General features: G+C 41.6%; 2 protein-coding genes across 9 annotated transcripts; one reads left to right on the top strand and one right to left on the bottom strand.

The window, feature by feature from the left end:
* Positions 1–12,925: 12,925 nt before the first annotated feature.
* Positions 12,926–48,874, top strand: NFE2L2 (NFE2 like bZIP transcription factor 2). 4 transcript variants are annotated; one of them, XM_047772943.1, is made up of 5 exons: positions 12,927–13,154; positions 44,568–44,834; positions 45,361–45,450; positions 46,315–46,506; positions 47,161–48,874. In XM_047772943.1, exons 1-5 carry the CDS (start codon positions 13,110–13,112, stop codon positions 48,391–48,393), a joined length of 1,827 nt encoding a protein of 608 aa, XP_047628899.1. In that variant the 5' UTR covers positions 12,927–13,109; the 3' UTR covers positions 48,394–48,874. The 4 variants fall into 4 exon arrangements, with proteins under 4 accessions (XP_047628903.1, XP_047628899.1, XP_047628901.1 ...); XM_047772945.1 differs by lacking the exon at positions 12,927–13,154 and adding an exon at positions 13,404–13,875; XM_047772944.1 differs by lacking the exon at positions 12,927–13,154 and adding an exon at positions 14,072–14,262.
* A 4,660-nt stretch (positions 48,875–53,534) lies between these two features.
* Positions 53,535–63,885, bottom strand: HNRNPA3 (heterogeneous nuclear ribonucleoprotein A3). 5 transcript variants are annotated; one of them, XM_047772949.1, is made up of 11 exons: positions 63,735–63,885; positions 61,705–61,827; positions 61,469–61,615; positions 61,170–61,380; positions 60,755–60,844; positions 60,576–60,671; positions 60,395–60,475; positions 58,822–58,965; positions 58,010–58,132; positions 57,849–57,918; positions 53,535–55,060 (listed from the first exon to the last, which is right to left on the bottom strand). In XM_047772949.1, exons 1-10 carry the CDS (start codon positions 63,804–63,806, stop codon positions 57,866–57,868), a joined length of 1,140 nt encoding a protein of 379 aa, XP_047628905.1. In that variant the 5' UTR covers positions 63,807–63,885; the 3' UTR covers positions 53,535–55,060; positions 57,849–57,865. The 5 variants fall into 5 exon arrangements, with proteins under 5 accessions (XP_047628905.1, XP_047628908.1, XP_047628906.1 ...); XM_047772952.1 differs by having other exon boundaries at positions 63,801–63,878; XM_047772950.1 differs by lacking the exon at positions 53,535–55,060 and adding an exon at positions 55,795–57,756 and having other exon boundaries at positions 58,825–58,965.
* Positions 63,886–71,615: the final 7,730 nt, after the last annotated feature.

Below are 71,615 nucleotides of genomic sequence, written 5' to 3'. Positions count from 1 at the left end.
GCCCAGTGCAGTGAGTTAAAGGATCTGGCATTGCCACAGCTGTGGTATAGGTCACAGCTGCTGTTTGGATTCAGTCCCTGGCCCAGAAACTTCTGTATGCCATGGGAGCAGCCATTAAAAAAAAATGAGAATTGCTATATTGTATACCTGTAACTTACATAATATAATTATATAAGATCAACTGCAATTTAGAAAAAGAGTACATGATTTTTATTTGATTGTTAAATCCTCACTGCCTCATAGAGTATTTCTTAGAGAAAAACACTCTCTAATGGTAAACACAATGTACTTCTGAGTACTTTAATGCCAGTATTAATGCCTTAATACCATGAAATGACACTGCGTCATTATTAGTTTTGGTCATTACAATACTCTGCATTAAAATGATCAATGTTTAAATAAAGTAACTTTTTCCTCATTGTATGCCTTTACCTTTTTTCCTAGAACTTTCCTACAGCCATTCATTTATTTGAACTGCTTTGCTGTACATCTTTTGAATACCCATATCAAATCGGCTATACCTTTAAAGATTCTATAATATTTTTATATATTACGTTTATTAAGAGGTATCTGATATTTCTTCTTTTAGCCACATTGATGACAATCTCTTCCTCATGCCCACACCCCCGAACTTAAGCCTTCAGAGGAGGAAGACATTCACTATATAGTGAGTGATCAGTGCATAGGTCACTCAGAACAGGGTATAGACTATTGCAGTTGTGAAGGTGACCTGTAATAAAAAAGGTAATTTTGATCAAGTCCCATAATAGAATATGGCACTGACTGACAGCTGACTTTAAAGACCTTGGACCATGAAATCAGACCATAAAATCTGAATTGTGTTCCTTAGAATGATATTCTTCAAATCAGGTACAGATTTCTAGGGGTCCCTATAATTTCTTTTTTTATGTATTTACAGATTTAGATCAATAGTAGAGAGTTGATAAGTGGCAATCAAGAAAGAAAAACAAATGCATGGAAATCTTTTTTTTTTTTTTCCTTTGGCCATGCTTGCAGCATGTCGAAGTTCTGGGCCAGTGATCTAACCTGCGCCACCCAAACTGTAACCCAAGCTGCTGCAGTGACAGTACCAAATCCTTAACCCACTGAGCCCCCAAGGAACTCCTGGAAATCTTAAATTGAATTTCAATGTGAAAATTATGGCATAGCTTTATTATGTCCCAATAGCATAAAAGGATTATGGCCCATCCTTCAGAGTATGCCATACATTCAAATGAGGTTTGTGGCAAAAATTATAGTATAGATCACAGAACCTACATTGTTTAATCATTTACAAAGCATTTGGTCGTATCTTGGGACTAGCTTGGCTCAGTGAAAAGAACAAAGGATTTGGAATATGTTAAACCTAGGATTTCACCTGAACTCTGTCTGCCATGGAAACTTAGCCAAGTTACTGAATCATGGAACCATGTGACTTGGCCAAGTTATTCTATCAGACTGAGCTCAGTTTATCGCTTATAAAAAGACTATTGTAAAGATTGGCAATAACACATATAAGGTGTTTGTAAGTAAAACCTCATACATAGTATGTACTCAGTAGACTCAAGTCTTACATGGGGCACCTCACACAGTACACACAATGATTTTTTATTAAGTCAAATTGATTATAAGAAGATCAAATGTTGGTATTATATGACCTTCCCCCTGGAGTAGACAGCTGAAATTGACAGCATATTTCTTGCTGCTGACAATACAGTACTTAACTTCCTCAAGAAACTGGAATGGGCAAACTTTAGCCAAAAATGTTTCCATGATGTTCCTTTAAGGAGAAGTCTATACTGTACAGAAGAAACTTCCTCTATTTTATAAATCAGTGTTGTCACAAAATATCTGTTTATTAGGGGTTTAGGACCCCTTTTAAAAAATAAAACTGCAATGCCTTTTCAGGGTAGATAATAGATGATTTTAACCAATTTGTTTAAAACTATTCATGGTAGAGTTTCAAAAGGAGAAGAGCCAAGGAAGAAAAAGAAACAGATAATACTTTTTCTCAGTGCAATTCAGGAAACAGAAGTGGGTCCATAAGTGCTTGGTGAGTGAAAGAAATTCTGAGGTAGCAATTGAAATCTTAGTATTCCATAGTTTCTTTTTTTTTAAACTCAAATTTGCACCAGTGTGCATATTTTATATATTCTGGATTTTTAATGTCATTTAAATCAATAGTTAATGATATTTTCTTACCATAACTATTCTTTGATTTAGGTAACAGCAAAGTTTCTAACACTGAAGCACATTGTAGGGACATATTCCTTCTTCTCAATCAACAAATAAAAGCATTATATTACACCTTAAAATTGCTATGCCATGAAAAGATAGTCAGCATCTTTAATCATTAGGGGGTGTGAATTAAATGCAAATTAAAATGACAGTGATAAATATGAATTAAATGCAAATTAAAACGACAGTGAGACATATATATATATACACACACACACACACACACACACACATACAGTAGGATGACTATATCAAGTAGTCTTAGAAAGGGTGTGGAGGAACTGAGACTCTTAATAGGTTGCTTGTGGGAATGTAAAATAGTATAAACACTTAGGGAAAGGTCTAGCAGATTCTCATAAAGTTAATCATATACCTTATATGACCAGCCATTCTACTCCTAGGTATTTACCCAAAAGGAATGAAATGTATATCCTTAAAAAGACTTCTACATGAGAAGATTTCTACAAACCTGCTTAGGATCCATGAGGATATAGGTTCGATCCCTGACCTTGCTCAGTGGGTGAAGGATCTAGCATTGCTGTGGCTGTGGTGTAAGCTAAGAGCTACAGGTCCGATATTTTTTTTTTTTTTTTTGCTTTTTAGGGCCACACCCACAGCATATGGAGGTTCCCAGCGTAGGGGTCTCATTGGAGCTACAGCTGCCAGCCTACGCCACAGCCACAGCAATGCGGGATCTGAACTGCATCCGCAATCTACACCGCAGTTCACAGCAATGCCGGATCCTAAACTCACTGAGCAAGGTCAGGGATCAACCTGCGTCCTCATGGACACCAGTCAGCTTCATTTCCACTGGGCCACAATAGGAACTCCTAAAGCTCTGATTTGACCCCTAGCCTGGGAACCTCCATATGCCTCAGGTATAGCCCTAAAAAGCAAAAAAAAAAAGACCTCTACATGAATGTGTAGCAACTTAAAAAATGGGAACAACCAAATGTCTAACAACATGTGAATCGATAAATCAATTGTGATATATCCCAAAAAGGGATACTACTCTACAATAAAAAGGAATTAAGTATTGATACATGCAACAATATATATGAATTTCAATTATGCAGAAGGAAAGAAACCAGGTAAAACAAGAGTACATATTGTATGATTCCATTTATAATTATCTAGAATTTGCAAATTAATTAATAGTTACAGAAAGTAGATCGGTGGTTGCCTGGGGATGGGATGGGGACAAGGAGAAGCAGGAGTCAAATGAGGCACAAGCAAATTTGGGGGAATGATAGGTCATTCATTATCTTGATTGTTTATGGCTTCACACATGTATATCAAAACTTATCTGACTGCAGACTTTACATATGTGCCACTTATTGTATGTTAATTATATCTCAATAAAGCTGTTTTACAAAAAACATTGTTGATTTTTCTGAAGAATGAAGAGAAAGCTGTGACCCTCTGTCATTAGGTTGGGTAGATTGATTGCCTGCCTCTTCTGTGGCATTCACCACTTCCTGGCTATGGTCAGTTGTAGTGATTTACTACTGAACTATAAGGACTGTAAGAATCCAAGTTTGTTTGTTCATTTATTTATTTTGCCTGTACAATAAACATTTGTTGGACAAAAGTATTAGCAAAGAGCACAAAAATAAACAATTTATTGGCCAAAAGTATTACCAAGCAGAATACAATCTTCTTGGTATCCTCAGTGAAATCCCAGTTCTGTTTTCTCTTGATGCTTCAATTTTTGCATAAAAGGTTTCTTCAGACAGATGCAACAATACTCTGAAGGCATAATTATTAAACTTATAGTTGGCATTAGGCTAAAATCCTCCAAAATCATTTCAGCTTTCATGCTAACCTAAATGCCATTCTAAAAAGTAGAGAATATGAGTTCCCATTGTGGCTCAGTCGTTAACGAAGAACCTGATTAGCATCCAGGAGGACGTGGGTTCAATCCCTGGCCTCGCTCAGTGGGTTAAGGATCCGGTGTTGCCATGAGTTGTGGTGTAGGTTGCAGACACAGCCGGGATCTGGCATTGCTGTGGCTCTGGCATAGGCCGGCAGCTATAGCTCCGATTAGACCCCTAGCCTGGGAACCTCTATATGCTGCTGGTTCGGCCCTAAAAGACAAAAAGACCAAATAAATAAATAAATAAAAATAAAAAGTAGAGCATGGAGTTCCTTTCGTGGCTCAGTGAAAACGAAATCCGTGAGGACTCAGATCTGATTCCTGGCCTTGCTCAGTGGGCTAAGGATCCAGCGTTGCTGTGAGCTGTGGTGTAGGCTGGCACCTGTAGCTTCAATTCAACCCCTAGGCTGGGAACCTCCATATGGCGCAGGCACGGCCCTAAAAATAAATAAATAAATAAATACATAAAAATAAAAGGAGAAGATGTAGAGTTTATCCGATCTATGTCCTGTTTCTGAGGGAGGGGAATATCCCCAAAATATTTAAGCAATTCCAATATATAGTATGTCACCAATTTCAAGGACAGCCCATTTCTAACATTGTTATATAATAGGGATAGATTCTAAAGACTTATAGTAGCTGCTTTGGGAGTGTGATCTTTCTGATTAAACACTAGCTGATCACTCCTAGAATAACACTTAACATATTAACAAATTTAGATAAAAAATCAGAATGTAAGCTCCATGAAAGCAAGAATTCTTGTCTGTTTTGTTAACTGTTGTACCTGGTCCAAATATCTGCTCACATATCTGTTGAATGAGTAAATATGATAATTTTGCTAAAGTTACAGACATTAGTAAAAACATGTTTTGGCCACAAGCATTCTTAATGCAGCCACAATAATAAAAAAAAAAAAAATAAGGTTTGAAACACACAAAAGCTTAAAAGGAAACGAGGCAAAGCATCCAGGTAAGAGGACATGCACTCTAGCTTTCCATTACTGGATATTATATACTTGCTCTAAGTAGCATCCATAACAAAGGTCCACTTAATTTAAATCCTGGCCAACCCTTAAAAAGTTAAAAAAAAAATTAATATATTTCCTAATGAGTACAATGAAACTTCATGTATAAATACTTTTATACTCAGCCTCTGTAAAGCTATCAGATATTTGAAAAAAACTTTTTAAACATGAATCGGAGTCTACTTTTAAGAACAGCTCTGAATGGATGAGATCATTACCCATTTAATATAGTGCCGCCAAAGAATAACCGACTGTGTGACCTGAAAGGAAAGTCCCTTAGAATTTGAATTTCTTCCGTTGTACAATTTTGTCTTCTTTGTTGATGAAGTCTGTCGTCACTTTCAGGATCCACTACAGGAGCCAAAATTCTTTACTTAGATATCAGGAAAACTAGCATGGCAAAAAATGCACGAAGACAACCACCACCAGGTGGAAGAGGATGACCAGCCAGAGATCTAACCCATAGGAGTGCTTGGGAGAGCTGTCTGCTTCCTGGCACAGCTGCGGCCTCTCTGCTTCACCCAAGTCTTGCCACCTCTGGGACCCTTCCGAACACCTTCCCCCCACGGCGCCTGTCTCCATCTCTTACCAGTCGCCGCACCACAGTGGAGAAGCTGAAAACCCCCAGTTCCTGGACTGAAGTTTCGGCGTTGCCCAGAATCCAGGTTTAACTCATCTTGGTCTCCCCTTAAACCCCCAGCATGGAATCCCTTATCAATTGTTATTTTTATTATCTGGATAACTTTTGGCCAAACATTTCAGAAAACATTTCTTAATTAATTCTTGCCATTTTTTTTTAACATCCATGGGAGGCAACACATCTTCATGCTTAAGAACTTTAGAGCCAGAGTGACCCACTCAGCTCCTTGCTAACTGCTTGACCATAGATAAAATTAGCCTCTCTAAGCCTCATTTTCCTTGTTTCTAAAGGAGTTAATAATATACCTATGCCACTGGTTTTCTGAGAGGATTAAGTGGAAACATCCATATAAAGTGCATGGCCCATAGTCAAAACTCAAGGCAAATGATTTCGTACATTTGCCATTCCAGACTTTTAAAAGTTTATAAACTCCAAAGATAGAAATCCTCTATTTTTCATCAGGAGAAAGAAAATGTGATGAACTGGTACCTGAATCTTACCTGGAGAGAGGGCTCCAAACTGGCATTAAAGTTACCTGCATATTAGGCTTTTTAGAAGCATATAACCAGAGAAATTTAATTTATTGGAAAAAGTACAAGGGTTACAATAGCTTATAGTCTTGTCAGTACATTTTATACCTCGTTCTTAGACCTTTCCATTAAAACAGAAGTATAGAGTTCCTGTCATGGCGCAGTGGTTAACGAATCTGACCAGGAACCATGAGGTTGCAGGTTTGATCCCTGGCCTTACTCAGTGGGTTAAGGATCCAGCATTGCCATGAGCTGTAATGTAGGTCACAGATGCAGCTCGGATCCTACGTTGCTGTGGCTGTGGCGTAGGCCGGCGTCTACAGCTCTGATTAGACCCCTAGCCTGGGAACCTCCATATGCCACGGGAGCAGCCCTAGAAAAGGCAAAAAAGACAAAATAAATAAATAAACAAACAGAGCATTGAAGCCTTGTTACACAGAGAGGCTGAAGTTGCAAGTAGCACATTTAATTTCTCTTTACCCTTCACTTTGAGGTTCTTAAATGTGGAAATCCTGTTCTCATATTTGTTTGCAAGTTTCCTCTCTAGTGAAAAATACTTTATCATGCTGTCTATGGGGAATTAATTAAACGAAATGTGGAAAAATGTAATCTTCAGGGAGCTCTGCTGTGAGTACTCTCAGTAAATACAGCACAGCCAAGGGACTCTGCAGAGACTTGACCTGGAGTGGACGGAGTCTGGGCTTTAGATCCAGCCAGGTTCAGGTGAAATAATTTTCTTGAGTTTTGAGCAATGCATTTCATTGTTTTGCAGCCTTTTGATTTATAATATTGGGCCTAATCACATCACCATGACTTGTAAGGAATGTTTATAAAATATATGGAATAATTATCATGAATAGACTGGGTTATTAACCTCCTTCCAAAAAAAAGGTGCTAACATATAAATAAAATTTACACCTGATGCTTTAGGTCTGGCCCAGTGCGAGGTTTGCCTCCAAGAGTTCAAATCAATTTGCTGTCCAGGAAGAACCTAATACCAGAATCAGGAAATGTTATTCTACTCCTGGCTGTGCTAGAGAACTACCAGTAGCTAGTTCTGTGAACACTGGTAACCACTTCATACCCTCAGTTTCCTCAAATGTAAAAGAGTTAGACTGGGTTGGGGAGGGAAAACACCTGATATGTGTAATCACTCCTATCTGTCTGTGCCCATGGCAGACACCGTTAATCTATCACTGAAATTTTTCTGCCATACTAGGAAGCTGCTTCTGAATTCTTTTCAGTAAAGCATTGTAGGCAGCCACTACCAGTCAGTTGGAATTAGCAAGCAAAGTAAAACTTACTTGGGATCTTTAGGCCAGAAGATCTCTAAGAGTTCTTTTAATTCTAGTATTACTCAACAGTCAAAATGAGAGTCTGTACCAGAAGACAGATATGTTGGCAAATCTTCCTTTTTTCCCATTGCCGCCTCTGAGTGTTAAAGACTTTGCAAGGCCTGTCCAAGAGTGATGCTGTGCTCTCTTCCATCATTGCATTTTGCTTTGTTTGTCCCAAATGAAAACAGTTTAGTGGAGGGAGTTCCTGCTGTGGCTCAGTGGGTTATGAACCTGACCAAGCATCCATGAGGATGCAGGTTTGATCCCTGGCCTTGCTCAGTGGGTTAAGGATCCAGCATTGCTGCAAGCTGCAGTGTTGGTCTCAGATTCAGCTTGAACCTTGAGTTGCTGTGGCTGTGGCCAGCAGCTGTGGCTCTGATTGACCTCTAGCCTGGGAACTTCCATAGCTGCAGGTGCAGCCCTTAAACAAAGAAGAAAGAAAGAAAACAGTTTAGTGGATTCCCCCCTAATTCTAACAATGCATACTGTAAAAATTTGAACAATGCATCAAAGTACAAAGGTGAAAGTGAAAATTTGGTAATTAGTCTTGTAGACATAGCGCTAGGTATGTGTTTCTCTGTACTCTTTTCCTATACAGCAATATTATGTATATACAACTTTGCATAACACTTGGAAGTTACCATTCTTTTTTCTTTTTTTTTTTTTGTCTTTTTAGGGTCATACCTGCAGCATATGGAGGTTCCTAAGCTAGAGGTCAAATGGGAGCTATGGCTGCCAGCCTACGCCACAGCCACAGCAATGCAGGATCTGAGCTGCATCTGCAACCTACACCACAGCTCACAGCAACGCCAGATCCTTACCGGTGAGCAAGGCCAGGGATTGAACCATCGTCCTCATGGATGCTAGTCAGATTCATTAACCACTGAGCCATGATGGGAACTCTGGAAGTTACCATTCTTAGTCTCCACCCTGCGTAATCATAAAGTTCTATCTTTGTCTGGGGGCACTTATCCTCCTGAGTGAAACTTTGAAAATATAGATTGAAATATAGATTGAAAGAGCAAAGGATCTTTAGACCCTTACCACAACCACACTTAAAGATGTGGTCAGGAGTTCCCGTCATGGCACAGTGGAAACGAATTCGACTAGGAACCATGAGATTGCAGGTTTGATCCCTGGCCTCGCTCAGTGGTTTAAGGATCCAGTGTTGCTATGAGCTGTGGTGTAGGTTGCAGACGTGGCTCAGATCCCACATTGCTGGGTCTCTGGTGTAGGCCAGATAGCTACAGCTCCGACTGGACTCCTAGCCTGGGAACCTCCGTATGCCATGAGTGCAGCCCTGGAAAAGACAAAAAGACAAAAAATAACAATAATAAAAAAATAAAGTTAAAAAAAAAGAAAATGAAATGGACCCAAGTATCTTGGGAGAAAAGCAGGTGTTCCTCCCTTGCTCTTATACCCCACTGCCACTTTTTTTTTTTTTTGCTTATTATTATAAAAGTAATATATATTTATTTAGGAAAATACAGACAGGCAAAAATGAGAAAAATAAAATCATCAGTAATCTAATTAGAATAATTGTGGTTAACATTTGGAGCATGTATGTTCAGCCTCTTTTTCCTATGCATACATTTTCATGTAGGCATCAAAATATAAATTTCAAAAGCACCCTTAAACTTCGGGTTTTTCTCTTTACCCACTGCACTGCAGTTCCTATACAGCATAGTTTCTATTATGAGCAGGAAACTATCAGTTAAAACTGGCTTTGGTGATATACAGCTCTTTGTATCAGTAGTTTGCATAGTGAGGTGTGCACACCAAGGAACCAAGGTTGTGGGTGTGCTTTGAAATTAATATGCCAATTATTTTGAACACTGCTTTACTGGAGTTTATCAGCTGAGCATGCTGCTCCTGAAGTTTAAATTCCCCCAGCAGACATTCATCAAGTATCTTACATTACTGGTATAAAAGGGGTCATGTCAGGACCAAAAATCTCTGTATACATTTACCTACTTAGTTGATAAAATGTCTGTATTCCCTAAGTGTATTAGCAACAAGTCTGTATTATAGGAAAGATACCACCTTCATTCATAGGAAGGTCAATTTGCTCCAGAGGGTTTGAGAATTTAATTAAACAGCAAAATGCTCTCATTTGTGCTCCCAATAATGGTTAATGAACAAAAAGCAGCCAGAAGACACCTTGCCTTTGGTATTCAATATAGGCTGTTTCAGTTATCCATTGCTGTAAAACAGACCATCCCAAAATTTAGTGGCTAAAAACAGTTTATTATAATTTCTCTCAATTCTTGGCAGCCAGGACTCAGCCAGGAAGTCTTCTGCTGGTCTTGCTTGGAGTCTCATCTATGGCTGGGGCTGGAGTCCTCTGGAGACTGGCTAGGTGGCTAGAAGATCCAAGCTGGTTTCTTGGCTCCCATGTCTGGTGCCTTGGTTCACTTAGCCACTCTCCACTTGGAGTCTCATCCCTCTGGGCTTTCTTCCATGGCTTCTCTTCTTACAAATGTGGTCAGACTTCTTACATGATGGTTGACTTCTAAGAGTGTAAAATTAAAAGCTGTCAGGCCCTTCTAAAGCTTAGGTGGAGACTGGGCACAGTGTCACTTCTGGCCTCCTTCTGTAATTAAAGCAGGGCCAGCCTTGATGCAATGTGGGAGGACCAAACAAGCACATCAGTATCAGGAGGGGCGATTCATTGGGTACCATCTGTGGAAACGAGCTACCAGATATACTCCAGCTGTAAGCTGGGCAAATTTAGAATTTCAACAAGAATTCCAAGGGAGTTTGGATATTTTCTGGCTCAAACATGGACTACGATTAAGGGGAAGTGAAAAGAAGAGGCAAGAGTCCTCAAGGTGCTGAAGGATTTTGAAATAGTAGGTACTTTCTTGGGCCTTGCACATTTGGCAGATTAGAACACAGAGAAGAAGGTGAAATAAATAAGTCATCTCATCATCACTATCCAAACTTCGTATACTTAGAAGGCTTACCTGATGATGCTTGTTTTTTATGAGAACTCTGGAGCACATTATAATTCTGACATGCCTCAAGAATACATGGGGGGGGGGGAGGGTTCTTTTTCCAAAGATGGCAAAGAGTTCAGACATCAATGGAAGGGTTAATAGAATGTGAAACCAACTGGGGGAAAAAATAGCAAGGAGAGCTTGGCAGTAAAAGGACTCCCATGGCACCAAGACAGGAAGGAAAAACCAGCATTTTCCTGCAGGTTTTCAATGCATAGTAGCTGTGCCCCCATAGCACAATATGTAAGTTTAGAGGGCCAGGCCTAGGTTCTCACATGAACGTGCTCTTCTTCATAGTTCTGCAAAGACCAGGAACCTCCTTGACATGGATGATCTGAGATTGGTGTTCCCTGTTCCTGTGAAGCACCATTCAGTGCCAAACATCCTTTCCTTAGCTGTTTGTTTTGCTTAAACACATTCGGACTCTTATCATATTGTTCTCCTCCCTTTGAAAATATGTACTCTGCAGGTGCCTGAAATAATATACTCCCAGCAATTGCAGTTTGCAAAAGTAAAGGTTATTTCATTCAGTTTAAACTCATTGGAAATGTGTTGCTTAACAAGGAAATACCAAGCACTTTATAAACTCCTGGAAGGCAGCAACCATGTCGTATGTAAGCTTGGTATCCCCTACCTCCTTGACTTATTGTCTACCTTCTCGGATGTACTAGTTTTAATAAGTAACCTGAATTGTTAACAATATACTCTTGTGCCCTTCTTTGACGCAGAAACGTCATTTGATTATGTCTCTGTATGCTTCCTGTCAGGTTCACTGTAAATCATTTCTTCTGAGCTGTTGTTAGTGTCAGATCAGTTTGCAGGCTTTTCACATAACAGCTGAAAGAGTTTAATTCAAGTCGAAGAAGCTTACTTCAATTACAAGCAATTAATTTAGGCTTCACCTACTTCAAGGAATATTTGAACATATAAATTTACAGATAAATCCTGGGAGTGTCAAATTATGCAACCAAGAGAAAGTAAGTTCTTTGCAGCGATTTGGGCGTTGGTCTTCTATAGTCAGGCTTTTCTGTTTTTCTTTCTTTTTGGCGTCAGGTTTTTGAATGAAATAGTAAAACCACTGCGAGGCACTGTCTATTTCACCTGGTTTTGTATAACTCCAAGAAGTTACAAATTGAAAATCAGGCTAGTTAAAGAGTTAGAAAGATTGTTAATGCATAAGAGAAAAAAAAAACAAAACCCAAACCACTTATCTATTCTCTTTTAAATCATAATTTCACAACATTCCTGTTTTCAAGTACTTGAAGTTTTCTCAGGGCAATGATTAATTTTAAATAATTGTTTTTAATGTGGACTGCAATACATAGTCATTGTAGATTTATAACTTAAAGTAACAACGAGAAAGATAAAAACCACTCATGATCTTACAAGTATTAATATCTCGAGGAACGACTTTTTTTTTTTTCCCCCTGAGGTACATGTTTTCACAGAACAGGTCCACACTAGACAAATAGTTTATAACTTGGCCTTTTGAATTTTTATTTTAGCAATTGTATCGTGAATACGTGAAAAGAAAGCTTGTGAAGATCACGGCACGTTGTAGTATTTGCACACCACGCCATCTGTAGTGTGGTGTGTGCGCCTTTTTCTGGTGGAAAAAGAAAGCTCTGGGTGGGCGACATCGACTACTCTCGACCCAGAGACTTCTCAGTTGGCCCTCGGCGACTTGAGCCTGGCAGGAATACAACGCGTGGGAGTAAGCAGAGGGCGTTCCGGGTGACCGCGAGCACAAGCTCCCCGCGCGGTCCACATTCCCCCGGCAAGTCCCACTGGCCCCAGCCACGGAGGGGAGCCAGGGCGAGAGGGCGAGACGCAAGGCCTGCGTCCCGGCCTCCGGCCCCCGCCGCTCGGGCTGGCGCCACTCTCGGGCGGTGGGGTGAGATAATGCGGGACAAGGTTCTGCAAATCCAAGTCAGCGAGGCGCAGCTCCGACACCAGCGTCTTTGCCGGGTCTCCAGGCGTGTTTGTTCCAACTGTTTAAACTGTTTCAAAGCATCGGAACCCGAGCGACCTTCGGCAAATAACTCTTAATCCCGCGGGCGGAGAGCTTTGACTGTATTTGCCGGGAGGGCAAACGCAGAGCGGAGACTGGGGAGCGGAAGGACCTCTCCTACCGGCACCCCACCGGCCCGTCCGCGGCCGCCCTCGGCCCCTCCTCATTCCCACCCCCGGCCCGCCAGGTTCTTGCGTCAGCCGGGGCGGGGGTGGGGGATTTTCGGAAGCGCGGCCCGCGAGCCGACCGCGGAAAGGAAGGGCCTGGGCTCTTGCCCCGCCCTCGAGGGGCGGGAGGCGGAGCGGGGCAAGAGCCCGGCAGGCAACTCGGGAGAAGCGAGTTCCTAGGATCCCGAAGGAGCCGCCGCTGCCTGTGCCGCCCTGTCCGCACCTTGCCTCGGCAGTTGGGACAGGGCAGCCGTCGGGGAGTCCCAGAACACGGTCCCCAACTCAGCATGATGGACTCGGAGCTGCCGCCGCCGGGACTGCCGTCCCAGCAGGTGCTGCCCTGGCCCTCGGGGCCCTGCGGTGGTGCCGGGACGGGGGCGGGGGCGCTAGGGAGCCAGGCCGGGGAGGACAGCTGCACCCAGCCTGTCCTCCTGTCCGGCCGGAGCCTGGACTGCTGCCGCGCGCGCACTGGAGCCGCTGCGCTTGCGCTGGGCCGGGGGAGGGGAGTGGGGACTCAAGGGGTTGCGAAGGGAGTCGGGGCACTGCACAACGCGCCCACGGCCCCCGAGGGCTACGGGATTGGGGTTTGGGGGCTACACCCACGCGTGTCGGTGCGAAGGGCGTCTTTAGCCGCGCCCCGGCCGCCGCAGCTGAGAAGCTGGAGACCCGGCCGGCGCCCTTTCCCTGTTTGAGTTGCCCGGAGGTGGCAGGGTAGGAGGGGGCGGACGGTGGCGGTCTGAGCCGGCGCGGCCCGGCCCTTCCGGGGCTGCGCTGCTCCCCCGCCTCGGAGCCGGCAAAAATGTGCCTAGTCACGGGGCCGCTCTTGGGGGAACTGAGGTCTCCTCCTCTGCCCCCTGCCCCATGACCCCTCTGGGCCGTCTAAGGGTGCTCCTTTGCGAGGTAATCCGTCCATCCAGCGGATGGCTCGTAGGCAGCTGAGCAAGAACGCCCAGCCCCCAGGGTGGGGGCGGGAGGAGGTCGCGAAGTGCCGCGCCCTCTTGCTGCCCCGACGTAAAGCGACTGAACCTAGCCCGCCCGTCCCCTCGCGCCAAGGTATGGGTTAGGGCTTGAAGACCCAGATCGGCCCCTTGCCACACGCCGGGAAGTGCCCCCCCCCCCCACCTCGGGCCGCGGACTTCGAAGTCAGAGTCGGCTGCGTCCTCGGTTTCTCGATCCCAGCGCAGTGCTTCTTGGTGGCCCACGCGTGGCCTCGGCCACTCTGACAGTGGCTGGTTGGCAGTCACGGCAGCCCTCAGTTGGCCCTTTCCTGCTTTATAGCGTGCAAACCTTGCCGCGCTAGGGCCAAGGGACAAGTTGGAGCTGTTGATCTGTTGCGCAATTGTTTTTTTTCCCCAGGGCGGCTTTGTCTTTGGATTTAGCGTTTCGGAATTGCAATTCCAAAATGTGTAAGGCAGGATATTCTGTTCTTTGCTGTCAAGGGTAAGAGTTTCGAGTATACATTAGAATTTCTATTGTTTTTAGACTGTAACTAAATTTTGTGCTTTCATGTATTATTTCTTCCTTGGGTGCTTTATACAGTTTTTCTGTTTAAGTATTTGCCTCGATTTCTTAACATGTTTCTTTTGCGAGGGCAGAGGGTGGGATGGCTGTGTCTCATAATGCTTTATTAGTTTTGTAAATTGTCACAAAAGTGAAAAAAAGTTTGTGTATATACTGTGCAGGAACTTTTAAAGGAGTAGATATTTTTATTTCCTTTTTCTGGTAAATGGATTCTTTGGAAAGTATTTGGTTCAAGGAAATGTGTAACTTAATTGGAATGGTAAATATTTATGCTCTTAAATGTCAAGTTTTTGACCTATCTTGAAGATCTAAAGTAAGGTTTTAAGCTGTTGACAGTGTACTGATTGCGTTTGTTTTCTTTAAAGCTGTTTGTCTTGAACTTTCCCCCAGTAATGATTAGGATTGTATTTCCCGGTCCCCACTAGTGTGAAGAAGTAAATTGTGCTTTCTGATTCTGTTGTTCAAAATTCTGTTCCGATGCTGCTGTGCAAGAGATACAGCCATTTCTTTAATAATCTATATGATTGAAGGCTATATGGTGCTCATGGACTTGAATTTTCCTAAATTGAGGATTGTAGCCCAGAGTGTTGTATTATTTTTTAAGTGTTTTCTTTTCTGTGTAATTTAACATTCCATATACAAAAGTATATAAGGCGTCTGTACTTTTTCTTTTAAATGTGAATTTTCCAGTTGTGTTTGTTAACTACTTCTCCACCTTTGTAATCAGACATCAGTTTGCATATTTAAAGATTATAAAAAAAGAAAATGGAATAAAATTTAGAATCAATTTCAAGCCTAAAACTGATCCATATTAAATTTTCGTAGTCCAGAAAGATTTGAACAAAGAGTCAAAAGTGGATTCTAACCTTTTGTCAAGGAAACTCCAGGTGTGAGATGGAACTGGGATGCAGTTCTACACCCTCTGTGCAGAGGAGGTACTGATGAGAGGCAGTAAGGAGAGTTTTAGATTCTGTATTTCCAGTAGCTGGAAGGAACCATCCATTACTTTTTTAAAGGGTGTCTTGGAAAGTCTCTTTGTATATGAGGGATGAAGTTGATCTTGGACTAGACTGATAAGACTATTTTTAAAGGAAAAATGGGACAAGCCTCTTATCTTCTGAATGTTGAGCAAAGAGCAACTTGACTTTTTAGATATGTGAAAAATCTCTTGAGAGATTGTGGAAGATTGTAGGAGGATAAATGCATAACTCACATCTGTTTTTCTGCATTAAAAATAACTTGGGCCATTTTGGACTCTTTCTTTCTTGTTAACTTGGGTTTTTATGAACCAACACTGGGGAAAACAAACAAACAAACCCAACTTTCTTTAGGATTACCAGAAAGAACTGAAAGCCAGATACATTATTTTTCTTTATTTCTTTTTATTCAGGAAGAATTATACTTACAGCACTGCATGAGAAAAAGAATCCTCTGTGGTTAATAAGCACTTTTTTTTTTCCCTGAGAATTTCCTCTACTGGCTGAACCCATTTAAAGGGAGTTTTTGCATAAATATGTTTTCTCTTTGATTTTTTTCCTTGATCTGGGGTTAACTCCTCAGTATTAACTCTTGGGTACAGGAAGAATTTGGCACTAAGATGATCATACATGAGTTACTGGGCACTTCCTTGTGTGCCAGGCAGCATAATAATTGCTTAACTGGATAATTTCACAGTAACCCCATGGGAAATACTCTCTTCAGTTTCTAAGTGAGGAAAGAGGTGGAGGGGGGCCAAGAGTCCTGGTTAAAGTGATCCAGCTATTGAGTGGCAGAGGTGGGATTCAAACCTAGGTAGAGTGACTCCACTTCCAAACTGGACCAGGGCTAGGTGAACCGTAAACACACTTACATGTTAAGAAATGGATACATTGGGGAAAATAGGAGGAGGACAGGCAGGACTTTAAAAGGTTAATTTTGGCACCTTTTTCCCCTTCCCAAGAAATTTAAGAACTGTACATGAGGGGGAATACAGCCTGTCCATGGAATCACTGCGTGGGGGCCTTTTAAGGAAGATGTAGAGGCCTAGTGGGTTTACTTTAGACAGGCAAGACTGCTTAACATAACTGTGTTTTGTAAATTTCTGGTATTTCAGCAGCGTCTGAGATTCTGCCTCACATTTTTCTAGGACTCTTTTCCTTTTTCTTAATTAAAACGCTTAGCTACTGGAGTCTTTGTTTACTTTTATGTGTCTCATTAGCTGGTACCTTCTCCTGTTCCATTGGCTCTTTTTATTTTGAAATAGTGGTCACAAGTTTGGTAGTAAAGATGTTTATATATATGTTGAAGAGTGGGACAGATAGGGTTAAACCAGGTTGAAGGAAAGGGGGGAGAATTCGAGTTAAAAACGGCTACTAGAAACCTGTTAGCTCAAATTAAAGACCAATCTCCGGTTTGGGCAATTCTGAATTGAAGCAAGCCTGAAGGCTCAGGTCTTATCTAACTGAAGCTTTCTTGGGGTTTTGAGAACAGTACGTTTTGAAATTAAATGCTTCATTTCTTAGTTCTTATCATTAAACAAGTTGTTTTCAAAATTATTGTCTTATTTGTGTGAGTTAAGGATGTTGCAGGATTTTTAGGATCTAGTGGATGATTTGCCTAAAAGTCTGAGTAAACCCAGAGTATTTAAAATCCTGGCCCAGCCACTTCTGAAAGTTTGCTAGTATCTTGCATACCAGGGTAAGGAGGACACATTTATTTTTAAATGCAGTATTCAGCCTCCTTCCTTCACCTATGGCTGTATGTTTATTGTAGGTTTACTATAAAATGGAGAATAGAGTTTATATTTTGATAATGAGATTTCTAGGAGTTTAGAAAACTACCTGCTTTTAAATGTGCTGCAACAAACACATGAAAGGGCTCTATGTTATAGGCCAAGGCTTCTTTCATTGATAACAGTATGTTTTCTGGAAGTGAAAGCAAAATTATGTTCAAATGTATAATATTTAACATTCCCAAAAAGTATTAGAAAAATACAAATTCCCGTTCTCACACTAACCGTCCCTGCCAAGAGGAAACAAGATTGCTACACAAAATCCTGTCTTGCCTAAAGTTGGAGTTTTCTCTGTGTCAGCCCCTGCCATAGTGAATGCTTTTTGAAGTGTGAAAAAATTTAGTGTGAAAAAATTTTAGAAACACTGAGGGTACTTTGAACCTGTCATTTTTATGGCTTATGTCCTATAGTACCTGTATGTTGCAAAGCCTTATATATGAAAATCTTTCTGTTTGTGTGAGCATGTAAGTGTATTTGGCCCAAACTCTGATATAACTGAAGACAAACCCAGGACATAAGTATTTACAGCACCAAATCCATCTTTCAGAGGCCCTGTTGATAATCCAGAGTCACTATAAGCCATCAACAGCCTGTATTCTGAAGGATTAAAAAAATTCTCTGGCAATGCTAAATAGTCATTTCTTTCTCACAAGCTTGGAAATTGAGACTTTGAGACCTGTGATCAGCAGCATACTGACGAGGTTCAGATTCTCCCTTGCTTTTCTTCCAAGCAGGGAAGAATGATTGGGTAAGAAAAACTATCAGGTCATTTTGGCTTTGAAGCCGCCTTCTGAACTTAAGAGTTTCTATTTTTGGCATTCAGCAATTCTCTTGAATCCTATTTTAAAATCTCTGATCCTTACCTGTGTATCTGTGTGTTTTGCTTTTTCTCCCCCCTCTGCAGTTTGTAAGTTCGTTGAGAGCTGGCCATAGAATTTATATTTAGCTCTTTCTTAAAACAGCTTTATGAGACACAATTACCATACTATACAGTCCACCCACTGAAAGTGGACAGTTCAGTGACTGTGTATTCAAAGTAGTACAGCCATCACCACCATCAAGTTTAGAACAGAAAGAAAGCACACACCTCGTTGGCAGTCACTCTCCTCTTCCCTTCAACAGCCTTAGTCCTGGTAACCACTCATCTGTTCTCCATCTCTATGGATTTGCCTCCTGAATATTTCTGTAAATGGAATCATAGCGTATGTGGTTTTGTGTGAATGACTTCTTTCACTTAACATGTTTACACACTTTGGCCATGTTGTAGCATATATCAGGACTTTGTACTCTTTATTGCTGAAATACTGTTTCATTATAAGGATACACTACATTTTATGTATCTACTCATCAACTGATGGACATTTGGGTTGTCTCCACTTTATGTTTTTGTTTCCTATAGCAACAGCCCTTAAAATTTACTGTATATTAGCGTCACCCTCAGGATTTCAAATACTGATACCCAGGCCACATTTCCTCATTAAATTAAAATCTTTGGGGGTAGGACCCAGACATCAGTAGTTTTTCAAGCCTTGGAAGGAATTCCATAGTGCTGTCATCTTTGAGAACCTGGCTCATTGCTTGGTACCCATGGGAGGTATTTATATAATGATTTAGAAAGTCTGGTTAGTGTACAACTACGAATACTATAAAATTCATTGAGTTTAAAAAAAAAAAAAAGAAAGAAACTCTGGTTAGGATGTTACCTAATTCATGAAAGGAAGTGTTTTTATATTTGATCCCTGATCTTCACAACCTTGGGATTATACCTAAATCTGGGACAGTGTTTAAGGGGCCTGGTGAATATTTGCAATTCAGTAAATATAATTTGAGCTCTTTAATCCCTTACGGACTTCTGCTTGATCATTTTGTTATCAAAAGGTTTCCCTCAACTAGGTCAGTAGAATTTTTCCAGGTTTTGTCAGGAGTGTGGCCTGCAGTACCCTGCAGTGTAGATTTTTTGGGAATCACATGGAAAAGGCGGTGAGGACAGGATGCAGACTTTGAGAGATTGGAGAGCTCTGGGGCTTGGACGGTTTCCTCCGGGAAGCTCTGTGCTCTGCATTCCTAGGCCTCTTTATCTTCCATTAAAAACCAGAAACCTTAAATCTACAAGGTCTCTTAGCAACTCAGCTTTTTGATTCTGTGCATCTGTTTGGTAAAGTCAGTTTTATATTCTGATCACAGTGGCTACCATTTGTGTTTACCTGGATGGTTTCCAGTTTACATATTTGGAAACTGGGACTAACTTTGGAATTGTTGTGGTGTGTGTGTGTGTGTGTGTGTGTTGTACACAAGGCAGTTCCAGGGCCTTTCTGAAGCTGTCTCAGCCCTGCCCTGCAGACAGGGTGAGAACAGACTCAGCAGGGAGTAGGTGCCCCCAGCAGCCCAGGCCTTTCTCCAGTGTTGCCAAGTCCAGGTCCAGTCTTGTCCCCTTACCCGCTCCCGGCCATCTCCCATGGGGAAGCTGCTTGCTTTTCTAAATCTAGTCATCAGTAGTTTGAAATTCTTTTAACCTGTCCCTTCTATTGCTTAAAAAAAAAAAAAAGTCTTATGATTATTGTGTTTTGTACTGAATGATGTACACAGCATGTGTTTAAAGTACCTTAAAACAGAAGAATTTCATTGTTACCATTTAGGCTGTATGCAGTGTGTACCTGTATTTCAGTGAGTCGTTTTTCCTATTAAATGCCCTTTCCCTACTTTTTGGAAATGTAGCCAATGTTCAGCATAGGTTAGTACCACCGCACCCCATCCCCGCCCCTCCAGTGTCAGTGAGAGACGCGACGATATTAACTGGGTGTGTTGGTGTGCTACTGATAAATGGTATAGAAATTTGCGTTACTCCAGACTTGACAGTCTTTTGTCTGCTCTGCTTCGGCACAGAATTATAATATCACACATGGATGCGGAATCCAGCCTATTTCCAGGGAATTCTAGGGGATTGGGACCCAGGGAGAGAGGATTGATCAGGTTCTGTTGCCTTCTGTGAATAGCATGAGAACAGAGGTGAGGCCGTGAGGGACAGGCACTACTCCAGATGCCTGAGGGTTGGCTTAAGAACCTGTACTTTTTGCTGGTTAGTATTAGAGTCCTGGAGCCAGGGAGTCTTGCTGCTGTTTCTAGAGTATTAGAGAATCATGAATATTTTTGACCTAGCCAAAAAAAAAAAAGAAAAAGGAGAATTGTTTTAATCATTACAATCCTGGTAATGAAAACCACCCAAAGGAAGAACTATCATTTTTGACTTGCAGTAGGAAAAATTGCCCATTTTTGAGGAAGTTGTTTTCGTCCTTGGTCCTTCTCAAGGAAACAGAATTTAAACGCACTCTGAGAAACCAACCCTCAAGGACAGGAACAGAGCTGGCTTGCTCTGCGCTGCCCAGCGCCGCTCCTGCCCCAGCTCGTGTGTTCTTCCTCCGCTGGTTCCCAAGCTGAGAGCAGGCTCAGAATGAGAACCAAAGTGTGGGCTCGGCTTCTCTCTTTTCCTCCAGAGACAGAGGTTCATGCTCCGCCTGAAACTTCTTTGTCAGGCTGCCTGTTTGGGAGAATCCTTGGGGCAGTGGATTGAGGGCGGGGAGACTCCCGGTGACCTTTCACTGGGAAAAAGGTGCTGGAAGTAAAGGAGGAAAAAAAAACTTGCAGAAAGGATTCCTCGTAATGAACCCAGGAGGGCTACCGCTTTTTGGACTCTTCTGAAGTACTTCCCTGTCCTCCTCAGCATGCCCTGGTCCTTCAGTCCTTCCTCCGTGGGGAAAAAAGGGCGGGCATTTTTGAGTATTTCCTCGAGCTGTGTGTTTACACTCATTATGCTTAGTTCTCTTAACAGCCCTGTTAAAGTAGGTTTTGTCACTGTCAAGAAAACTCTTTGGAGAGGTTATGAAGCAATCCAGAGTTTGGTTTAGGAACCGGGAAACACATGAGATATTTCAAACAGAAGGGTTTTATATAGGAAATTAATTATATGGGTGATGGGACAGCCAAGAAACCAGACAACCTAGAGAGTAACAGCCTCAGGAAGACACTTGCCAGCCTTAGGGCTTGGAGGGGCGGAGTGGGGAGGTGGCATTCCAGCTCTGGCCTGCCCTCCCAGGGCTGGCACCGAGTTAGGAGCTGGGCCACTAAGAGAGGGGCTCTTCCTCCTGCCCTCCAGGGTTTCTCCAGTGTCCCTGCCCCCTCTCCCAGACTCTTGGTGGAATGGGAGCAGGGACAGAGCAGGAGCAGTATGGGGAAGGGATCTGGAGGCCACCGGCAAATGACCAAAGCAGTCACATAGCTGGTAAGAGCTAGAGCCAGGACTGGAACATTCTTTGCCATCAAAGTCCTTGTACTTATCTTTAAACCATCTTCTTTTCAGGAACCTTAGACCAGACCTGGTGCTTGGCCTGTGGGACACTTGTCACACCTGTGGGGGGTGGGGGGTTGCATGGGAATCCCATACAGTGGAGGTCAACTATATTCTTATGTCCGTGGAACATTTTATGCTGTATATTTCCTTCTTGTTAGTGCAGCCCACATGTATTGACTGCAGAGTAATTCAGTAATAAGGAAATCTTAGGAATTCCTCTCCGGAGTGCAGATGGAGGCTCCTTCAGGGGAGTGCCCAGATTAGATAAGCAGTCCCATTGTTGGGAGGTTCTGTGTACCCACCCCATGATGAGGTCCCCTGAGGTGCCAGGGCCAGATTGATTATCTATGGAAGTTTCTGATGTTGCCAAAGGACTTGGGCCTCTGGGTCTTGAACTTGGGGTGGGGGGTGGGGCGGTGTCAGAAAGGAGGGAAAGCATCTCAGGAAGAGCTGGGGGAACTTCATGTCTCTTCTGTTGATGTTGATGAATAAAGCCTTTTCTCCCCAGAGAGGTGTAGCTGTCCCTGCAGGACTCTAGGAAGCCTGGGGCTCCTGAGTTGGTTCTTGCCTGCTGCTGCAGGTTTTCAAAGTTCACTTGATAACAGCATGGTTGTGCTGTCAAGCGTCAGTGTCAGGGTGTGTGCTGGCAGAGATAATCATGGAGACAGAGGGGACAATTAATTAGTCTTTCATTTCCTTTCTGTTACCAACTCACTTGCAAAGTTTTAAAGAGAACCAGCCTTTGGATGTTACATCAGAATACAGACAACTGGCAATTTCATGGGCAAGCAAAGGGGAAAAACTAACATTTACTGAACCGCTGCTGGTACTGTAGTCGGTCCTGGACATGTTCTCACTTGATCTTGACAATCTTTGGTGATGGCGGATGTTACCGTCTTTTTACAGATGCAGAAACCTATTCAAAGAGGTAAAGTGACTGTCCAAGGCCATGCTGCTCTCCATGGCAGGACGGGGATTTATAAAGTCCCTAATCACGGCTCTCCCTTCCCTGTTTTCCTCCTCCTTCCTTCCCTTTCTTTCCTTCCTTATTTAGTGACTGAAGGTGTTTGTTAGATGCTGACAAATGAGAGACTCCTTTACAAAGATTCATGAAGACTATGTCTCTACCTCAGGGAGCTCACTCAGTGTTCATCAAAGAGGGTGCTGCTGGCAAACGGCCTGGACTTCTCTCTTGAGTGGGGGACTGTCCCACATTACAGGATATTTAACATCATTGTGACGATCAGAAAGGACCCTTCCCCCTGCCCCCACCCTCACACAATTCCAATTGCTTCTAGGTGGTCCTCCCAGTCCCAGCAGAACCACTGTGATACAATGACTTCTAGGGACAATTTGAAGCTGTCCCTCTTTGTTCTGGATATTCCTGTTTGTTCTCAGGAAACCTCAGGCTATGAATTCCTTGTTCTTTGCAGGGAGGCCCACCATCTCCTCCGATGGCAGCCTGTTCACACCTCTTATTCTAAACTAGAAGAGGGTGGTGGGAGAGAGAACACACGAAGTGATGAAAGCTCTAGAAACCAGAGGGACCAGGTACATTTCACTTCCTCAGGTAGCATGTCTCGTCCAGTTCCTTGAACACAGAGCATTTGTATTCGATCCAGTGACTGTCACTGCTGACAGTGACCATTTCTGCAGCCTAGAGCTGCAAGGAACTGGTCCTAAAAATATAAGCTAACCACTTTTAAAATTTTCAAGGTTAAGTTAAAAGTCATTTGCCCTGTCTCCCTAGGTCTTGACTGCCCGTTTTTTATGGGGTACTTTTTGGAAGAAGTCTGGATAGTAAGGGAAAGCTATAGAATACCTGGAGAGGTTGAGATATTGTGGTGATAGACTGATGCTTTAGAAACAAAGTCTAGAATGGGGGAAGTGAGGTTACCCACTTTTTTTTTGTCTTTTTTTTCTGACCATCAACCAGAGGGAAATAGCTAGTATTCTCTAAGAAAGTACATTTAATCAACATTTATATTGACTAATTGACTATTGACTAATCATCATATCATCCAGGTTACCAAATTCCTTAGTGGCTGTTTGAAAATACTACATTTGTTCTCTGAAAAGTTCTCTCAAACACTCAAAAAGTTTTATTATTAACTCTAAGGAGCATGCCTTTATAGTTCTTAAGGTATTATATTTTGTTTTTAGTAGATTACCCAAAGAATAATTTGAAGTGTTGTTATCATGAATGAAGTTAAGTAATTTTTCTATGACTAGTAGTGGGGGCATACATGATATTAAACGTTATACCTTTGTTATTTACGCTAGGGTTTAATTAGAATCCTTCAACCCTAGACACCTTAGATACACAGTGAAAATACGCAGTATCTGTAACTTATTCTGTTTTGTTTTTTTGTCTTTTTTTGCTATTTCTTTGGGCCGCTCCCACGGCATATGGAGGTTCCCAGGCTAGGGGTTGAATCGGAGCTGTAGCTGCCAAGCCTACGCTGGGGCCACAGCAACGCCGGATCCAAGCTGCGTCTGCAACCTACACCACAGCTCACGGCAACACCGGATCGTCAACCCACTGAGCAAGGGCAGGGACCGAACCCGCAACCCCATGGTTCCTAGTCGGATTCGTTAACCACTGCGCCACGACGGGAACTCCTGTAACTTATTCTAATTAAGGATTTAATTAGAATCCTTCAACCCTAGACACCTTAGATACACAGTGAAAATACTCAGTATCTGTAACTTATTCATTCCGCAAACATTTATTAGGCATTAACACGCCCTGAGGAATTTCAGGCCGTAAAGTCGTTTCAGTCCTTCAAGATAACATAGCAAAAATATTGTCCTCCTTGAAGGACATTTGCTTCTCAATTTCCCTTCCTCCTAATCAATCAGTCCCTTTGTTCTTTGTACACCTGGGTTATAGGGCATGCTTCATATCATAATGAGTTATAAATGACACCTCTATCTCTTCTGCTTAACGTAGGACTTCCTCTCAGGCAGGGACTGTATTTCAGTCATTTTTGTTACTGGTGGCTGGCACCACGCCTAGTGTTTATTTAATAGTAGTTGCTCAGCAGATATGAGTGTGAGTTTGTTACTGCCCTCTAGGAACTTGGTGTTTATACAAGTTAGGTTCACTGTGATATATGACAGCACAGAGGAGAAAAATGTCTCTTCCAACTGGGCTGCTCAGAGAGGACATCTCAAGGAGGTAGCAGATTATCTAGACTTTTTTGGAAGTAGGATTCCTTTTGGCTTAAACTTCAGTTGGAAGCCCGAGGAAGCGAGCAGGCATGAGCTGGCCTGGGGCAGCGTGTAGGGTTGCAAGGGTTGGAAAGGTGAACCTGGGGCTGGCTGAAGAGGGCTTTTGGTGCCCACGCATGGGGTTTCACATTCATAAAAGGCATCTGGAAACCAGAGAAAGTTTTGGAAAGGGCAAGACATAGGAGCTGGGTGTGGACAGGAAGTTATTATGGTCTGTGCACCAGAAGGTGGGCAGGTTGGGGCAAAGAGATGGTGAGGGGCTATGGCTGTGGTGTGGCTCAGTTGCCTTGGCATCAGCACAGTAGTGAGAATCTGTTAATTGTCACTCTGATCAGTACCACCTCTGTTAGCCATTTAAGAAGAAAAATTTTAAGCCTCCTTTTAAAGGAGGGAGTAGGAATTTCTCTTGTGGCACAGCAGGTTAAGGATCTGGTGTTGTCACTGCAGTGGCTCAAGTTGCTGCTGTGGCTCGGCTTCAGTCCCTGGCCCGGGAACTTCCACGTGCTGTGGGTGCAGCATGCATGCATGCATGAACAAACAAACAAACGAGGGAGTAGATTTTTCTCCTTCTGATGGTCTTCTCCTGAACCCATCTGTGCTCACGCGTGGGCACCCTGCCATTCCTGTGTTTTAACAGAAACTCATTGCCAGTGTCTTCACTCCATTGATGAAAGGAAGGAGCCAGAAACAGCTCTTTCTCTTTTAGGATGGACTGTTTTCTTCTCTGTGGTGGCACAGGGGGAGTTTCTTTTCCTGCCCTCCTCTAAGATCCATTTCCTCTCACTGCCTTCATCCAGCTGGACCTATTTCATCCTTGCCTTCCAGTCCCAGTGATTAGCACTATTTACCCCCCACCCCCCCAAAAAAAAAACAGACAATATCCTCTCTTTTTTTCTCCCACGGGCTTTGCTTGTGCACCCTGAGCGAATAGAGGTAGGCATCTCGCAACGTTGGTGGTGGCAGGTGCAGTCACTCGGGCTCTTCCCAATGCCAACCAGGTTCTGAGTGCTTTAACATACTTGATTTTTGTCGTGTGCACTTCTTACTCTGCCCTGTGAGGCAATGAGCCTTGTCCCTGACTTACAGGCTGAGAGCTGAGGCCCAGAGAGGTTGATAAATGATACGATGGGAATGCTTCAGTCCTGTCATCATGGGATGTGGCTAATTACCTGGGTCACATGTTCTTAGAATTAAGTAAAAGAGAACTGAGCACAAGATCCAGCATACGCTATACATTCAGCAAACCTGGTGGCTGTGGTGATTGTCAGGGAAGCTTGGGATATGGCATCTGAGCTTTCCTTGGCCCACTTTAAAAATCCCCCTTTGAATCCTGTGCAGTGTGTAATCCATGCCCTTTGCACTCTTTGCTGTAAGCTTCTCATTCTCCTGTAACATGTCCTGGCTTCATGTCAGGGCCAGATTGCTGTGGAGACTGAAGTCTCCTGAGACATAAAACCAATCCACCACCAGGCCCCACATGTGCCCTAGGACAGCAGAGGGCCGCATGCTGCCTGGTCTCTTCTGTGGGGAGACCCCTCCAGTATGTCCACAGGATCCTCAGCTTCCAGCTTAGTCAGATGGATGAACCATCTTTTGAACTCCATCCCAGACACCTTTGCTTTGTTGACTTAATTGCACATCCTGAAAGCTGAGAGTTAAGTTTTTTTTTTTTTTTTAGGGCCAAATCTGTGGCATATGGAGGTTCCCAGGCTAGGGGTTCAGTCAGAGCTACATCTGCCGGCCACAGCCACAGCGCCGCAGGCTCCGAACCTCGTCTGCAACCTACACCACAGCTCACAGCAACGGGCAGCTGAGGGAGGCCAGGGATCAAAGCCGCAACTTCATGGTTCCTAGTTGGATTCGTTTCCCCTGTGCCATGACAGGAACTCCGAGGGCTAAATTTTATTTGGGGCAAAATAAGGAGACAGCATCCCGGGTAGCCCCCAGAAACCGCTGCCAGGAGACAAAGGATATAGGATATAGAGGAGTTTTTGCAACAAAGGGCAGGGAGCAGGAGCAAAAGAGGTCTGAAATCATTCTGTATTCTGAGTTTTCATAGCCTTCGGGGCTCACTGGCTCCCCCTTGGAGGTGGCTGCTAGAGATGGCTGCATTCTCATGACTGTGGCATCCTTAGTTTGGTCCACTTAACTACAGCCCAGGTATTTCAGATGGTCTTGAAATACTGCCCTTAACAGGAAAGGGGGCGTATCAGGATATGTGTGATCAAGGTGAGGGGAGAGGTGCACACATTTCACAGAAGTTTGTTGCTGGTCTTGAGAAGGTACTCCTAGTCACAAGGAGCAGCCATCACCATGAGGGATTTCAGTGTTTTTCTAGGTATGAGCAGATGCAAGAATCGGGCACATAAAATCTTCTAATGATATCTGACTATCTGAAGACCTGTTCTTCCAGTTTCCCCAGAGCAGAGCGCTTCATTCCTGATTTCCACCCTGAGCTCTGCTCAGGGGGTGCTGTGGGTCAGCAGCTGCAGTGGCTCGTGATCAAATCCAGGTAGAGGCAGATGGCAAGTGCAGAACTCCAGTTTGCAGCTTGTAGCAGAATTTCTTAACTCTGTACAGTCTGCCAGTGGACACTGCTCTGTTTTTAGGCCCAGAATCCCAAACAGAAAGAATTTGGGAGGTGGGAGAATTTGGGTTGTGGAGGGTTAAACCCACACATGAACTGAGCTGACCCCTGTGGCCTCATCCTCTTCCCAACCCATCTTTAAATCTCTAAAGACTCAACTATTTCCTTTGGAATAACTACCCCTAAGTGACTCTGGCCTTTAAAAAGGTGAAATGTTTTGTCTGGATGTACACAGAGCATGATAAAGTGAGAAAAAAGAATCTCTACATGTATGTGTGACTGGGTCACCTTGCTGTACAGCAGAAAATTGACAGAACACTGTAACCCAGCTATAATGGAAAAAATAAAAATCATTATAAAATAAAATTAAAAAAAGGTGGGGGGGAGGATGCAAAATGGTGAAGGGACAGACCTTAAACAAGTGCTGTGAGGAAGAGGATACCACTGAAAACTTTTTACACCTGCTGCCCTTGTGGTTGCCATGCAATGGCTGATCCATAAATAAAGTAGGAGCTCACCTTCCACATTTTGTATAGTGCTTAGACCCAGAAGCCTCCAAATTAGATGCTTCTCATGTTCATTTGACATCTGCAACAGGAGTTGAATCTATTAATAGCCTTAATACCTCACCCCTGGCTTGTCCTGTGTATTTTTAGAGGGGCATTCACATACTTTTCTCCCAAGTGAGAAACAATTCTGTGAGGACAGGTAGCGAGTCTGTTTTCCCTGACAGCCCAGAGCAACTCTCCAGCGAGTTAGCAGCAGAGCCCCGCAGGCACAGCGCTGTGCAGCCTCCTCCAAGAGGCCCCGGCTGTTCTGAGTACGTTCCAGCCTCTGTTATCTGAGTGCTTGGGTCATGAAAACCAGCGGTGGAGTGCAATCGCAGTCACTGTTAATTAGAGGGGAGTCTGGGGGCAAAGTGCCTTCACCTCTCCATGCTTCAGTTTCCTTGCTCCAAAGGGGGGAGGATGGCGGCACCACCTTGCTTGCAGATTGTGGTGCATATAAGTGAGCTCCTGGCCCCTGGCCACGAGTGCTTGGAAGAGGGTGGAGCACAGAGAAAGTGCACAGTAAATGGTGGCTGTTGTTATTGCTAGACTGTGTCATACTTGCCTTTACCTGGCTGTAAAATATTGACACTGTGATCTTTCATTCTCAAATCATAAGCCCCACCCCCACCCCACCTAACCGTTGTCCTTACATATTTTTTTTAGCAAGTTAGTTGAAAAGATTTACCTTAAGAAAAGATTCCCGTACTGATTTTTAAGGGAATGAAGTGTGACATGTGTACTAATTATCGTTTCCACTGTAAGACATCCAGGTTGCTGCCTGGCAGTTGGCAACAACAGTGGGCACTGTGCATGCTCAGGTGTACACTGAAAGCAGTTGAAATGTAATTTTCAAACTCGAGATTAATTTATATCCTTAGCTGGAACAAGTAGTCCTTTCAGATCACCTGATCCCCTTGTTTCTACCCATTCTTCAGGTGACTTTTTTTTTTCCCCCACCTGTGGCATGTGGAAGTTCCCCAACCAGGGATTGAACCCTTGCCACAGCAGTGACCTGAGCCACTGCTGTGACAAGGCCAGATCCTTAACTACTAGGCCACCAGGGAACTACCAGTTGACCTTTGTGATAATTTGGTAATTGTGTGGCTTCTGGACCATAACCCTGCTCAGTAACATCAAGCATTCAGGGCTGGCTTAATAACTCTGACTCACAGGAGCACTTTCAGGTCCTTGAAGTAGCTTTTTGCAAATAACTGCTAACAGTATAAATACTACCTAGCATCCTTTGGAAGGGTTAATATTCCCATTGTATCCTCAGGAAGTAATTTGCAAAACTGAAGAGTTCCGTTCAATAGAATTCCCCCTTAAGAAGAGCACCGGAGGGCTTATTCTGTTAGGTTCCCAGAGCCACACTGTCACTTGCCACTAGTCACTTTTGAGCACTTGATGTGGGGCTGGTGTAACTGAGGATCTGCATTTTTAAATTTTAATGAATTATGACTTAAATGTTTTTTTTCTTTTTCTTTTTTTTTTTCTTTTTTAGGGCTGCACCATATGGAGGTTCCTGGGCTAGGGATCGAATCGGAGCTGCAGCTGCCAGCCTACACCACAGCCACAGCAACTCGGGATCCCAGCCGCATCTGTGGCCAGCACACCACAGCTCACAGCAATGCTGGATCCTTAACCCACTGAGCAAGGCCAGGGATCAAGCCTGCAACCTCATGGTTCCTAGTTGGATTCATTTCCTCTGCACCACGACAGTGACTTGAATTATGACTTAAATTTAAAACAAGTAGGATGAGATGTTTTTCTGTTATATATATAAATTTATTCTGGTGGGACAGCATTCATGTAATCATGTCGGGTGAGATTTGGTGTGTACACTGACTGAGTATGTTTGTCACTTCTGATATCTCATTAATAATTTAAAAATTTTGGTTGTTAAAACATTTTTTGTGATATATTGTGTGAAATAAATATATTATTTAAATTCACTTTTTTAAAAAGTAAGGCTACATTACACACATGGCTCATGTTATATTTCTATTGGACAGTTCTGCTTTAGAGCTTCTGTTATAGGTAGCTGAAGTTAGCTTGTTTTCAAATTCAAAACTGGTTTTTAGACAGATTTTTTTATTTTATAGAATCCGAGGAATTTAGAAGAAGGGATCTTAGGAATCACCTAACCCCACCCTATCTTTTCTAGGTTCAAATTACTATAAAATGGCATGCCCTGATCCTAGATGGGGCTGGAACTTGATGTTCCTTGTAGCCTATAGCTTTGGGTCCTGAGTTAACTTGGCATCTGAAACATGGTGGTTGTCAGGGCTGCAAAGAACTTCCACCAGATCCAGACTGAAGAAAAGGGCTTTAAAAAGAACTTATTGTGGGCAGTGAGGAACAAGGATTTTTGTGCTGTGCCTGCCAGTGGACAGGTTGATCAGTTCCATGTTTGATGTGTATTTTTGTTGGATAGTATAACGATACTTTCCCAGAGAATAGTAACAAGGTACAAATAATTTCCCCGCTTTGTGTGAACATTTACTTTGGAAAACGCCATACATCTGGCTTTCCTATTTTAATTTAAGAACTTCTTTTCCCAAAGCCAGAGTCTTTGAACCAGACCCACAGCTTTTGTTCTTCATATGTTTATTATTTAGGTAGGTGGCCTGAGATGATTTGGTAAAAATTGAGGCCTGCTTTATGGTATTGCTTTCTTATTAGCAAAAACTGACTTAAAGGAAGAAGCCACCAGCAACTACAGGGAGCACCCTTAGAGCAACCAGAACTTTATTTCTGTTTTGACGAGTGGAGGAGGAAAGGGAGGCATTGCGAATTACTAAGTGGTGACTTGATTTATGGTCTGCCCATCAGGTTTAGAGCGGGCTGCTCCTGCTGCAGGTGCTGCTGACAAACCAGGCGACCTTTGATAGTGAACTTTTCTGAACCTGTTTCTTCATCTCACTAATCTTCACACAGTAGCGTGAGGATTAAGTGACACAGTCATGCAAGTGAAAGTGCTTTGTGCTTTGAAAGCACTACAAATGTAGGGCTGCTGTCTTGAAGGACTCCCTTTCTCCAAGGAGATACAGAACTTTTTCCTGAGTCACACTTGGTTTTGATGAGCCCTTGGATGAGTGAGTCAGGTTTGGAATGCGCATCTCCTGGGTTTCTGGCCCTTGACCCCATGATTTGGGAGTTCTCCGGGGTCCACTTTAATTCAGAGCCACTTCTGCTCTTGGTAGTGCAGGTGAGCTGCCTGAAGTCAGGGTTTAGAACAGGGAGGCTCTTAGTCCTATTGTATCGGGCATGGGCAGAGTCTTTAGAAAACCACCCAGGATTTAGAGAACAGGAGTGGGGAAAGGGAAGTTCTCTGCAGAAAAATATAGGTCAGACTTCAGTCAGATAACGAGTTTTATAGGCCATTCATTTGGCTGCAGGGTTGAATGCCACTCAGCATTCTCTAACATCTGTTTTCGAAGTAATTCCTAATATGTCATTCATTTAAGGACGAGAAATTGCAACGGGAAAGTCTAGTTTAATCTAATTTGTTTTAGTTGACCAGATGACCCCTCTTGAGCTTTGCTCAGTCAGATGAGATCTAGGGCCAGTTACCCTTTTAGCATCCCCAGGCTTCGGGATCCTCATTTGTAAACCCAGGGTTTGGTCTGTGGTCTGCAGGATTGCTGTCAGCTCTCCTTAGTCAATTGCATGTGCTTCGTGTAATTTAATGGCCAACAGACTTGTTCCTGAGAGACATGTCACTAAACAGAATGCCTCTTCTTGGCTTTTAAAGAGCTGGTAGATGGGTCAGCCTGGCCAGACTTTTTTTTTTTTGTCTTTTGTCTTTTTAGACAGCACCCATGGCATATGGAAGTTCCCAGGCTCGGGAGGTCACATCGGAGCTGTAGCTGCCGGCCTATTCCACAGCCACAACAACGTGGGATCCAGGACACGTTTGCGACCAACACCACAGCTCACAGCAACACAGCAACGCCCGATCCTTAACCCACTGGGCAAGGCCAGGGATCGAACCTACATCCTCATGGTTACTAGTCAGGTTCGTTAACCACGGAGCCATGACAGGAACTCTAGCCTGGCCAGACTTGTTTTTTCTTTTTTAGATTATACTTCCTGTAAAGTTATCATAAAACATTGATTATATTCCCTCTGCTGTGTGTCCGTCTTTGTATCTTACTTATTTTATACCTCATAGTCTGAACCTCTTAATCTTCTTCTCTTGCTCCTCCCCACCCAACCCTCTCTTCGCTGGTAACTGCTAGTTTGCTCTCTGAGTCTGTTTTATTATACTCATTTGTTGGGTTTTTTTAACTACACGTTTAAGTAAAAACATGCAATATTTGTCTTTATATGACTTGTTTCACTAAGCATAATTCTCTCTAGGTCCGTCCGTATTGTTACAAATGGCAAAGTTTCATTCTTCTTCATGGCTGAGTAGCATTCCAGTGTGTGTGTGTGCGTGTATATCTCACATCTTTAACCATTCATCTGTTGATGGACATTTTGGTTGCTTCCATATCTTGGCCATTGTAAATAACGCTGCCGTGAACACTGGAGTGCATGTATCTTTTTGAATTAGTGTTTTTGTTTTTTTCAGATATATCCCCAGGAGTAGAATGGCTGGATCATACAGTAGTTCTGTTTTTAGTTGGACTTGGCATTTCTTTGAAGTTTTCCTTGTCTGTTAGAAGGACTGAGGGTGCTGATTTTAACCTTTTTCACCTGCTGAGACTTTGCCTCGCCTCTGTCTGTGTGGATCGTGACCTTTATGTTTCTTGCCCCTGCAAATGTTTTGCCAGCTCCAAAGTCACCAGCCAAGATTAGCTTTGCTGGCCAACTGACTTTGTATGTATGGTTTAGTCTCTTCTTTAGCCTTAATTTTATTGTCTTATCTTTAAAAATAATGGGAGGGCTGACTTTGGAATGATTCTGGAATTAATACAGGAGACCTTGTACCAACAGTTATTGTGTAGTTACTGAGTGGCTGCCACCTGCCAGGAGACTGTGTCCACTGTGTGAAGGACACAATGAGTGGGGAAAAGAGTAGGGAAGTGGGCATTGCTCATTGCCGGTGGTGTGTTAATGGTACAGCCTCTTTGGAGAGCTGTGTGGTAATATCTACCATCATTTAAAATGCATATACTCTTTGACCGGCAGCTTCGCTTCTAAGAATCTATCCCACGGATAATCCTGCAACATTTGTGAAATGATTTGTGTACAAGGATATCCATTATAGCATCATTTGTCATAGTAAAAAATTAGAACATAACTTAAAAGCCCAATGAGGGACTGAGTAATTATATTATTAAATAATTTTATTATAACACATCGTCATAGTGAAATACTGCTCAGCATTAAATATGCTGGAACAGCAGAAATTGACAGAATATTGTAAAATTTTTAAAATTTTAAAAGTAATGGAACTATGCCAATATAGAACCATCTCTAAAATATTAAATATGGAGAAATAAGTGTAGAAGGCTATGAGTTTATGCTACTTGTGTGTGTGCCTATATGTGTGTGTGTTTAATTGGATATGTTCCAAAGAACACACAAAAAATCAATGCCAATGATTGGCTTGGGGGAGGATAACTGGGAGGTTACTTTTGCAGCTTTTAAATTTTACTCTATATACATGTGCCATCTTAAAACAAAAGACACTGTTATGCCCTGAAGGAGCTTGCAGTTTAGTTAGAGCATTGTAAGAAAGCCCAGGTAAGAAATATAAAGTATGGGGTAGATATTGACCTTATGGGAAGATTGATTTAAATGCTAAGCTCTCCATGTGCAGTTGACTACATTTGCCCGAAGTCTACAGGGCATGCAGGGCAGAACTTTAACAGGGTCAACTTCCAAACCTTAGTGTTTCACCTTGGGGAGAGGGCACCAGGGCTAAAGCAGGTTGTGGACCTTGTCCTGTGATGGTGGGAAGAGCCCACAGGCTCTGAAGCAGATCTGGCTTGGGATTCTGGCTCTGCCGCTTGCTGAACATGCAATTTGGGGCAGGGTTGCTTGAGGCCCAGAGCATCATTCTACTCATCCATAGATGAAGATAAGTCACTTTCCTCATGCTATGTGGTGAACCCTCCTGCAGACCATGAAGTGCTCTTCAATTAAAGTGAAGCAAAAATGTATCTTTTCCCCCTTCTGCCAAATGCGTTGGCAGGAGTTGTACAATCAGATGTAAAATTAGAAAAGTAGGCCAGAGTATTTTGGAATCCTTGATTTCTGACCTTGGGCAAGTCATTTCACCCTTGAGACCTGTTTCCCTGTTTGAAAAATGAAAGAGCTGTGTGCGTCTTTGGGGCCCCTTCCAGTGGTCGCATTTCGTGACAGGGTGGCATTAGCAGTGTTTCCCGTCTTGGGTGAGATGAGTCATTCTGACTGTAAAGTCCACCTGTGAGGAGGAAGTCTCTGAGAATTATCCTTGTGCTGGAGAATCTGAGCCTCTGGGGAAAAACGGGGCCTGCAATGGTGGTAGGGGTTGGGGGGCGCACTGCTGCCACCAAAGGCGGAGACTAAGAATGCAAAGTGAGCAAAGATGCATTGTCTCTGTGTTCACCTCCGTAACCTCCTTTGCTTTCAAATGTTCTCATGAACTGGACGATTGGAAAAACCCTGCTTAACCCATGTTTAATGGGTGGGATGTTTAATTATGACTGGTGTATTTTGCCAGTTGTCACTCCTCTTTGGTCTTTCTGTGCAGTTTAGTGACACTTCTTCCATGCTGCCTTGGCTCCTATGTACTCCTCATTGCATCTCAAAACTTAGATCAGAAACTATCCCCTATTTATCTTTGTGTCCCTAGCACCTAGCACAGTTTCTGGCACCTGAGAGAGGAGCTCTTTGTACGTATAAGATGGGATGGATTAATGACCCATTTAGGGCAGTATTACACTAATCTTTTATTATTATTATTTGTCTCTTTTGCCATTTCTTGAGCCACTCCGCAGCATATGGAGGTTCTCAGGCTAGGGGTCTAATCAGAGCTGTCGCCACCGGCCTACACCACAGCTCACGGCAACGCCGGATCTCTAACCTGCTGAGCGAGGCCAGGGATCAAACCCGCAACCTTGTGGTTCCTAGTCGGATTCGTTAACCACTGAGCCATGACAGGAACTCCTAATCTTATTAATCTTGACCACCACCCTTACTATAACTATCACCATTCTGGTACAGTGATGTTGTAGCCATCAGTACCTTATTATTTTGAGAAGTATTTCATATTCAAAAAAGTTCACACTAAAAAACAACAGAACCCTCCCTTTTGCATTGTATTTTAACAGAATGTGATGTGCCAAAAAAAAAAAAAGGGGGGGGGGGCTATGTGTTTTAGGCAGCCTCCCTGTATTAGAATATATAATGTATATGTATCTAAAATTTATCACCACCAACATTTGGCACACAGGTCTTTGGCTAGCAGCAATAAACAGCATATAGTACTCACTCAGCCCCCAAGCCCGGGTGACTGTCCTGATTCTTGTCTTTTAAAGCTAATTAAAAGGAGTTTTAATTAGGCAGTTAAATCTGAAAAGGAGCTTTAAGATTAAAATAAATAATTGATGTTTACAAATGCAGGGTGCAGGATCATTCAGAGAGTTTAGAAGTAGCTGTAAAGAACCCCGGAGGGGGGAGTTATCATCATGGTGCAGTGGAAACAAATCTGACAAGGAACCATGAGGTTGCCGGTTTGATCCCTGGCCTCGCTTATGGCCTTGCTTATGGCCTCACTCAGTGGGTTAAGGATCCGGAGTTGCCATGAAATGTGGTGTAGGTCACAGGGTCACAGACGCAGCTCGGAAGTGGCCTTAACCTCAAGGTGGTTATTTGAGTGAAGTAGTTAGTCCACATTTGTTTAATTTCAGTGTATGATAGGTAAGGTAAGTTAGGGAGTTAGATCCCATGCTCCTGAAGGTTCAATTGTAACATGGGGGGAGAGAGAGTGTGTGTGTATATTTTCCTGTAGAATCGTTCTAATAATGATGAAAGACCTATTCATAAAGTTCCTTTCCAGAGCTCAATACATTCATTTCATGGCTTGTTCAAAAATGGTGAAGAGGAGTTCCCACTGTAGCACAGTGGATTAAGGATCCAGCATTGCTGCAGTTGTGGCTCACATTTGAACCCTGGCCTAGGTGTGGCCAAAAACAAAAAAATGGGGAGGAGAGGAGAAAACTGTATCTTAAAGTCAAACCAAGCCATGCTCTTGGCAAAGTAGTGACTGACCCTTGCATAAATCCTTTGGTTGAGGCCCAGCAACAGCATCCTGCCCTAATACAAGGGACCAAAAATTAACTCTTGGCAGCCAAGCCTGAAACTTCTAATGGGAAAGTGGGATCACCTGCTATTCTGGAAATTAACTGTCCTTTCTGATTTATTTTTGGCCAACACATATGTGCCTTTTAAGAGAATAAATAGGAGTTCCCATTGTGGCTCAGTGGTAACAAACCCAACTAGTATCCATGAGGACACGAGTTCGATGCCTAGCCTTGCTTAGTGGGTTAAGGATCTGGCATTGCTGAGAGCCATGGTGTAGGTCACAGATGTGGCTCAGATCCGGAATTGCTGTGGCTGTGGTGTAAGCTGACAGCTACAGCTCCAATTCAACCCCTAGCCTGGGAACTTCCATGTGCCTCGGGTGCAGCCCTAAAAAGCAAACAAAAAAATAAAAAATAAAAGAGAGAATAAATAGTGCTATTTCCTGTTCTCTTCACTTTCCAGTTTTGCTTTATCTTTGCATCATGCTTTGCAGTTTACAGATAAGCATAATGAGTGAGAGGTCTGGTAACCTGACTTGGATCATATTTCTTATTGAGTCACTGCTGAGAAACTTGTTTGTGAACAGGAAGCAGCCCATGAAAATGTCTGTACACAGTAACAAGCCAGACTGTGAGGAAACTGGACCATTTTCTAGTTGGAAGACAGAAGGGTAGAAGGATGTGTCTGCAACCCAGGGGATCGCACATTTGTGATCTAGGATTAACTTGATAATTCATCTCTTGGTGTGTGTTTAAGATTTTTTTTTTTAATGCTGTTAAAAACTTCTAGTTATTGAAGATGAGGGAAACAATCCACAGTAACTTTTCTCTAGAAGGAAAAGTTGGATTAGTGGTAACTAGTATTACCTATTAGTAGTCTGCTAACATATAAACTGATTGCTAGGCCAGTTATTTTTAAAAAATGGAGCTGTAGTTACACAGAAGTTAACCCGGGGACATTTACACTTAGCCTAGATGGCTGTAAGGCCCCTTCTGTCTCTGATAGTCTCTGATTCTATTTAAATTTATATTTTTGTGATCTTTGTTTTTAATCATCTTTCATACTTATTATAGCAATATATTCAAAAGTTAGCAGATCAGTCCCGTAGAATCAACAGTATACTTGAATGTGGGCAAATTATAAAGAATAACCTGTCATCTAATGTGCCATCTCTCAGATTCTGAGAAAACAGTTGGCATTGTCTTGTGTACCTTCTTGTAATGAAGCAGCAGAAGAGAAGCAAAGAGAAATAAATAGATAAATATTTGTGAAATAGAATAGTCATCAGCAAGATTTTAAAAGCACACCTGCTTGGTGTCATTTTACTTTAGAAGTAAGGATTGTGACTGCAAAGTAGAGCCATATGAATCAAGAAGCTATTTTTTTGTTGTTTAATCCATTCTTCAAGATTCAGGCATGCCTGCCCTCAGTTGTTTTTGTAGCCTCCTATAGCTCTTAATTTGGTTTACACTCTAACAGGTGGTAGGATGTGATTCATGTTCCATCCGGTTTTGCCCAGAAATATTCAAGCAGCTTCTGTGGAAAAAAAACTTTAAACCAGGTTTAGCTTTTAAGTGAATAATATAACCAGGTCAGCATAATACAAAGACTGAAACATAAGAAAGAAAAGCATTATCAGGTGTAACTTAGACTCTAAATGCTAGTAATTAGTATTTGGCTGGAGAGATTGATCTCAGAATAAACTGTAAAAGATTATTTTCTTAATGGGAATACATGATTTTAAGAAGGAATAACTTGAGACATTGTCTTAATGCTTAACACTTATACTGTAAAATTGGAAGTCAGGGTCAGTTTTCTGTTTACAAAGTTGGTTATGTGTGCAATTTTTTAAAAACAATTTATTAGTGAAATTTATTTTTTAGAAGGAAACCCTCCCACCACATTTCTGTCATCCTCTGGACAAAATAGAGGATGGGATTGGGAAATGCAAGCTTCAGGTACACACCTGAATACATAAAATAGAATCCATTTTATTTTTCATTTCAAATACTTTTCCAAAGCCTTAGTTCACTGAATTGCCTTAATTTTGGAGAAGATCGTGGTATCTTTGCTTTCACTTTTTTGGGGGGGGAGAGGGGTGGAGTTCCTGTCGTGGCTCAGCGGAAACGAATTTGACTAGCATCATGAGGATGCAGGTTCGATCCCTGGCCTCACTCAGTGGGTAAAGGATCCAGCTTTGCCATGAGCTGTGGTGTAGGTCGCAGGTGGGGCTCAGGTCTGGTGTGGCTGTGGCGTAGGCTGGTGGCTATAGCTCCGATTCAACCCCTAGCCTGGGAACCTCCATATGCCTCAGGTGCGGCCCTAAAAAGACAAAAAGAAAAAAAACCCAAAACTTTTTATCCCCCTTTTTTTTGCCACACCCACAGTATATGTAAGTTCCTGGGGTCAAATGCAAGCCAGATCTGTGACCTACACCAGAGCTGCAACAATGCTGGATCCTTAGCCCACTGCACTCAGGATCCAGCCAGCAACACTACAGACCATTAACGTACCATGCCACAGCAGGAACTCCTAACTTTTCTGAGTATGATAAATGCTGGGTTTGTTCAAAGCACTAAAATTGGCTTGCAAAAGACACTTACTATGGGATTCTGTGTTCAAGGCCTTTCTTCTTTGTTTAATCCTGGAACAAAGCTGTTTGTTTTAAAGTGGTATGAGTTAATAGACCAACCTCATATTTCCCATAAAACGTGTAACAATTACCCAGATGGCAAATGATGATATATATACATTTTCAATATGACTGTCTCCTTTGGGCCAGATGGTGATTTAATGTGAATTGTCAAACATTTATGTTTCTTATTATATTATCTTATTTTGCCTAAGCCAAGCAAGCAACATTATATGGAACGCACTCAGGAATCACAAAAGGACAACAGAAACTCAGACACTAAGTGGCAGGTGGCATCTGCCCCATATGGCATGTAATGGCTCACAGCCAGCACCTGCTTTGCCCTCTGGAAGCTTCAGGAAATACCTGTTGAAATGCTGTACATTTCCTCTCCCTCCCCAGACCCTTCTCTGCCCTCTTTTGAAGCAGCCATGCTTGCTCAGCACCTCAGGTTTGTGTGTAGAAGAGCAGTTTAGTTCTTCCTTGGGCATTTTTCTTCCACGCTGTCTATTGTCATGCTCTGGCTTGTTATGGGCACCACCCCCGCTCTTTCCTCTTAGATGGATCGAGAGCTTTGCAGAGAGATGGGTCACTTGTGGGGTAAGTCATGTGCCCAGTCACAGGACTCCTTCAGGACAGCTTGCCGCCTGTAGGTCGGCACAGAACACAGCCCCGGGCCTGTGGGGCTCCCTACTCGTGAGTCGTGAGTCGAGGGCAAACATCTGCTGTTCTTGTTTGCAACATAAAGGTTTGCGTGTTTCCTACAGCATCAAATCCCTGTGAATTTTTTCTTCAGAAACACATGAAAATCTGAGTAACGTGGTGCATGACATCAGGCTGTGACAAGCAGCCTGTCATTGTGCATCCTGAATTTGATCAGGATATCTGTTTTAAGAAATTCAAAATCGGTTAAAACTCAGCTTTTTTTTTTTAAACATTTTTTTTGTTTTTGTTTTTTTCCTTTCTGCCCTCCCTACAGCATGTGGAAATGTAGAAGTTCCTGGGGCAGGGATCAAACCTGTGCCATAGCAGTGACATTGTGGGATACTTAACCTGTTGCACCACCAGAGAACTCCCAAATGTTTCTTTTACAGACCTCTCATTGCAAGAATAAACATAAAATACAGAAGAAAATCTCTGAGAAACACTTTGAAACCTGTTTGTTTTTTTTTTTTCTATTATCTCATCAAAGACTGCTCAACCTGCATTAAGAACAGTTAGATGTTGTCACTTGAAACATCATTTTGGTGGCATTCCTGGTGGAGACAGTTAGCCAGGGCTGTAGGAGCCCTTCCATCTCACAGGGTCTAGCGTTATTTCAGATCAGATAGCAACAGGTTCTCAAGACCTGATCCAAACGACATTTCATGTTTTATTTTTCCTGCCTGTTGATTAGGTGTCCTTGTCTAATTATGCTATAGGAAATTTTAAAACAGGAAAATTTAAAACATAGTGTGGAGCTATGCTTGAAGGGTAGTCATATCAGGAACTGAGCAGCAACTGAGTGTTGTGTAGATGAAAGTTTACATAAAAGTGTATGTTGGTTGTTTGTATTTACAACACATGTGGCACATGCCCAGCAGTCAATTTCAGACCTTCCTTGAGGAGGAACCAAGTACTTTCATTGCTGAGTGTTGTTTTAGGCTCCAGCTTATAGTCAGGTCTGCAGCTTCATTATCATCCTTTGGCCTGGAGTTTGGTCTCACCGAAGATAAGCAGTGGGGTAGTTCTCGTCATGGCACAGGGGAAACGAATCTGACTAGGAACCATGAGGTTGCAGGTTCCATCCCTGGCTTCGCTCAGTGGGTTAAGGATCTGGCATTGCCATGAGCTATGGTGTAGGTTGCAGGTTTGCCTCAGATCCCGTGTCATTCTGGATGTGGTGTAGGCCTGCAGCTGTAGCTCCAATTTGACCCTTAGCCTGGGAACATCCATATTCCTAGTGTGCAGCCCTAAAAAGCCAAAAAAAAAAAAAAAAAAAGGATAAGTGGTGGGACCCATCTCTGTTCAGGGTGTATAACAACATTTGCATATACATTTATAGAGAAATTTCTTCTACATGTCTCATTAGATCCACCAACATCTGTATAGCAGGGGTAGAACAGTTATAATTGCGAGTTTATAACCAAATCGTATGAATCCACTCAAGACATCTCATTGATGGGGAGAAAGGGAAGGGAAAAGGATAAAACAGTTATATCAACTCTGGGTGTGACTGCCACCAATAATTTTAGAGTAAATTACATTAAAAACTTTTCTTCAGCTGACAGTTCTGGGTTCTAGGGATGCTTTGGAATAGTCATACTTGTGAGGTGTTTCCAACAGAAATTCTTCAGTGCTCTTTCAGTTCTTTCATGAAAAAGTCAAACCTGGGAGTTCCCGCTGTGGTGCAGTGGGTTAGGAATCCAACTGCAGTGGCTTGGGTCACTGCGGAGGTGTGGGTTTGAATCCCCAGACCAGCAGAGTGAGTTAAGAATCTGGTGTTGCCACAGTGTCGGTCACAGATGCAGTTCAGAGTCAATTCCTGGCCGGTGACTTCCATATGCTGCTGGGGTGGCCAAAAAGTCAAAACTGGGTACTGGTTTTTATCCTGGGATCTCCTAAGACGACTCCTCAAGCCAAGGCAGTATGGAGAACATGGAAGAGAGATGTGTCCGAGTGGCCCCCAGGAGCACGAACAAGTATTTGGGTTTCTCTATTGTTGATCTTCTGAAGAACTCAATGTGCTTTCCATGTCAGTTTTTTAGGGGATAGAATAGGTACTGCTTACTTTGAGACATTGGAGTTCAACTGAGACTGCATGAATATGCTTTTAATTTGTAGCGCTAGCATTTGTTAAGTAGGGGTGAGTATGCTCTGTCTCCTTAGCACCTGAGTCTGTTAGCTCCCGTTTGGAGAAGGGCCCAGACAAGATACTCAGCTGTATCTCGATTCACTTAGAAGATATGGCTCCCAACCTAATTAGAATTTTAAAGTAGGTTTCTCTTTATATCTTTGACCTTTCTGTTGGGCCTTTGGGTAAACATGTCCATTAAAATGGAAACAAATTGTTTAAAATGGGAATTCTGCTCACGGTTTTTTTAAAGTGGGGAGTCCCCTGAGAAGATAGCCATGTATGACTGAATGCTCTATGATTTCTAGTTTGTTACTGTTGCCAGGAAAATAAGCCAGGGGATATTTGCTCTATACAGCCTTCTGTAAAGTGACCACTTCTTCACATCACCAAGATGTCAAGGCAAAGTCTGTATACACAGCGGTTTTTATATCCTTTCCAATTTAGGAACCATCATCCAGTGATCGGGTTTCATGGTTTTTTTTTTGTCTTTTTGTCTTTTTTTGTTGTTGTTGCTATTTCTTGGGCCGCTCCCGCGGCATATGGAGGTTCCCAGGCTAGGGGTCGAATCGGAGCTGTAGCCACTAGCCTACGCCAGAGCCACAGCAACGCGGGATCCGAGCCACGTCTGCAACCTACACCACAGCTCATGGCAACGCCGGATCGTTAACCCGCTGAGCAAGGGCAGGGACCGAACCCGCAACCTCATGGTTCCTAGTCGGATTCGTTAACCACTGCGCCACGACGGGAACTCCGGGTTTCATGTTTTTAGTGTAGGCTAATGGTTAAAAAAGCCTGAGTCCAAGTTTGAGGCTGCCTGGCACTTTCTAGTAGTATCTCTTCTTTTTAAACCTCAATATGCTTATCTGTAAAACAGGGATACATGTTATCTTTATGTGATTTTCATGGTTTGTATATCTAAAGTATGTAGAACAACGCTTGGGATGTACAGAAAGCCAGTTCTCAAGAGCTACAGATACTGTTTTAACTATACCTACTGTTGTGTGCTTTGTACTTTATGTTAACTGTTTAAAGCTAGATTAATGGACCTCATGAGCAGGGTTTTCACAGCATCTGAGATTCTAATACCAACTTTCAATCAAGTGGTTTCTACAGTCCAGTTGGCTGGGAGGTCTGTTCAGCCTTTATTGGAAGAAATAGCCTGACTGCTCACTGCAGCAACAGCCATGCTGTTTTTGTCCTTCGGAGCCTGAAAGTAGTAGAGCTGTGGATGCATTGGCTGTCTGATGCTGCCAGCCATGATCAGAACCGCAGCACAGAGTTTGATGTTTGTGCATGCTGTGTCTACCAATTCCCTTTTAAGAGTCTCCTCATATCTTAAATGTCAATACCTTTCATCCTTCCTTGGAGCATGTTTGGTTTGTTATTATTAAGAGGATCACTTACCGTTTCTCAAGAGTGAGGCTAGTGGACACTGCTCCTTTCTCAATTCTTTGGAGAACCTCTTGCCTTACCCACACATCATAAGATTACCATTTGCTAGGACTTAACTAATTTCTTCATACCCCAGGAGCTAAAAGTCAAAGGAAGAGGGAATGTTTGTATTTTTCATTTTCAGCATATAGAGTTCCCAAGCCAGGGATCAGATCTGAACCACAGTCATGACCTAAGCTGTGGCTGCAGCAACACTGGATCCTTAACCCAGTGCTCCCAAGATGCCGCCCATTAAGTTTCGCCACAGTGGGAACTACAAGATGAAATGGTTTTTTTGTTTTGTTTTCTGTTTTTGTCTTTTTAGGGCCACAGCCAAGGCATGTGGAAGCTCCCAGGCTAGGGGGCAAAGCAGAGCTGTGGCTGCCGGCCTTCGCCACAGCAATGCAGATCCAAGCCATGTCTGCAACCTACACCACAGCTCATGGCAACACTGGATCCTTAACCCACTGAGTGAGGCCAAGGATTAAACCTGCGAACTCATGGATACTAGTCAGGTTTGTTAACCACAGAGCCACAACGGGAACTCCCAAAATGGTTTTTAATAATACAAAAGTTAGTAAGAAGAAAGGACAGAAAAAAGATAATCAACTGTAGGAAAGAGCAAAAGAATATTTCACAACTGCTAGACTGACTGACTGCTAGTCTTTAACTTGGATTCTTCCCCCACTCCTGTAAATTGGCTATTTGCTGAGCAAGTTTAGAAAAATTCCACCTATTCAATCATGTTTTCCAAACACCGTTTCTCATAGTAAACCAGTGCTTGGTGTGTATGCACTGATTTTTATATCCTGTTAAACAAGGGTGGGATTTCTTTTAACTCAACGTTTATGTGCAAAATTTGTTACTTTGCTTTAGTGGTCTCCGCTATTACCCAAATTGTTAATAAGCCAATAAGTGATTATTGGATGGCTGTATAAGTGGTTTTTAAAAAAATGAATAGACACAGGGAGTTCCTACTGTGGCACATCGGAAACGAATCCAACTACTATCCATGAGGCTGCGGGTTCGAGCCCTGCCTGCGCTCGGCGGGTCAGGGATTCGACGTTGTGGGAAAGCTGAGGTGTAGGTCAAAGACATGGCTCGGATCCTGCCTTGCTGTGGCTGTGGTGAAGGCTGGCAGCTACAGCTCCGATTCCACCTCTAGCCTGGGAACCTCCATATGCTGCAGGTGCAGCCCCAAAAGCAAAATACTACTACTACGATAAAATGAATTAAGTGATCTGTGTTTCCATTCAGATTTTGTCATCTCCCTACCCGCCACCATCAGCAATGACAGTGTAAATTATGTGGTATCTGCCATTTAAAAACCATTTTAATTCCCCCAAACCTTGGCCCCCAGCCACAGTGGTCAACCTTCTCTGCCACTGAAATCAGCTGGAGCCACTGAATCAGTTGAACAGCTAAATCCCATTAATTAGAACAGAGGAGACAGAACCTGACTTCTTCTCGGCCTAATGTAATGAGAAAACAAATGTGAAGCTGGTGCAGAAATTAACACTGTAAATCAAATATACATCAATTAAAAATAAAATTAAATTTTTAACTATGGCCTCTCCTTCCTTTTCTGTTTTAAACACAGGACATGGATTTGATTGACATACTTTGGAGGCAAGATATAGACCTTGGAGTAAGTAGAGAGGTATTTGACTTCAGTCAACGACGGAAGGAGCATGAGCTGGAAAAACAGAGAAAACTTGAGAAGGAAAGACAAGAACAACTCCAAAAGGAGCAAGAGAAAGCCTTTTTCGCTCAGTTACAACTAGATGAAGAGACAGGCGAATTCCTCCCAATTCAGCCAGCACAACACATCCCGACAGAAACCAGTGGATCTGCCGACTATTCCCAGGTACAGGGTACTTGGTTCTTGGGAAGGTGCATGGCAGGGTTTAAAGAACAAATAGCGACTCAGGAGTTAAAACATCTTAATGTGAGTTCCAGCTTTGCCTTTTACTGTTAACAACCTTAATAAGTCAACTTCCCAACCTTGGCCTCCTGATAAAGTTCAAACCTTGACTGACTTACCTCAGAGTATAAGGATTAGGACATAAATTACATGAAGAGAGATTTATAAGCTGTAAAAACATCACGTAATTTGAACATTTGAGATATTGAAACATTCAATCCACACAATATATGAATTAATTGCCATTATCCTACTTTATCTACAGATGAGCAATCGGAGCTCAAAGAGGTTAAATGACCTGCCCAGAAATTGGGGGAGCCAAGATTTGAAACCAAATAGTCTGGTTTGATTGTCTGCTCTTTATTAAAATGATTTTTGCAATAAGAGAAATGTCTGATTAACTAGACTGTAAACATTGTATGAACACTGAACAATTTTTTTTTCCTGTATATCTTTCCCTTTTATGCAGGTAGCCCACATTCCCAAACCAGATGCTTTGTATTTTGTTGACTGCATGCAGCTTTTGGCAGAGACATTCCCATTTGTAGATGACAATGAGGTATTAACATTTGGTTAACAGCAAATCTTCACACCTTATATATCCTATATTGATCCCTTTGATATGTCTTCATGAATGAAAAACAGTATTTTAGGAGCAAATTTTATCATGGAAACTTTGGCCTATAGGTAACTTTACAATTGGGGAAAAAACAAAAACAAAAACCACATAGTACAAAAAACGTTTACTCCTGCATAGCCAGAAGCATGGATCAGCAGAAACATTTGTTATAGGTACTTAAAAATAAATTCCCATGTGTAAAAAGCAAGCTTACCAGGTAGTAAACCAAGACTTGTTCAATTAAGTTTTAATAAATTTATTGTTTAAACACTATACTAGGTATTACATAGAAAAATACACATTAAATTCTAAAGACTGTTCTTTTTTGAAGTTTATCTTCAGTGTACAGGATAAAGCCATTAAGCTAGTAAAATGAGCAAATCTGGAGTCAGTTGGACAAGGAAAAAAATGTGTTTCATTATCTAGAAATAGAAGTCACCATTATTAGGGAGTTCCCTTTGTGGCTTAGTGGGTTAAGAACCTGATATAATCTCCATGGGGATGTGGGTTTGGTCCCTGGCCTTGGCCAGTGGGTTAAGGATTTTGCCTTGCTGCAACAGTGTAGGTGTCAGATGTGGCTGGGATCCTGTGTTGCTGTGGCTATGTAGGCTGGCAGCAGTGGCTCCACTTTGACCCCTAGACTGGGAACTTCCATATGCCGCAGGTGTGGCGATAAAATGGTAAAATAAAACAGTCACCATTATTAGTAGATAAATACCGAACTGTAGCCTATTCCAGTTTAAGATGGGATACCCATTTTGCTGGGTGGCAGATTCATGTAGATAAATGCCTTCTCAATTTTAGGTTTCTTCGGCTACGTTTCAATCACTTGTTCCTGATATTCCCAGTCACGTCGAAAGCCCAGTCTTCATTGCTCCTAACCAGGCTCAGTCCCCTGAAACTCTTGTCAGTCAGTTAGCCACTACTGAGGTAGACGACATGCAACAGGATATTGAGCAAGTTTGGGAGGAGCTATTATCCATTCCAGAATTACAGGTAACTAAGATCTAACATAATAAATACCAAAGATGCTATTTTGTCCCTTCCGTAATCCCAGTTATTTATATACTGCCTACTTAAATGAAGGATTAGAGTGAGCTTTTAGTCCTGAGAGCTGCCTATGCTCACTTCAGTGAACTTTGGTTAGTTAAATGGACTGGTATCTTGAGGACAAATAAAGTCACAGAGCTGAAGTCTGGGAGTTCCTGTTGTGGCTCAGCAGTAACGAACCCAAAAGGTATCCATGAGAATGTGGGTTCAATCCCTGGCCATGATCAGTGGGTTAAGGATCCGATGTTTCCATGAACTGTGGTGTAGGTCGCAGTCGAGGCTCAGATCCCATGTAGCTGTAGCTGTGGCATAGGCTGGCAGCTGCAGCTCCAGTTGGGCCCCTAGCCTGGGAACTTCCATATGCCACAGGTGAGGCCCTAAAAAAGCAAAATTAATTAATTGATTAACCTGAAGTCTAATCTGGGAACTCTGAAAATACATATGCTTAGGCACAAACATCTGTTGGAAATGGGAATTATCTCTGAATTACAGAGAAGTTTGGAGAGAATATAGGTGGGGCGTTTTCCATTGGGTATGGATTATCAGCTATTAAAAATATTTAACCTTGATTTACATAGTGTAAACTTCTTTTCCACACAGTGTCTTAATATTCAAAATGACAACCTTGCTGAGACTAGCACGGTTCCAAGTCCAGAAACCAAACCGACAGAAATTGACAACAACTATCATTTCTATTCACCAAATCCCTCACTGGAAAAAGAAGTAGGTAACTGCAGTCCACATTTTCTCAGCGCTTTCGAGGATTCCTTCAGCAGCATCCTCTCCACAGAAGACTCAAGCCAGATGACAGTGAACTCATTAAATTCATACGCAACAGGAAACACAGATTTTGGTGATGAATTTTATTCTGCTTTCATAGCAGAGCCCAGTACCAGCAACAGCATGCCCTCCTCTGCTACTTTAAGCCAGTCACTGTCTGAACTTCTGTATGGGCCCATTGATCTCTCTGATCTATCTCTTTGTAAAGCCTTCAACCAAGACCACCGTGAAAGCACAACAGCAGAATTCAATGATTCTGACTCTGGCATTTCACTAAACCCAAGTCCCAGCATGGCATCACCGGAACACTCAGTGGAATCTTCTATCTATGGAGACACACTGCTTGGCTTCAGTGATTCTGAAATGGAAGAGTTAGATAGTGCCCCTGGAAGTGTTAAACAAAATAGTCCTAAAACACAGCCTGTACAACCTTCTGGGGATACAGTCCAACCCCTGTCACCACCTCAGGGTAATAGTGCTCCAGTGTGTGATGCCCAGTCTGAAAACACACCAAAGAAAGAAGTGCCTATAAGTCCCGGTCATCGAAAAACCCCATTCACAAAAGACAAACATTCAAGCCGCTTGGAGGCTCATCTCACAAGAGATGAGCTAAGGGCAAAAGCTCTACATATCCCATTCCCTGTAGAAAAAATTATTAACCTCCCAGTTGATGACTTCAATGAAATGATGTCCAAGGAGCAATTCAATGAGGCTCAGCTTGCATTAATTCGAGATATACGTAGGAGGGGCAAGAATAAAGTGGCTGCTCAAAATTGCAGAAAAAGAAAACTGGAAAACATAGTGGAACTGGAGCAAGATTTAGATCATTTAAAAGATGAAAAAGAAAAATTGCTCAAAGAAAAAGGAGAAAACGACAAAAGTCTCCATCTACTGAAAAAACAACTCAGCACCTTGTACCTTGAAGTTTTCAGTATGTTACGTGATGAAGATGGAAAGCCTTACTCTCCAAGTGAATACTCCCTGCAGCAAACAAGAGATGGCAATGTATTCCTTGTTCCCAAAAGTAAGAAGCCAGATGTGAAGAAAAACTAGATTTGGGCATATCTGACCTTTTCTGAGCTAGTGGATTTTTTTTTTTTTTAATACTAAAAGCTCTTACTGTGATGTGAAATGCAGAAATATACTTTATAAGTAATTCTATGCAAAATTATAGTCAAAACTAGTGTAGAAAATATAAAACTTTGAAAAGCATTAAAATAAGTTATCAGTATGCTGAATCAGTAGTTTCACTTTAATTACAAACTTAATTTCTTAGAACACCATTTGGGCTAGTTTCTGTATACGTGTAAATACTACAAAATCTTATTTATACTATTCTTGTCTCATTTGTTACGTTCAGATTTATATGATACAACATCTGGCTAAAAGCAAATTGTTGCAAAACTAACCACTATGTACTTTTTTATAAATACCATATGAACAAAAATGGCATTTTTTACATTAAATTGTTTAGCTCTGGCAAAAAACAATTTAGTTGAAAAGTTGGTACTAATAAAGAATATGACTCAAATTATTTCTCTGAAATTCATTTGCATTTATTCATAGTATCTTCTGTGACAATATGAAAAGCATGCTAAAATGGCAAAGAGTATCAAAAAGATTTCCTAAAAAATTACTTACATATAGCATGCACCCAGGTGGCAACATTTGGGAAGTGTGGGAAACCCATTCTATTAGCAAAGATGGAACACAGGAAAGTCTAAAGGTTCTAGGAGTCTATTTGAGAAAGAATAACTATATGGTTGACCGTAGAGGGAGAAAAAAAGGTGGGTCAGTAGAATAGGACATGGCAAAGATCCTTGCTAAGCCTTTAAAAACCTTGACTTTTACCTAGTGGGGAGCTTCTGGAGGTGTTAGGAGTAACATCTGAGTTAAAAGCTTCCTCTGCCTTGGTGTTGGCAGTAGTCTAAAGGGTAATGGTAGGAGCTGGAGACCAATGGGGAGACTGAAATATTAACATGGGACGTGGTGTCCTGGTTTAGAGTGATAGCAGTAGTGAGAAAGCATTGGATTCTGCATTGTTTTAAAGACAGAACTAAAAGGATTTTCCAATAGATGGGTTCAGGGTGAAGGCAGACTCAAGGCTATGGTTCGAAGGTCTAGGTGGGCAAATTAGTTCACTTTGGGACATAGCCAGTGATAAACATGTAAATACCAGGTCCATTTAGAATAAGCACCATGTGCTAACTATTCACTTGAAAGTCCCATCAACCGGTTAGGACCAAAACGCTGCACATACCCTAGAGCCAGATCGCCTAGGCTGCTGCAGTTTTCCTAGAACCACCTCCAGTGAGGCAAAGCACTAAGGCTGCTTCCTTATCTGTAAAGCAGGGATAAGTGCTGTTAAGCACTCTATAAATTGGGCATTTTCTTTAGTCCTGTATCAGCATGCCCTTTGGTTGATGGTGAAAGAAAGAATTTGACTCAGCTGGTTGGAAAGCTCAGGCTTGAAGGCAACTTCATGGACTAATGTAACAAGGCATTCACACGCAGATTATGCTGTGGCCTGTCTGGATCAAAACATCCTATAGTGGTGGTGACGACATCCCTGGAAGAAACTAAACTTTTCCTATCTCAGAAAACTCTCTTGAATAAAGTGCCCTTAAACAAAATTAGGGGTGGACATTGGGAGCAAAGGCAACAATCTGTTACCACCCCCTACCTGGAATTAACTGGCACCTACTACACAGGGGGAGAACACTGGGCAGACCAGAATAGATCTTCTAGCCGAACAGCAAATTCCTTCACTGTTGGTGCATTTAGATTTCAAAATGAGTTCCAAGACAAAACGCCATACAGCCTTTCAATATCTAAGTATCACTTTCAAATACTAAACATAGAGAATTAGGCAGAACTAAAATTTAAAAATATAACAAATCCTAACAACTTCCCTATGACTAAAGTAGATTTGTTTTTGCTTTTGAGGGCCACACCTGAGGCATGTGGAAGTTCCCAAGCTAAACGTTAAATCACAGCTATAGCTGCCAGTCTACACCACAGCTACACCCACCCGGGACCCGATCCCTGTCTCCAACCTACAGCACAGTTCATGGCCAACACCAGGGATTGGATGTGTTTCCTTATGGACACTAGTTGGATTTGTTTCCATCGCACAAGGGGAACTCTCAGACTTAATTTCTCCATCTGAATGTGAAATACTTATACCTGCCTCCTCAGATTAAATTTGGCTATGCAATTGTTAAGCCTTATTGAACTCAAGTTTCTAGTTTTAAAATGGGCACCTGTGCCTGCTGGATTGAGATATATCAAGCATTCTATTAGAAATCTTAATAGCATGCTAGTGCATGTTATATTAAAAATGTTCTTGCTAGGACTTATTCTATAGCCTATGGAGAGGCTGCTCAACTGCATCCCTGCTATGGCTCAGTGGTAACGAACCCGACTAACATCCATGAGGATGTGGGTTTGATCCCTGGCCTCACTCAGTGGGCTAAGGATCCGGCATTGCCGTGACCTGTGGGGAAGGTCGGAAGATGTACCTTGGATCCCACATTGCTATGGCTGTGGTGTAGGCTGGCAGCTGCAGCTCCAATTGGGCCCCTAGCCTGGGAACTTCAATATGCTGCAGGTATGGCCCTAAAAGGTGGTGATGGTGGGGATAAAAATGTACCTGATTATTACTTCCCATACCCATTCTTGTTTTTAAATCTTATAACTGATACAAAGTAATTCTAATTCTTATTTTAAAAATATTTACCAGGCCAGTTTCCACTTTTTGAGAACAAGAAAACTTAAAAGACTGTAAGAACCTTAATGCTACGTGGAGGGAAAAAACCCTCACATTGGCATTAACTTCATTGTCACTCATTAAAGTTAAGAAATACTATCTCCTTAAGCACCATGGACCAGGCACCAGTATAAGCTCTTTAAACCTGTTATTGGAGTTTCCTTGTGGCACAGTAGGTTAAGGATCCTGCAAGTCACCGCAGCGACCAAGGTCAATGTTGTGGCATGTGTTTGATCCCTGGCCTGCGAACTTTCATGTCATGGGTACAGCCAAGAAAAAAACAAAATCCATTATCATATTTAACCTTCAGACTTACCGAGGTCAAGCTATTAGCTCTTTTCCAAAAACAAACTATGTGAATATAAGAATTCTGAATCTTGACAATAGCTTGATCAGCAAAAATTCCTTCTTTCACTAACATTTAATGAAATTAAACATCTCCTTCAATGTTTACAAGCAACAAAATACAACGGTATTTGCAGTACCTCTGATTTTGTCATTAGTTAAAAAATCCTAATTTTCTAAGTTCCCTTCCCTGCTGCGGTGCAGATTTGATCCCTGGCCCAGGAACTTCCATGTGCCATGGGTGTGACAAAACAAAACACAGATACTGTGAAGTATCTCAAAACACTTATAATCACAACTTCAAAATTTTAAGTCAGACCCACCACTAGCCTTATCTGATGTTTTTATATTACTGAGTCAAACTTAACTTCTGTTAACTATCCTGAAAGAAACTGCTAATTCTATGTATTTAATGCATATAAAATCATTCTAAGAGGTCTGCTGGCATCACCAAACTGCCAAGGGGAACATTAAAAAAAAAAGAAGAAAAAAGCGCACTGTCATGAACTGTGGTGTAGCTCGCAGACACAGCTCAGATCCCACGTTGTGGCTCTGACGTAGGCTGGCAGCTACAGCTCTGATTAGATCCCTAGCCTGAGAATCTCCATGTGCTGTGGGAGTGGCCCTAGAAAAGGCAAGACAAAAAGAAAACCAAAAAACCCCCAAGTAACTTGACCAAGGTCAACGTTCAGTTCTGAATTTAAATTTTACTGATAAAACCTGATAGCATCCTCTTCCAGTATCTACTGAATAAGAGTGTTGAGTAGATGACAACTGAGATTAAATCTAAGTAACTTATCAGTTCTCTCTGACGCAGTTCTCTCCAGATTTGTTTGCAGAACTAGACTAATACAATGCTTTTTTAATAAAGAAAATAAAGAGTTTGGCAGCATCTCTGCAATGCCAGGTTGCAGGTTTGATCCCTGGCCTGGCACAGGTTAATAAATCCCGTGTTGTCACAGATGCAACTGCAGCATAGACCACTACAGCTCTGCTGTTTCCTGGGCAGGGAACTCTATGACATAGGGCAGTGAAAAAAGAAAAATACACTTTAATCTCTGGATACTGCTAGTTAAAATGTGATAAAAATGACATACTTTACCTTTTACCTTACTCTTCTCCCAACTCCTTAGTACTTTCTATTCAGTTCTAAATTCTGTTAACCTAATGTATTAACAGAATCCCACTTTTGCAAAATACAAGTAAAAAGAAATAACTGCTGTCTATAATGAGTACAGGGGAGATTCCAATTTATCTTATTCCCTAAAATTTTGCAGTTTAATTTAATGTATTTCCATTCTGAGAAAATGTAAATTTTATTTTATGACTCAACTATTAAACTAGAATTAGAAGATACTTAAGAGCTGCACAGAAAACCACTGCATAAACTCTGAAATCAACACTGAACACAAGCAAAATAGGTCACAATCCTGTTAACAGCTAAAAAACCTTTGTGAAATGCTTCAGTTCACAAAGCATTTCACATGGTCTTTAACAACTTTTCACGTTAACATCAATGTTATCCAAATACATGTGCTTATATAAAAAAATCCCATTAAAATGATACCTCACCAATTTGTCAAACTCCAACAGATTTTATCACTTTACGTGGGTTAAACTGCAGAACAGAGTTTAAGACTAAAGTTTTCCCCAATCCACAACCATACCACAAAATGTTAGAACCCTTCTCAAGATTAACTCAACACTTCCAAAACAAAAAACCTAGTACCTTCCAACATCAGGATCCTGCTTTTATCTTTATCCCAAATTGTTTTTCACCTAATTAGCCTTAACTATAATTTTCCTCCAAGTTCATTGGTTCCTCACCTAACACCCAAGTTATCTCATGTACTGTACATCCTTCAAGACCTAAATCCTTAGGTAGTAATAAACTGATTTTTTCCACACCTATTTTTCATGCAATCCACTTGTTTCATATTGAATAGAATCCACATCCTTTAAACTGATGTGACGACTCATTCTAAATTTCCTGTTTTTACTTGCTAGTAATGTATGTAATGCCCACCTATACAGCATTTATGTCACATGAACCTTGTGAAGTGACAAAACAACACACACATTTCTAAAAATATTTTAATGAAAAAGTTATCTTTCTGTAAACATTTCATTATACTACAAATGAAACATTTGAATCCATTACAGACCACCTCTTAAGTCTTAAAAAATCAGAGTAAAACATTGAAATTTAAAAGTAATCTTGTTCATATATCCTTATTACCCCTGCACATTAGCATGCTCACTACTTTGTGACATTACTGGAATTCCAAGACACCAGCATTAGATATTTCAAATTGTGACTTAGTATTAGAACTCTCAAAACCAAGTGTATTTCAACTGTTCCTTAACAAATTGTCTTTGATACCAATTTTTTTTAAAGAAATGAAATGTAAATTGAGTTTGTCCCTTTTTTTCTAAAGAAATGTGTGGGAAGCTGTAACCTAAGAGTTGCTTTGACAATCAGTTAGGGTTTGCCTTCATCATCTCCCCTTGTATAAAATATCCTTTTGTTTACTGGTGCTGACTTAGGAGCATCCTATTTTTCAGAAATAACAGTGGAACTACATTTAAATAAAAATCACTTTATTTCATAAAGAAATGAGATGGACTGGAAAAGAACCACGCTTTTAAAAAACGTTTTCCATCTTAGGAAATTTGCTTTACTAAAAACCATGTTGTAAATAATTTGTCATTAAAGGCTATTTATTACCTTATTGAACACTTCATTCTCTGGTGATGTGTAGAAATTCAGTCCTCATTTAGGTACAGAAAGAGACCCAACCATTTCTGAAAATAAAGTCTATGGCAAACTACTCCTGTTTATGTAAGAACTTCACTGATTTATAATTTAGAAACCAGTTTTAATCACCTGCCCCACCAAGTGTTGTTTTTTTAAAAAGTGATTTAACATCTAATCTCAAATTTCAACAAGCCCTTCTAAGGCAGCAGTAATAGCCCTTATGAACAATCAGCATCTGATATGAATAATAATTGAGTAACATTTTAACTACTCTTTGGAAAAGCTTGTTTTTTAGAAAGGAGCTTTAGTGTAAGTAGGCTCCCACTGCTTCTGGGTAACAGGTTAAACACAAAAAAAACTAAAAAAAAGAACCAAAAATTTTATTCTATTAATCCAAATAATTCCCTATAATCATATGCAAGAGAACGTATTTATGTATGAGGCCACCTGAATACCTGTATGATCTGACAATTGTGAAAGTTCATTCTTTTTCCCTAGGGGGAGGATTGGAAGCTTAATTAATGCTTGTTACAAGTCATGCTTATTACAAAAACCCTTAAAAAAAAAAAAAAAATCTGGTCACTTTCTCTTGACTTCACCCTAGAGACACCAACAATGAATTATCTCTGACTCTAGATGAATGCTCATGGTTATTGCAGGTAAAATTTTAAAGCTTTTTTTTGCCAATGTACCTAATAGTTTGAAAATATGTAATATAAATTTATAGGGAAACAAATGGTGTCATCAGGCTTTACTGTGAGCTACAAACCTTACCCAGCCAGAAACCTTCGTATTTAAGATGGTAGGAAAGACATTCCTCATTTAGGCAAGTAGGGTTCTCATTCAACCTGCAAATCAAAAAGATTACTCTTACCTTGCTTTACAAAAAATTACTCTTTAATTAGTGAAAAAATTCAAATTCAAGCCTTACCTAATGCTTATTGCCCTTCCTTGCAGGTCTAAATGCTAGACCTAGTGACTGTGGCCAACTATCTCTCATTGATGTTCCAAAAGGCGAAGAGCTCCTTCCTGCTAGACTTTCTTCGATATTTCAGTTGTAATAAGCAGATTTAACTAGCTTTTGGAAAGTTGCTCACTATCACCATAGTATCTTATGCCTTCACTTCTCTGTAGTTGAAGCTCTTGCTGCTGCCTTGTCATTCTTTATTTATGCTGACTTGTCCATACTCAAAAGGCTGCTGAAGTCCTGTCTTAGTGAGTCTCCTTTGATCCACTCTGTGCTTAAAAAGCACATCTTAGGTCCTTTAAAGCTGGTTAAATCGCTCTCCTCATGGCTTAACTTTTCCACACTGTTCACAAGAACTAAGCTAATACAACTTATAAACAGGTCACATACACAAGATTTCACCTGCTTATAGGTTGCAGACATCAACTTGACTGACAATATTTTCACTATTAAACTAGTTCCAGAACATAGAAAGTTTGTTAACAGTACAATTAACCTCATATTCCATTAAAGGATACTGTCAAGGTTATGTCAAACAATTTCACAAACATAGAAACAGGAAATGTTAATCTCCCCCATTCCTTCAATCTTTATTATATGAATAAAAGAACTTGAGACAATTTAGCTTAATTTTAATGTTTCCCAAGCATTACTTTGACCATGTACCCAGGCTTAAGTTATGAACATTGACAGTGTCCATTTATATAACCACACTTGAAGTTGTTAACGACTTAACCATTTTCTAATAATTAGCCTATTTTCTACACTGCTTATTCACATATGTCCATTAACAAATGGAATGTTGTCTGTTACATTTATTGGTTTGTGAGTGTTTTCTGGAAAACTGCAGTGTCTGTGAAGACCAATTTCCATGCTGGCATTGCATGCATCCAAATATTAATGCACAGAGGCACAGAATTAGAGCAACAAGAGAGCATATTCAAACACTAGCACGCCCCATCCCCCCTTTTATTGCTTGTTTTGCTTAGTACTTCTTAAAACAAAAATAAGAATCTCAAATTCAACGTTCAACTGCCAAAGAAATAATTACAGCAGGGCACATACTTAGGGCTCGAATGAGATTGTAAGCACTAGCTGGCGCAAAACAGTAGACGTTGGTTTTTATATATATGACCTTATTACCTAAAACTCTTCTCAACCAGGGTCTTCCAAACAAATTGTTAATTCATACCAACATGATTTAGGTTCAAGCATACACATGGAATAACAGTGTGTTCTTTGGGATTTTAAGTGAATACAACTCTGACTATCCAAATTTGAATTCAGGTCTCTGGGAAGTAAAAAGCTTATTTGTACTAAGCAACTGTGCTACACTTCTAATGCAGTTAAGTCATTTGTGATGATTATATCTAGACTATCCTTGGTTCCATCCAGTAAAATGCACAGGGTACAAACAGGAAAGCATGCCAGCCAGTTAAGAGTTCAACAATGCATGATTTTTATTCTCTTGCTCTGAGAGCGTGTATCAAAAAAATATATATTAAACCAAGGAAAATAACCAAAGATTTAAGGGCCTCTTGTGCTTTAAAAAGGAAAAAAAAGGCAGCCACTAATTTGCTCAGATGTAGCAGGCTTAGTGGTCCTGTATCTGAAAATTTTAAAAAATGTTTTATAAGATAGGAGGAAGGGGAAAACATTCACTACCCCTTTCCCAAATTTAAACAGAGGGCAGCAGACATCCTTTACACCCAAATAAAACTATGGGAGCAGTTCACATGTGACCAAGGTGAATGCAGAATGGAGATGTTCTAAACACAGCTAGGACTCTCAGCAAAGCTAATACACTAAAATCATATGATTACATTTTTAAAGAAAATGCACAAAAACCAAATAGGAATTTTGAGATTTTTCATTTGAAGGTAAATCTTAATGCTATTAAATTCACAAATATGCTAATTTAAATACCCAATTCTATTATCTAAAACACACATTGCAAACATACAAATATCTATTCTCTCCACATGTCAGAGCCCACTCATTTCATGGTTTGGAAATGGGGAGAATAAATTTCCCCTTAAACTGCAAGTCAGCAGGTGTTTCTTTACAGTTAACTTTAGCAAAATTCATACAAAATAGTAATTAACAATGATCTTCTTTACTTGTTAACTCACAAGGAAACACCTTCAAAACTGCATTTTGTTAGAGTTTCTGTACTAAAATGTAGAAAAACTGAACTACACAAATATTGAAAAGTTAAAAATTCCTTAATTTTTTATTCCTGGTACCACTACCACAATTTACAGGGCAATATACCTGATGTAATGAAAAGAAAAAGAAAAAGACAAAGCTACAACAGATAAAAGACCTCAGGAATGTACATCTAATTGACACTACATTGCATTAATCAATAGCTGCACTTTTTGCAAACTGTGGCTATGACAGTCCTGAACAAGAAGGGTTTCCTGTTTAAGCTGCAGTAACTTTTCTGACTATGGATCATCGTTCCTTCTGTGGCAGATTTTTACAGTTCCTCTAATGCATTTGGGACGACTGTCTCAAAGTAACCTGCAGCTTTCCTGACAACTCCTCGCTCTCTCTCCTGCTAAGAACTGTAGCCTGTTGAATAATACAGGATAAAAAAATTATTACACTCAGTGAACAGTTCCACATATTCTTTATCATCATAATAAAAATTTAAAGATACCTACCCTTTTCTGCTCAGTTTTTAGAACCTTCTGCTACCATATCCACCACTTCCACCACCAGATCCATAACCACCTGGGAACATAATTTAAAGTTTTAAAAGAAATATACAGGTGTTTTCAATTTAAAACACTATGATGAACTTTAATAGAAAAAAATTATTTACCACCATAGGGACTGCCCGAGCTTCTTCCACCAAAACTGCCCCCCTTCATGGGTCCATAATTTGATTGTTGTTGTCCACTATAATTTCCAAAATCATTATAGTTCCCACCGCCACCATAGTTACCTGAAATTACAAAGGTTTTATTTGTGGCTGACCTACAGTTACTTTCCTTTTAAAATATACACACTTTTTGAGAATCATGGCAGCATGCTCTACAACACTTTAAACAAACAATTCTTTGAAAACTTTCTCCACCAGAGGCCCACTAGCAGACCTCAGGCATAAGTATAAGGGGAAACAAAGTGAAAGATGGCTCAAAAAACTATGTTGTCCAGACAGCCATCATATTTTGTTTATATTGGAGGCTATACCCTAGAGCAATTAATTCACTTTTAAACCACTGACAAAAACATCTCAAATTGACTATGAAAAACCTTCTGTCACTGACATACTTGTGACATATTAAGAGTCAAAGCATTTTTGTCACCTAGACCCCCATGACATCCTATTCATTCCAACATGTCTGCATATTCAATTTACAGTTCCCATTTGTTCAGCTTTAAAATTAGTGCCGAGTTAAAATTCAGGCAACAAGTATTACTGATATATGCCCATTTCAATACACAAAACAAGAATTGAATACATCTTGCCAATTTATAAGTAGCCAGCAAAAGAATATTCAGTTAATTTTCCAACATTTGATTATTTTTTATTACAGAACACAAAATTTGACCAAATGCTGTTTTAATGTTTTCAAACACCTGTAATGAACTATAAACAGTACTGAATATTTAAAACAAGTGAAAGCTTACCACCTCCAAAATTTCCTCCTTCATTGTAACCATCATATCCTCCACCACCGCCACCATATCCACCACCTTGGTTCCCATATCCTGGTCCACCACCACCATAGCCTCCTCTACTACTATAACCAGGACCACCACCATAGTTGCCACCTAAAAAGATAAATCGAGTTATTACACAAACACGAATGAACAAAAGGTCAAGTTATTGAATGCTAGTTTCCATCACTTTTAAGCACCTGCAAAACAGGCCAATGAATTGAATTATATCTCCAAAGTTTGGTAATACCTGGTGAAGAGAAAAGCAAGAATCTGGGCTGCTAATTACTGTTACTTACATATCTTATATATATAACCTTATGTATCTTCTGACATTAAAATTTTTTTTCAATTTTTAAAAACTTCACTAAGGAAAACAGCAGTTTCCTCTAAGACATGAACAACTGCTAGTACAATAAACCCACCAATAAATAATTCAGCCAAGAAGAACTACTTAATATTAAATCTTAAAGGGGAAAAAAATCTTGTCTTCCATGGTTATTAGTTTAGAAACATATTTTAATGGTCAAATCATGTTAAGTTTTAATTGAAATTAGGAAAATGTAGAGTTCCTGTCATGGCTCAGTGGAAATGAATCTGACTAGCATTCATGAGGACACAGGTTTGATTCCTGGCTTTGCTCAGTGGGTTAAGGATCTGGTGTTGCCATGAGCTGTGGTGTAGGTCACAGATATTGCTCAGAGCCACAGCATTTCTGTGGCTGTGGCAGAGGCTGGCGGCTATAGCTCCGCTTCGAACCCCCGCCCGAGAGCTGCAATATGCTGTGGCTGAGGCCCTGAAAAGACCAAAAAAAAAGGGGGGATGTAAACAAATACTTAATTTTTTTTTGGAGGGGGAGCTGTCCCATGGCATATGGAATTCCCTGGTCAGGGATCACAACTATAGCAATGATGGATCCTTAACCCACTGTGCCAGGCTGGATTGAACCTGTATCCCAGTCCTCGGAAGACACTGCTGATCCCATTGCCCCACAAGTGGAATTCCAACAAATACTTAATTCTTAATAAAGTATATAAAGTCAAAACATCGGAGTTCCTATCGTGGCTCAGTGGTTAACGAATCTGACTAGGCACCATGAGGTTGCGGGTTCGGTCCCTGCCCTTGCTCAGTGGGTTAAGGATTCGGCGTTGCTGTTAGCTGTGGTGTAGGTTGCAGACACGGCCCAGACCCGACGTTGCTGTGGCTCTGGTGTAGGCCAGCGGCTACAGCTCTGATTTGACCCCTAGCCTGGGAACCTCCATATGCCGCAGGAGCGGCCCAAGAAATGGCAGAAAGAAAGAAAGAAAGAAAGTCAAAATATCAGGGAGCTCCCCGTGCGGTGCACCTGAAACAAACCCATGACTAGGAACCATGAGATTGCATGTTCAATACCTGGCCTCACTCATGGAGGCTTAAGGATCCAGCGTTGCCGTGGCTGTGGCGTGGGCTGGCAGCTACAGCTCCGTTTCCACCCCAGCCTGGGAATCGCCACATGCTGCAGGTGCAGCCCTAAAAAGCAAAATCGAATGTTACAAAAACTTACCATCACCTCCAAATCCATTATATCCACCATCGCCTCCTCCATAACTACCCCTGCTGCCACCACCTCCACCACCATAACCTCCTGAAGAAAAAGCAAGCAAAGTGTGAGTTAAAATTTATACCTTCAATTTACTCATAAATTTTAGGCAGACATGTACTTAGAATTAAGGTAACTGTCCCACCTCTTCCACCAAAGTTTCCGCCACGGCCAAAGTTGCCTCCACCACCTCCAAAGTTTCCTCCACGACCCATAAAGTTGCCAGATCCCCCTCCACGACCTTTAACACAGGCAAGAAGAATCTTTAAGATTTTTACAAACGCAATTTACATCTATTTTATATGTATATGTGGTACTACTCACCTCTCTGTGATCCAGCAGATTGCATTTCTTGTTTAGAAAGGGCCTTTTTCACTTCACAATTATGCCCATTTATAGTGTGGTATTTCTGAACTAAATTTTATTTTAATCAAACAAACAAACAAAAGTTATTTGAAGTTTGGAAAAGCACATATAAATGAAAACCTTTATCACTATACAACATTAAAACATCATCAAAAAGGTAGTGACTTTGAGGGTGTAAAGAGTGTTCTGAGATGTTAATATTTATTTCTTCATCCGGATGCTGGCTACGTAAGTGTAGTCACTTTATGAAAACGGAACCATACACTTTATATGCTAATATTGTACACAACAAAATGTTATAAGCTTTTTAGCAAGTTCAGTATAGCAAAGAAGCCATTTCAGCTTTCTCAAATTCTGATAAACTGCTACTTACCAACAATTTTATCAACTGTATCATGATCATCGAAAGTTACAAAAGCAAATCCTCTCTTTTTCCCACTCTGCCTGTCTTCCATAACTTCTATGGTTTCAATTTTGCCATACTTTTCAAAGTAGTCTCTCAAATTGTATTCCTCTGTATCTTCTTTAATACCACCAACAAAAATTTTCTTCACTGTTAGATGGGCACCAGGCTTTACAGAATCCTTCAAATAAAATATATTTAAGTAAAAAAAAAAAAAAACCCCAGAAGTTTACAACTTCATGTCACACAACACGTTATTATTGACACACCTCTCTAGAAACAGCTCTCTTTGGTTCCACTACACGTCCATCAACCTTGTGTGGTCGAGCACACATTGCTGCATCCACCTCTTCAACACAAGAGTAAGTCACAAAACCAAATCCCCTGGAACGTTTTGTTTGGGGGTCTCTCATCACCTAGAAAACAAAAATTTTAAAGCACTAAAACACCTCCACAGGTGCTCTAACCCTTTTTAAGAACCTTTTTTGTTCCTTTAATAACTTACCACACAATCTGTAAGTGTGCCCCATTTCTCAAAATGTTCTCTTAAACTATCATCTGTAGTTTCAAAGCTCAGACCACCAATAAACAGTTTTCTCAATTGCTCTGGTTCCTTTGGATCATGGCCCTGAATAAACAAATCAATACATTTTAATAAGTTCGTTTAGTAGGCAAATGCTAAGAAAAATGCACAAGCCTTTTAATCTGCTACAAATAAACTTAACATCAAATCCTTGTACTGTTAACACTTTGTCCAGTTAAAAATTGGAATAAGATCATACACATTCAGCGATTAAAGGGACCAAAGTACCAAGAAAACCTATAGACTTTGAAATGCCAGCATCACTTAAAAACTAAACTTGAAACTCAACAGAATTCCACAATCAAAAGTCCCGTAATTTTGAACTACAATTTACAAGTGTCTGGGGACAGATTATTTTAGAAGTTGCTACTGAGAAACCATTTCCTAAGAAACCAAAGTGTTGTAAATGCAGTGATACATCTATGCCATTTCTTTTTATGTCTTCCCCTGTGTCTACACCCTAACAAGCATTTAATTTTAAACTACAAAACTCTGAAGTACAACCTGCATTATGAATGCCAAATTTAGAGAAATTTACCACTTACAAGCAAATAAAGATGTTAAAATAAGTATTCCTAAAAAGACATGAAAAAAAATCCACCACGTATCTTGATACCTTCTTGTAATCGATTTGTTACAACTAATATACTGTAAACAGTTCCTATTCACAGCTGTACAACACACCAAAAATGTCAATAACAACATTTTATTTGATCACAAAAAAGGATTTGTGTTAAGCATATTATTTGACAGGAATGGAGCACAATAAAACAAATTGAAATCTAAAAAATTAAGACATGGCCTGACCGTTTCACAATTTAACAAACTACAAGATCTGCCACTCTATATGCATCCAAAGTCCTTAAAAAGAGTTCACATTTACATTCTAAGGTCTTCCTGCGTCTTCTAAAAGTAGAGACATTAAGCATCTAATATGAAGAGACTATGACATGCTAGGAAAAAAGTTAAATGATTAATAGCCTAAAGTACTAATTCACTTAGTCTCACTTTCCAAGTCCTGATTAAATGTACTTATTACACAAAGTTGACGGAAACTGTAACAGGAAAATTATCTCAAGTAAAAGAAAAAATTCGACTCTAGCTGCAGTCCTCTAAAATACCCAAGAAACCACAACGTGAGCCAACCCGTCAGAAAAAAGAAAACATGAGTATCAAAAAGTTTTTAATTTCCTACTTTACATCTACATGCAAATTCTAAGATGCAGTATTTCACCCACATGGTGCAAATCTCCGTATAATTCTAAGTAGTTCAGCAAAAATGGGAGACCAAAAAGTATTTTAAAGCAGCAAATTAAACAAAAAAATTATTTTCAACTGAGTGTTGCGAAGAACACAGCCGAGAGAAACTCTTCTGAGAGAGATATGTAAAGCCTAAGGCACCGGGAGAACATCCTTGAAAGCTTCGAGGCCATTTGCGGCATTTCCTGCTGGGCCGCCTCCTTCCTCTCCCTTCCAATCCCACGTTCTCCCGGCGGCGGAGCCAGGCGGCGGCCATTGCGTGCCAATGCGCCATTTCGTAACGCGGCAGCGGATCAATGTCAGTGTGGCCGCCGCCCGCCTGCTAGCTCGCCCGGATGTGCCTGCTCGTCCCCTCCCCTCCCCCACCGCCTCCTCCCAACCGCTCCCGCCGAGGCCCGCCATGCCGTCCTCGGCCTTGGATGCGAGGCCGCGCGGCCGGCGGACCAACTTCCCTCCCGAGGTCTCCCCAGCCACGCCTCGCCTTCTAAAGACCACCTGTGCAGACGAAGGAGACGCAAGGCTGGCAAGAAGCCCCGAAAAAACCTCTGAGGCCCGTTCCCCTCCCCCCACCACCGCCCGTCTCAACGCAGAGCGCGGGACAGCCTCCCGGTCCGCCCGGCCTCCCCGCTCCCACCGAGCCAGGCCCTTCATGCTGGCCATTACCCATCAACCCCCCACTCTCCCCCTAATACCTCCTCCCCCCGGCGGCGGCGGCGACGGCCGGAGTCGGGCTGGGGGCGACCGGGCGGCGGTTTTACCTCCATTTTGAGACCGGACTCGCCTCTTCCAACTCGAGTTCAATATGGGACCGAGAGGAAGAGGCGGGGCCAGTGGCCACGTGACGCGCCTTCCGCGCGCCGCCGGCCTAGTGGGGGGAGGGGCGAATAGGTGCAGGCCGTGGCCAACTGGGCGCGAAGAGGGACTGGATGAGCGGGTTGGCGGGCAGAGGGTGGGGGCGTGGCAGGCCCGGGAGCGCGCGCGCTCAGCCAACTTCCAGTGCGACGCCGCCCTAGCCGCCGTTCGCGCCTGGGTGGCTGCGAGGACGTCGTCTGGGTTTCGGCCAATGGCCAGCGCCCACGTCGGGGGAACGCCTCGTGACCGCGCGTCACCGGAGAAAAAGGCTTGTTTCCCTTTCTTCTTGCGCTCCTTTTCCCCTCCCCCACGTGGGCCTCTAGCTTTCCATTACCAGATTCATTTCATTCCCGTGCGTGAATAAAACCACACTTTTCTCTTGTACTTTATGGTTGCAAGAAAGCCCCCTCGGTGTCTTCTCGCGGGTTTCAAAATGCCAGAAACTGGTGTGTGTCTGACTGCGATGCCCACTGTGAGGGCGCGCACTGAAAATTCCTGTGACACCGATTGTGTGTATCATGAGCACCTTGGAAAGACCTTAAAACGCGCGGCTGACACTGAAATTTCATCCTTAACAGCTGAGGCAGGAGCGTTCGAGGTCAGTTAATTAGGTACACACTGATCTTAAGAAATCTGTTGGCACTATTTTCTGACACTTCTAGTTACTGTGGAAAGAACTGAAGCAACTGTTCTCACAGACAGGATTTAAGGAATGATTTACAAGATTGATGAAAAGTAGGATCACCAGATATGCTTCCTATTCGCGAGTGATTTCTATCTTATTTTTATTTGTGAAGTATAACGTAGAAGATCAATTAAGGAGTTAAATACTATGGAGCTAATCCTTTCTCAGTTTACCTAGTAATTTTTTTTTTAGAAATAGATTTATTTATTATTTTTTTGTCTTTTGTCTTTTTAGGGCCGCAGCATATGAAGGCTCCCAGGCTAGGGATCGAATTGGAGCTGCACTTGCCCGCCTACACCACAGCCCCAGCAAGGCAGGATCCATCTGCGACCTACACCACAGTTCACGGCAATCCAGATTTTTAACCTACTAAGCGAAGCCAGGGATCGAACCCACAACTAGTAGGGTTTGTTAACTGCTGAGCCACGATGTAAACTCCCTACCTAGTAACTTTAAGTCATTTGACCTTACTATGCTTTTTTTTTTTTTAATTAAAGTGTAGTTGATTTACATGCTAAGCTTTAGTTTTAGGGTGTTTTCGAGATTTAGTCATCTCCGACACCCATGACAGCTGTAAATAATTTGTGGATCCATATTTGAGCAAGGTACTGATAAAAGAGACCACAGTTGACAGGTTTCCCTACCATGCTAAGAAATGCCCTGTATTTTAATGTACCAACCCTTTAGAATTGATCTGGCCCTCCTTTGGAAAGATCAGAAATCTAATCATTTATATTCTCCATTATTTGAAAAGCAGTTAGCTAATGAATGGGTAATGGTGGGTTCAGAGTTTGGAAAAAAAGGAACACAAAGATCAAGATTTTGATGTTTATCTAGCATTGCCCAAGTGGAACAGTGTTTTATTTGGGAAACAAGAGCAAAAGGTACTCTGTTCTGGGGCAAAAACAGTCACCAGGCCTTAATGTAACTTGAATGAAATAAGCCTCAAAGCATCCTCTGGTTGCTCTGATTCTTTTATCACAAGCAAATTATTATGTGTTCTGCTTATCAGTTACTCAGTGATAGCTAACACAAGTACTTGAGAAAATTTATACCCTTAGTGTCTTATTAATATATAAAGGCTTTGCAACTTTGATTACTATGAAATAGTCATGAATAACTTCTACAATTCTGAGTATAAAGAAAGATGGGAAGTTAAGGACCTTAGGAAGATGGTGTTCACACCAAGGTACCCTATGAGACACTGTAAGGGTGATCAAGAAAACTGATCACTTGGCTTCACTTCAGGGCATGTTTGTCTGGGCGCTTCTTAACCAAGTTATGTCTTTTTCTTTTTCTTTTTTTTTTTTTTTTGTCTTTTTGCTATTTCTTTGGGCCGCTCCCGCGGCATATGGAGGTTCCCAGGCTAGGGGTCCAATTGGAGCTGTCGCCACCGGCCTATGCCAGAGCCACAGCAACGCGGGATCCGAGCCGCGTCTGCAACCTACACTACAGCTCATGGCAACGCCAGATCGTTAACCCACTGAGCAAGGGCAGGGACCGAACCCGCAACCTCATGGTTCCTAGTCGGATTCGTTAACCACTGCGCCACGATGGGAACTCCTAACCAAGTTATTTCTAATCGATAACTTCTGTTATTCTTTCTTTGAGTTGTGTTAAATTTTCATATTAATTTGAGAAATGATGAAGGCTGGGATACCAAGTACTTCCATCCAGGAACATGGTATGTCCCTCCATTTATTAAGGACTTTTGTCCTTCAGTAAAATGTGGATTCCTCCCAAATTTGTTGTTCATTCAGATTCTGTGGTTTTTAAAATTAGCTTTTTTTTTTTTTTTCCTCTGCTTTTGTCTAATCTTACCTTCCAGCTCTGGGGCTGCATAGTATCTCAAACAAATATCTTACCCTCCAGCTCTGGGGCTACATAGTATCTCAAACAAATATCTTACCCCCCAGCTCTGGGGCTACATAGTATCTCAAACAAATATCTTACCCTCCAGCTATGGGGCTACATAGTATCTCAAACAAATATCTTACCCTCCAGCTCTGGGGCTACATAGTATCTCAAACAAATATCTCAAACAATAACAAATTGGAATTCTTGACCCTGTTGAACACAGACGTACCCTGGCTGCTCTCTATCCTCGTAGCCCTCCCTATCTTTGAAATGTGAGAGAGAAAGAGAGTGTATGGGGTAGGGTGCGGGGCACACATGGGTCCTAGGGTGGAATGGAGTGGCAGAGAGACTTTATAAATCTGTGTTAGGGCCTCTTGACTTCTTTCATACCACAATACATACTGGAAATGCTAGTTTTTGTACTGAACACTAGGTTATATAAATGAAGAGATTTAAACACAATTAAATGATAGTAAAGGAGTTCAACTGTAATGAACCCAAACAGTATCCATGAGGATGCAGGTTTGATCCCTGGCCCCACTCAGTGGGTTAAGGATCCGGTGTTGCCATGAGTTGTGGTGTATGTAGAAGATGTGGCTTGGATCTGGCATTGCTGTGGCTATGGAGTAGGCCAGCAGCTGCAGCTCTGATTCTACCCCTATTCTGGAAACTTCCATATGCCTCAGGTGCAGGCCTAAAAAAAGAAAAAAATGAAAAATGAATGATGGTTAAAAAAAATTCACAATATTTTAAAAATTAAATAATGAGAAAATAAAATACAGTATACTAGGAATGAAACTGAACATTGAATTTAGATAAGTTTCAAATAAAATTAATCCACATTTTTAACTGACTTGAATTTGTTCCTATGAATATATTCTGATATTAGGTTTTATGGGTGAAAGGCTTATTCAGTTTCTGATCTAGACTTTTAAATGATAAACTTATATTCTGAATAGTGAGTATCAGTGAGAGGCTCTGATCACATAAGTGGGTGGTAAAATACTTAAAACCATTTTATTCAGCCATTCAAAATTTACAAGTGTAATTATATTTAAAGAATAGCAACTCTTACAACTTTTCCTTTCCTTTATTGACTAATGCTGCAATTTCATATAACTTAGTATGTATGTCCTTTTACATTTTCTTCCATGTCCAATCAAAGCTTTAAGTATATATAAATGTGTATATGTAGCTATATCTGTTTTGTTTATAGAAAATGTATAAAACTATGCAGGAGATCTTGTGTGGCTCATCAGGTTAAGTATCTGGCATTGTCACTGCAGCTGCTCAGGTTCTTTCCCTGGCCTGGGAACTCCTGTGTGCCACAGATGCAGCCAAAAACGAAAAAGAGAAAAGAAAAAAAAATTTGATCTGACATTTCCTTTTTACCCCCCACTTCACAAACCAGTTATTTATTTATTCATTTATTGTCTTTTTGTCTTTTCTAGGGGCTGCACCCTCAGCATATGGAGGTTCCAAGGCTAGGGGTTGAATCAGAGCCATAGCCACCAGCCTATGCTGCAGCTCACTGCAACGCCGGATCCTTAACCCATTGAGCAAGGCCAGGGATTGAACCTGCAACCTCATAGTTCGTAGTCGGATTCATTAACCACTGAGGCATGACGGGAATTCCACAAACCAGACATTTATTGAACACTTACTACATGCCAGGTGATGCTAGGTGCTGGAATCTCATCAAAGTCACTCACATTATTGAACACTTAGCATGTACCTTGCATTGTTGTAAGCACCTTATGTTCTTGATCGCATTTAATTCCCCTAACAACCTTAGGGATAGGTCCCATCATTATCATCATCATCATCATTATTACTGTTATTACCTGGCTCCCTCCCATGTCACGCAGAAATTCCCAGACCGGGGATCAAACCTGAGCCACGGCAGTAACAGCACTAGATCCTTAACCACTAGGCCACCAGGCAACTCCAGTAGATCTTATTATTGTAATTTTTTTAGGTGAGTAAACTAAGCCTTAAAAAGTTGAATGAATTGACCGGGGTCATATAGGTTCTAAAACTAAGGAAATGTGGAATGTCATGTCATACCTATATTTATACTTTAATATTCTTGGAAGTGACAACCTTTACTTAAAAGATTTTTCTGTCATGGCCTCTGTCATGTTCACTACCTTTTTCATCATATTTCCAGAGACAGGAGGGCTCATAGTAAGCAAATCATTTATTTGTTGTTGAATAAATAAGTGAATGGACAATGAATGAACTATTTTGGGTCCCCTTCAGTGCTTTGCAGGACCTACCACATAATTTGTGGGCCTAGTGCGAAATGAAAATGCAGGGCCCCTTGTTAAAAAATTATTAAGAATTTCAAGGAGTTGCATTGTGACTCAGTGGGTTAAGAACCCCACATAGTATCTGTGAGGATGTAGATTTAATCCCTGGCCTCTTTCAGTGGGTTAAGGATCCGGCATTGCCATAAGCTGCAGCGTAGGTTACAGATGCAGCTCATACCTGGTGAATTTAGAATTTCAAGACAGTAACTTCTGAGCATTAAGCCAAGCCAATACCCTTCTGAGTGCAGGGCCCTATACAAGCCTGACGCTGGCCCTGGTACGTGGTGTAGAGAGCAGGCTCTCAGTCTCTTTGGATGATTTTTCATTTTGTGATCTACCTCCACTTCCTCATCAGCCACTCATTTCGTATGTATTCACAATCTGCCGCAGGCTATGGAAATTCTTTTTCCAAAATCACAAATGATTATTTAGCTGTCAAATTAATTTCCCTGTTCTCATTGTTAATCCTCCTGTTTTAGTCAGTTCAGACTGTTTTAACAAAATACCATGGACCGGTGAATTAAACAACAAACATTTATTTCTCACAGTTCTAGAAGCTGGGAAATCTGTCAGGATGCCTGTATGGTCTGGGTCTGGTGAGAGCCCTCTTTCTGGTTTACAGGTTGCTGTTGTCTTTTCACTGTGTCCTCATGGAGGAAGGAGAAGGAGAAGAACTTGCAAAAGCAGGAGTACTAGCTCTTGTGTTTCTTTCTTTTTCTTTTCTTTTTTTCTTTTTGCTTTTTAGGGCCGCACCTGTGGCATGTGGAGGTTCCCACACTAGGGGTCAAGTCAGAGCTGTAGCCTCTGGCCTATGCCACATCCACAACAACATCAGATCCAAGCCACATCTGTGATCCAAGCTGAAGGCAACAACAGATCCTTAACCCACTGAGTGAGCCCAGGGATCGAATGTACAACCTCATGTTTCCTAGTCAGATTTGTTTCCACTGTGCCATGATGGGAACTCCTGTGTTTCTTCTTCTTCTTTTTTTTTTTTTTCCCATTTCTTGTGCTGCTCCCAGGGCCTATGGAGGTTCGTTCCCAGGCTAGGCCTCGAATCAGAGCTGTAGCCACCGGCCTACACCACAGCCACAGCAACACAGGGTCCGAGCCGTGTCTATGACCTACACCACAGCTCACGGCAATGACAGATCCTTAACCCACTGAGCAAGGCCAGGGATCGAATCCACAACCTCATGGTTCCTAGTCAGATTCGTTAATCACTGAGCCATGACGGGAACTCCCTGTGTTTCTTCTTTATAAGGACACTAATCCCATCATGGGGACTTTACCTTCATGACCTAATTACCTCCTAAAGGCCCACCGCATTGGGGATTAGGGTTTCAGTAAATGAATTTGGGGGATATATAAATATGCAGCCCATAACACCTCCCTATCCCAGGGATTAACTTTACTGCCCATCTCTCTTGCTGTTCTCCTCTCTTTATTAACGGTGTTGATCCTCTCTTTTAGTACTATCTCTGCTTTCTTCTGGATCCTTCCCTCTTTCATTTCCGTCTCCTTCCCATAAGGTTTTGTAGCACTGAGGTGCGGAACTTCCTGAGGGACTTTGTGAAGTGTACCCATTGCTCTCCCTGCAGTGGATAATTTCCCTGGAAAAGATGTGAATGGTGTACATGCCTGAGAACCCTCAGGGAATTTGTATATGCCTCCTGGAAGATGGAAGTAGTGGTCAGATCTTAATAGTGTGTTGAGGAGTTTCCCTTGTGGCACAGCAGAAATGAATCTGACTAGGAACCATGAGGTTCCAGGTTTGATCCCTGGCCTTGCTCAGTGGGTTAAGGATCTGGCGTTGCTGTGGCTCTGGTATAGGCTGGAGGCTACAGCTCTGAATGGACCCCTAACCTGGGAACCTCCATATGCCACAGGTGCAGCCCTAAAAGTACAAAAAAGGCAATAGATAAATAGATAAATAGGTAAATAAATAGTGTGTTGACATGACGGGATGGATCACACCCTCCTCTCAACACACACACACACACACACACACACACACACACACAGATGATTTAAGGGGTGAGGAGGTGATTTGAAACTAGAAGTATTAATGAATCCTACACAATGACTATTCTATCAGGCAAGTCCCAACTTGGAAATTTTAAAGGCCTAAAACCTTTGTAATAAATCTTTTACCAACGACTTTCTTGTATTCCCTAGTCACATCTTTTGGGGGTGACAAGAGAAATACAGGGATATCTGTAATCTTGCCTGCCTAGCATCTCATTCCCTTCAAGTAATAGCACCACTGTCTTATGGAACTGCCCACTTATTCTTAGGCCATATGGGTTCAGAGAGAGCTGATCCCACCCCTGTCTATAGGGGCAGCATTGGACTTAAGCCTGGCCAATTAGACTATTGTATCCTCTAGCTTCAGTAATTGGTTCAGGATTGGGCAAATGTCTTATCATTCATTGATTCATCTGTTCACTCAACAAATAATTATTGTGCACCAGCTATGTGCCTGGTAATGTTTTAGGTGCTGGGGATACTTCACTGGGGGAAAAAAAAAAGACAAAAGTTTTTGCCTTCATGAAGCTTACATTCAAATTGTGGGAGGCAGACAATAAACTAAATAAATATAGGATATTACAAGGTGATAGATGGATGCTGTGGAGCAAAACAAAATAGGGGAGTTGGTTGGAAATGCTGGGAGAGGAAGGAGAAAATGCATTTGGAGGGTCCAAGATGGCCTAACTGAAAAAGTTGATATTTGAACAAAGTCTTGAAGGAAATGAGGGATTGAACGCTAGATATTTTGGGGAACAGGGAATAAGGAAGAGAGAATAGCAAGTGCAGTGACCCTGAAACAGATTCACATCTTGTATATTTGAGCAAGGAAGCCAGTT

This window comes from Phacochoerus africanus, chromosome 3, assembly GCF_016906955.1.
Source record: "Phacochoerus africanus isolate WHEZ1 chromosome 3, ROS_Pafr_v1, whole genome shotgun sequence".
NCBI lineage: Eukaryota > Metazoa > Chordata > Mammalia > Artiodactyla > Suidae > Phacochoerus > Phacochoerus africanus.
The sequence above is the reverse complement of the archived record's forward strand: the minus strand, read 5'-3'. Positions and strand labels throughout refer to the sequence as shown.

Coding starts and splice junctions, on each gene's coding strand:
- NFE2L2 (XM_047772943.1), top strand. CDS start 13,110: ATGATGGACTCGGAGCTGCCGCCGCCGGGACTGCCGTCCCAGCAG. Junction 44,835..45,360: donor GATCTGCCGACTATTCCCAG/GTACAGGGTACT, acceptor CCTTTTATGCAG/GTAGCCCACATTCCCAAACC. Junction 45,451..46,314: donor CATTTGTAGATGACAATGAG/GTATTAACATTT, acceptor TCTCAATTTTAG/GTTTCTTCGGCTACGTTTCA.
- HNRNPA3 (XM_047772949.1), bottom strand. CDS start 63,806: ATGGAGGTAAAACCGCCGCCCGGTCGCCCCCAGCCCGACTCCGGCCGT. Junction 61,381..61,468: donor AGAGAGCTGTTTCTAGAGAG/GTGTGTCAATAA, acceptor TTTTATTTGAAG/GATTCTGTAAAGCCTGGTGC. Junction 57,919..58,009: donor CTCGGGCAGTCCCTATGGTG/GTAAATAATTTT, acceptor TTATGTTCCCAG/GTGGTTATGGATCTGGTGGT.